Genomic DNA, 72,089 nt, shown 5'->3' with positions numbered 1-72,089 from the left:
AAAATCCTACCCCATTAAAAAGTGGTCAAAGGACGTGAACAGATACTTCTCAAAAGAAGACATACATGTAGCCAACAAACATGAAAAAAAGCTCAACATCACTGATCATTAGAGAAATGCAAACCAAAACTACAGTGAGATACCATCTCACGCCAGTCAGAAGGGCAATTATTAAAAAGTCAAGAAACAACAGATCCTGGCAAGGTTGCAGAGAAAAGGAATGCTTTTACGCTGTTGGTGGGAATGTAAATTAGTTCAACCATTGTGGAAGACAGTGTGGTGATTCCTCAAAGATTTAGAACCAGAAATATCATTTGACCCAGCAATCTCATTACTGGGTATATACCCAAAGGAATATAAATTATTCTATTATAAATATATATGCACACATATGTTCATTGCAGCACTATTCACAATAGAAAAGACATGAAATCAACCCAGATGCCCATGAATGATACACTGGATAAAGAAAATGTACATATGCACCATGGAATACTATGCAATCATGAAAAGGAATGAGATCATGTCCTTTACAGGGATATGGTTGGAGCTAGAAACTATTATCCTCAGCAAACTAACACAGGAACAGAAAACCAAACACTGCATGTTCTCACTTATGAGTGGGAGAGGAACAATGAGAACACATGGACACAGGGAGGGGAACAACACATATTGGGGCCTGTAGAGAGGGTGGGAAAGGGGGAACATCAGGAAAAATAGCTAATGCATGCTAGGCTTAATACCTAGGTGATGGATTGATAGGTACAGCAAACAACCATGGCACACATTTACCTATGTAACAAACCCACACATACTGCACATGTACCCCAGAACTTTAAAAATAAAAATAAAAATCTTGATATCAATCTTCACAAGCATTTCACGAAATTTATGAAGTTATTTACATACGGAAAAAAATCAACATCATTTCTGTTGACTTATGATGTCTAAAATCAAGTATAAAATATTTTTTCTACCATTTGACAGTAGGTATAAGACATGTAAAAAGCAGTAGGAAGCTCTCAGGAAAACTACATTTTAGAAATTAATTCCACGTTCTAATAACAGATATAAGAAAATGAAAATGAAGTTAACTTTGAATGTCAAGAGTTCACAGTAAACCTACTAAACTGCTTATTAAAATCTTCACGCATCTAAAGCAGTAATATAATTCACACCTCTCTCTATTCTCACCAATTAAAACAAAAAACACTATGCTTAAAGACTTCTCTTTTTTTCCAAATTGTTTCAGGAAATGATGATCCTGTGTTTCAAATTATCTTAATTAGAACTACTAAGTCAGTCTTCTCTGAAAATAAATCTCTTTTGTCTACTTATCAAAATCTATTTGCTTTTTCTTTGGGGGTATACTTTCCAGAGAAAGTAAAGAACATTAACCCAATTCCTTTACACTCTAAGAATTCTGCTTAACAAAATATCAGTGAAAATTTAACACCGTAAAAAAATGAAGATTATACAAAGCAAAGGGAACTTGGTATTTTCACAAATTGTAAGTGATTTTTAATATATCTATTTAAGGTTATTTGGCCAAGTTATGTGTATTTACTAGGATTTGTTTCTTTATATATTAGGAAGTATGGAAAACCATGCTCTGACCAACCTCTAGGAATGTCTCCTACCCTCATTCCTACAGGACTGGAGAACAAAATTTAATAGATCTCCTGGGCCCATGTTACAAGGAGTATCACATTTCTCCTTAAAGATCTTTCAACGACAACAGCCAAATTTATTGTAGTTGTTAAAATTAGTCACCTCCTAATTTTTGAACCTGAATTATCTACTCATACTTATCTGATTTTCTTGCTTCCAGGCCAGCCAGATCCTTCAGGCCTACATTGCCTGTACTGACTCCCGCCCCCTGTTCTTTCCCCCTAGAGGTAGGTGTTTCCCAAAGCCCACCCACTATATTCCATTCTCAGTCTAGTCCCATTGTCATATCTCAACTACCACTTTTTATGCAGATAATTCTTAAATCTGTGTCTTTAGCTCATGATCTCTTTACTGAAGATGTCTTCCTGGCTACCTTCTATGGGTTTCCACTGAGATCTTGCCCACACACTTGAAGCCCAACACAATTATCACCCTCTGACTTTTCCTTTTCTGCTCATGGTAGTTCATTTCTCATTGTTTTATGCATCAAGTCTCAAACTTCTGTCTCCCTTGCCTGCAGCTTCTTTTTCACCTCTTTAATCCAACCTGTCATTAATTTCTATTCATCCTTCCTTCAAGAGTTCCCCCATCTATACCTCTCTTCTAATTTCTATACCTACCATATCCATGTGGGCTGTAATCATAATACCTAAACTGCTTCAATAACCTCCTACTTGACCATCTCATTTTAGTTTCTCACACATTACAATCAGTCCTGCTCTCCACTATAACATGAGTCTCCCTAAAATGTTTTACTCTTTAGTTGTATTTCCAAGTCTTACTTCCCAGTACTATTCAACAGGAGGAAGCACCTGCCTTATATCTATCTAATCCCCAATCTTCTAATCTGTCCCATCTGGTTTCCTTGGAAAGCTCTTTCCGTACCCTTTACCTAAATATGAATTACCTTTCAAGGGCCAGCTCAGATTTTACCTCCTCCATGGTCTTTTCTCAAAATACTGTGACTTTTCATTCTTGGAACATATTGAACTAAAGTCTGCCCACTCCTATAGCAGCTCAGTATTATAAAGCAGAAAAGCACTCAACCAGGCACCATACCCCACCCCACCCCCAGGTCTAAGCACCACTCTGCTATTAAGATGCCTTAGGATGCCCATTACAAGTCATTTTACCTCTCCACCTTTGGATTCTCACTGAAAAAAAAGAAAAAAGTGGGAAGGACTAAAAGAGATCTCAGCTTTAAGGATGCAGTGACCCAACTGCCTTATGATACTCAAATGTTATTGTAAATTGAACATTTTCAATAAATCTTGTCTGCAGAAGTGGACAGTAAAGTTCCTCAGAGAGCAGCAATGTTTTCTACTTGTTGATGCATGGTGCCTAATACCATACTTTGCATTTTCTAGGCCCCTAAGAAATATTTTGCACATTGCTGGGTAAGAAACTTGTTGAAGGTAGCATGCTTCCTGAATTAAAAGAACCCAAATTAGAACCAGTTGATGTTCATTTTTGGGTTTGATTGTTTAAGTGTACACCAAGCCACCAAGGAACAATTTTCCTCAAAGTCTTTCGGAAAAGTAATTATAAATAACTAAATCAAGATTCACCTTTGATGGGGACAACAATGAGAAATGTACTACCATCAACAGAAAAGGAAAAGTTAGAAGGGAAAGTCAGTTTTAAGGGGAAGGTGATAATTGTTTTGGGCTTCAAGTAAGCAGATGACATCTAACTGGAAACCTTTGGAAAGTAGCCCGAAAGACATTTTATGTTCACTGAAGAGATCACAAGCTAAGGATCACAAGGACTCTACTGTAGGAAAACTGAATTTTAACCTGATTTTCTGACATTGGGTAGCCATATAAATTAACTTCCGATGTGGTCTTGTCTGAGAAATCATGACTCAAAACTCCTGCCATGCTTATTAAGACACGGCGTAAATGGTAAAATACTGTGGAATGTAAAGTTATTGTTATTGTTATTGTTTCATATATCCAAATGGCACCCTGCACTTAATTACAGGTCTACAAATGCTAACTTCATCTACCTAGCCCTCCTGCTATGAAAGGTTGATTGTACTCGTTCATTATCGGTGAAATCATTTAAAGATACGTCTTTCTAAACACAAGAACTCTGCTCCAAGAGATAAACAAGTGCAGTCTTCCACATGGAGAAGCTTTTCTACCAGAATAGGATGAAAAGATCATACCGTAAGCCAGGAAAATTTGAATTTCCATGATCTTCTGAGATATAGATGCTGATGTTTTGGGGCATTTTAATTTTTGCCAAGACAACCAAATCATTGAATTTTGGAAAGACAACGGTATAACATGGTTTTAAAAATCAATTGGTTCTAAGAGACTATTTATTTCTTTCCCATCAAAGGAATTACATGCATGGGTTATTTCATGACATATAAGAAAACATCCCTCATTTTTATGATGTATATGGCACCACTTGTGACTTTGGTGCTCATGTCTTAAAGACTATAACTTGCTCATAAAAATAAATCAGATGTTTCTGCAGAGCCATGTAATGCTGCTGCCGTCTGCTTACCCCCAGTACCTAATGAGGCATGAGACAGGCTCTGAGCACAATCAAGTTGTTTACTTTCCTCTGGCCAATAAAGAACTACAAAAAGGTATTAGAGTTTATATTCAGCTATATCACAGACAAAACGGACACGGCAGGGTGGGGAGAGGAAAGAAAGTCCTTCAACATTAAAATGCTTCCAAGGTTTTTCTATATAACAAGACAAAAAAAAAAGTAAGTGAGGATGAACAAGAATGAATTCAAGCAATGGTGCTATCAATAGCATCAAGATGAAGAACAGAATATGTGTCAGAAGCAGCTAAAGATGCTATCCTCATGTCTCTAGGATCCTCTTAGTCATCCAAAAACAGCCTTTTCTCTTAACATGAAAGGAAGAACAGTCCTAGGAAAGAAAAGAATCACCTCTTAATAGACGGCACAAAAAAAGATAGGAATCCTGTTATGCATACAACTCTAGCTTTGGAAATGTCTTCTTTAAAATTAAAACACTTAAAGCTTGGTTTTGCAAGAAAAATGTCAACTCTGGCAGCAATAACGTTTTCATTGTGTCGTAATTTAAAATATTCTGGTAATTTGGGGGAGTATTTAAGACTACTCTGGTAAAGCTTTTACATGTTTATATTGAAAAACATCATTTATTAGCAACCTTGGTGATAATGCAAACCTCTCCCCCTTCCAGGTCTTCAGCAGCAGCAAGGGCAGAAGGCCAAATGAGGAAGGGGCTGCCACAATGGTGGATAGTCTACTGCTCACAAAAGCACCTGCTGAGCTTCTCCCAATTCTGGATTCCTGCCATGCAGCAAAGGTGAAGAGTCAGGCAAGCAAGGCCACATGGCTTCATAAACGTTTGATTTACTCATAGTAGTTGTAGCCCTGCTGGTTAGTGAAACAAGCTTATACAGTGTCCAAATTTCTCTTAAACATACAGAATCAGTATATCCCTTTATTTCCCTTTCAATTTATTTTTGATGCAGCCCCCAATGCAACCCCAGTCACTTCCCTAAGACAGTTCAGAAAACCTCACATAGTTCCACTCTTGAAATACTTTTATTCCTCTGGTGAGGTTTTGCTTACTGAACTACCCATGTTTTAACTGACAGACACTGCCAGTTTTCCAAACTGGTTGTACCAACTCCCACAAGCAACATATGACAGCTGCGGTTGCTCAACATTCTTGTTAACAGTCTTGTATTTTCAGTCTTTATAATTTTAGCCACTCTGATGTCTGTGTAGGGGTACCTTGTTGTGGTATGTCATCTCCCTAGTAACTGATGATGTTGAGCACCTTTCTACATGCTATGGCTTTTGGATAGCCACTTTTGTGAAATGCTCAAACATTTTGCCCATGTTTTTATGGAGCTATTTTTTCCTTATAGAGTTGTAGGAGTTATTTACATATTCTAGATACAAGTCTTATGTTTAATATATGCACTCCAGATATCTCCTCTCAGTCTAAGACTTGCCTTAGAGAAAATACATCTTTTCCTCACCCATCGCAAGGTTTGTGGCTCAAAACCCTATAATAATAAACAGATTAACAGTAGAAAAGCATACAAATTTATTTAAGTTTTATGTGACACAGGGGCCTTCAAAAATGAAGTTCCAAAGAAGCAGAAAACTGCATATATTTTATGCTAAGTTTGATGAAAAAGTGAATAGTTGTGGAGAAATATGATTGGACAAAAAGAGGTATAATCTCACAGTAATTAACTAGGGAGAACATAGTAAGGCTGGTTTGCTTAGATTATTTTCCATGTCTCTGAAGTCCTCAAAGCTAAGAATATTCTTTTCCTCTGAGTGTAAGGAAGACTCCCCGTTGAATGAGGATTTTATAATCTATTTTTAGAGGAAGGTCAGTTAAATTTTACAGTCCCCTTCAGGGTAAAAGGGGCAAGAGGAATTCCTCCTAGTTCCTACGGACTGCTTCTGCTGTTTCCTCAAATCCCAAAGTGTCTTATTTTGGGGTAGCATGTCCTGAACCCCATCAACTTCAATTAATAGATGTTCTTATCATAGTGAAGTCAAATTTATCAACTATTTCTTTTAGGAATTATGCTTTTGTGTGTCTTGTTTAAGAATTGTCTGCTTACCTCAAGGTCATGAATACATTCTCCTATATTTTCTTCCAGAAGCGTTACTTTTCTCTCCTTCTAGATTTAGTTCTATCATTCAGCTAGCCATAATTTGTGTATGGTATCAGTTAGAGAAACAAAGTTTGATTTTTCTTTCCCATATAGATATCTAATTGATTCAACATTATTTATTGAAAATGCTTTCTTTTACCCTAAGTTAGTTGATAGTGTGTATGTGTATCTGTTTCTGGACTCTTTTGTTCCATTGATAAAGAAGAGTTCAAAGTTGGTAAAGAACTAGGAGTAGATTCTGTTTGACATATCTACTCAGGATAAATCATATAGCCCTACAATTCCATTCTTTTGTCATGAACATACCCAAGAGAAATGAGTATTTATATCCACCGAAAAGATATGTACAAAAATGTTCATTAAATCTTTACTCACAATAGTAAAAAATATACAACCCAAATATTCATCAAAGGAATGGGTAAATTATAGTATATTCATATAATGAAAAGCAATTTTAAAAGCTGCATAGCAGATGCACATTATTGCATATCAATAAAAAAGAATAAGTGAACAAACTCTATAGGAAAAAAATCTAATAATCTAATTAAAAAACAGTTGAAAGTCTACATGTCCTCACTCATAAGTGAGAGTTGAACAATGAGAACACATGGACACAGGAAGGGGAACATCACACACCAGGGCCTGTTAGGAGGTGCGGGGAAAGGAGGGGGGGAGCATTAGGATAAATACTTAATGCATGCGGGGCTTAAAACCTAGATGATGAGTTGATAGGTGCAGCAAACCACCATGGCACATGTATATACCTATGTAACAAACCTGCACATTCTGCACATGTATCTCAGCACTTAAAGTAAAATTTAAAAAAAAAGAAATGTGTGGTTTTTAAATAGAAAATATGGAAAGCTACACAATATTTTAAAAGTTAATATTCAAAAAGCTGCTAAAAAATAGGTGAAAGATTTGAGTACGCATTTCTCAAAAGAAGACATATAAATGGCAAACAGGTATATGAAAAGATGCTCATCATCATTAATCATCAGAGAAACACAGATTAAAACACAGTGAAATGGCATCTCACCCCAGTTAAAATGGCTTTTATCCAAAAGACAGGCAATAACAAATGCTAGTGAGGATGTCAAGAAAAGGGAACCCTCATACACGGTTGGTGAGAATGTAAATTAGTACAGCCACTATGGAGAACAGTTTGGAGGTTCCTCAAAAAACTAAAAATAGAGCCACCATATGATCTAGCAATTAAATTTTACTGCTGGGTATATACCCAAAAGAAAGGAAATCAGTATATGAACAGATATCTGCGCTCCCAAGTTTATTGCATCACTATTCACAATAGCTAAGATTTGGAAGCAACCTAAGTGTCCATCAACAGGGAAATGGATAAAGAAAATGTCATGCATATACACAATGGAGGACTATTCAGCCATAAAAAAAGAATGAGCGGCCGGGCGCGGTGGCTCAAGCCTGTAATCCCAGCACTTTGGGAGGCCGAGGCGGGCGGATCACGAGGTCAGGAGATCGAGACCATCCTGGCTAACACGGTGAAACCCTGTCTCTACTAAAAATACAAAAAATTAGCCAGGCATGTTGGCGGGCGCCTGTAGTCCCAGCTCCTCGGGAGGCTGAGGCAGGAGAATGGCCTGAACCCGGGAGGCGGAGCTTGCAGTGAGCCGAGATCGCGCCACTGCACTCCAGCCTGGGTGACACAGCAAGACTCCGTCTCAAAAAAAAAAAAAAAGAATGAGCTTCTGTCATTTGCAACAAAATGAACAGAACTGAATGAATGCCATAATGTTAAATGAAACAAGCCAAGAACAGAAAGGCAAACCTCACATGTTCTCACTTATTTGTGGGAGCTAAAAATTAAAACAATTGAACTCACGGAGATAGAGGGTAGAATGATGGTAAACAGAGGCTGGGAAAGGTAGTGGAGAGGCATGGAGAAGTGGGGTTGGTTAATGGGTACAAAAATATAGTTAGAATGAATAAAATCTAGTATTTGATAGCACAACAGGGCGACTACAGTTGACAGTAATTTATTGCACATTTTAAAATAACAAAAAGAGTATAGTTGGAATGTTTTTAACACAAAGAAAGGATAAATGATTAAGGTGATAGATATCTCATGTACCCAGATATGATTATTACACATTCTATACCTGTATTAAAATACTTCATGTACCCCATAAATATATGTACCCACTATCTACCTACAAAAATTAAAAATAAAAAAATTTTTAAAGATTTGCTGGCAAGATGGCAGAATAGGAACAGCTCCGGTGTGCAGCTCCCAGCGAGATCAACACAGAAGGTGGGTGATTTCTGCATTTCCAACTGAGGTACCCATTTCATCTTTTTGTGACTCGTTGGACAGTGGGTTCAGCCCATGGAGGGCAAACTGAAGCAGGGTGGGGCATCGCCTCACTCGAGAAGCACAAGGGATCAGGGGATTGCCCTTCCCCAGGCAAGGGAAGCCGTAAGAGACTGTACCAGGAAGAATGGTGCACTCCAGCCCAGATACTGTGATTTTTCCCATGGTCTTCTGAACCAGCAAACCAGGAGATTCCCTCTGGTGCCTACTCCACCAGAGCCCTGGGTTTCAAGCACAAAACTGGGCAGCCATTTGGGCAGATACCGAGCTAGCTGTAGTTTTTTTTTGTTTGTTTGTTTGTTTCATACCCCAGTGGCACCTGGAACACCAGCGAAACAGAACCATCCACTCCCCAGGAAAAAGGCAGGGAGCCAAGTGTCCTGGCTCGGTGGGTCCCACCCCCATGGAGCCCAGTAAGCTAAGATCCACTGGCATGAACCTCTCGCTGCTAGCAGAGCAGGCTGAGTTCTACCTGGGATGCTGGAGCTTGGTGGGGGGAGCACCCACCATTGCTGAGGCTTGAGTAGGCAGTTTTACCCTCACAGTGTAAACAAAGCCACCAGGAAGTTCGAACTGGGCAGAGCCCACCGCAGCAGAGCAAGGCCACTGCAGCCAGACTGACTCTCTAGATTCCTCCTCTCTGGGCAGAGCATCTCTGAAGAAAAGGCAGCAGCCCCGGTCGGGGACTTATAGATATCACCCCCATCTCCCTGGGACAGAGCACCTGGGAGAAGGGACAGCTGTGGGCACAGCTTCAGCAGACTTAAATGTCCTTACCTGACAGCTCTGAAGAGAGCAGCAGATCTCCCAGCACAGTGTTTGAGCTCTGATAAGAGGCAGACTGCCTCCTCAAGTGCGTCCCTGACCCCCGGGTATCCTGACTGGGAGACACCTCCCAGTAGGTCAACAGACACCTCATACACGAGAGCTCTGGCTGGCATCTGGCAGGAGCCCCTCTGTGACAAAGCTTCCAGAGGAAGGAACAGGCAGCAATCTTTGCTGTTCTGCAGCCTCTGCTGAAGATACCCAGGCAAACAGGGTCTGGAGTGAACCTCCAGCAAACTCCAGCAGACCTGCAGCACAGGGACCTGACTGTTAGAAGAAAAACTAACAAACAGAAAAGAATAGTATCAACATCACCAAAAAAGGACGTCCACTCAGAGACCCCATCCAAAGGTCACCAACGTGAAAGACCAAAGACAGATAAAACCACGAAGATGGGGGGAAACCAGTGCAAAAAGGCTGAAAATTTCAAAAACCAGGACACCTCTTCTCCTCCAAAGGATCTAACTCCTTGCCAGCAAGGGAACAACACAGGACAGAGAATGAATTTGACAAATCAACAGAAGTAGACTTCAGAAGTTGGGTAATAACGAACTCCTCTGAGCTAAAGGAGCATGTTCTAGCCCAATGCAAGGACGCTAAGAACCTTGAAAAAAGGTTACAGGAATTTCTAACTAGAATAACCAGTTTAGAGAAGAATAAAAATGACCTGATGGAGCTGAAAAACACAGCACGAGAACTTCATGAAGCATACACAAGTATCAATAGCCCAATCAATTAAGCAGAAGAAAGGATATCAGAGATTGAAGATCAATTCAATGAAATAAAGTGAGGAGAAAAAAGAGCGAAAAGAAACAAAGCCTCCAAGAAATATGGAAATATGTGAAAAAGACCAACTCTACACTTGATTGGGGTACCTGAAAGTGATGGGGAGAATGGAGCCAAATTGGAAAATGCTCTTCAGGATATTCTCCAGGAGAATTTCCCCCACCTGGCAAGGCAGGCCAACATTCAAGTTCAGGAAATACAGAGAACACCACAAAGATACTTTGCAAGAATAGCAACGCCAAGACACAATCGTCAGATTCACTAAGGTTGAAATGAAGGAAGAAAAGTTACGGGCAGCCAGAGAGAAAGGTCAGGTTTACTCACAAAGGGAAGCCCATCAGACTAACAACAGATCTCTCTGCAAAAACTCTTAAACCCAGAAGATATTAGGGGCCAATATTCATCATTCTTAAAGAATTTTATAAGATATAAACCCGAGTTTTATATCCAGCCAAACTAAGCTTCATAAGCGAAGGAGAAATAAAATCCTATACCAAGAAGAAAATGCTGAGAGATTTTGTCACCACCAGGCCTGCCTTACAAGAGCTCCTGAAGGAAGTACTAAATATGGAAAGCAAAAACTGGTACCAGCCAATGCAAAAACATACCAAATTGTAAAGACTATAATGGCTATGAAGAAACTGCATCAATTAATGAGCAAAATAAACAGATAGCATTATGACAGGATCAAATGCACACATAACAATATTAACCTTAAATGTAAACAGGCTAAATGCCCCAACTAAAAGACACGGACTGGCAAATTGAATAAAGAATCAAGACCCATCAGCCTGCTGTATTCAGGAGACCCATCTCATATGCAAAGACACACGTAGGCTCAAAATAAAGGGATGGAGGAATATTTACCAAGCAAATGGAAAGCAAACAAGCAAGGTTGCAATCCTAGTCTCTGATAAAATAGAATTTAAACCAACAAAGATCAAAAGAGACAAAGAAGGGCATTACATAACGGTAAAGGGATCAATGCAACAAGAAGAGCTAACTATCCTAAATAAATATGGACCCAATATAAGAGCACTCAGATTTGTAAAGCAAGTTCTTAGAGACCTACAAAGAGACTTAGATTCCCACACAATAATAGTGGGAGACTTTAACACCCCACAGGCAATATTAGACAGATCAACGAGACAGAAAATTAACAAGGATATTCAGGACTTGAACTCAGCTCTGGACTAAGCAGACCTAATAGACATCTACAGAACTCTCCACCCCAAATCAACAGAATATACATTCTTCTCAGAACCATATCGCACTAATTCTAAAGCTGACCACATAATTGAAAGTCAAACACTCCTGAACAAATGCAAAAGAATGGAAATAATAACAAACAGTCTTTCAGACCACAGTGCAATCAAATTAGAAGTCAGTATTAAGAAACTCACTCAAAACCACACAACTACACGGAAACTGAACAACCTGCTCCTGAATGACTACTGGGTAAATAAATCCGTGAGTAGACCAATAACAAGTTCTGAAATTGAGGCAGTATTTAACAGCCTACCAACCAAAAAAAGTCCAGCACCAGACAGATTCATAGCCAAATTCTACCAGAGGTACAACAAGAGGAGCTGGTACCATTCCTTCTGAAACTATTCCAAACAACAGAAAAGGAGGGAGTCTTCCCTAACTCATTTTATGAGGCCAGCATTATCCTGATACCAAAACCTAGCAGAGACACAACAAAAAAAGAAAATTTCAGGCTAATATCCCTGATGAACATCAATGGGAAAATCCTCAATAAAATACTGGCAAACCAAATCCAGCAGCACATCAAAAAGCTTATCCACTATGATCAAGTCGGCTTCATCCCTGGGATTCAAGACTTGTTCAACATATGCAAATCAATAAACATAATGCATCACATGAACAGAGCCAATGACAAAAACCACATGATTATCACAATAGATGCAGAAAAGGCCTTCGACAAAATTCAACTAGGCATTGATGGAACTAGGTATTGATGGAACATATCTCAAAATAATAAGAGCTATTTATGACAAACCCACAGCCAATATCATACTGATTGGGCAAAAACTGGAAGCATTCCCTTTCAAAACCAGCACAAGACAAGGATGCTCTCTCTCACCACTCCTATTCAACATAGTATTGGAAGTTCTGGCCAGGGAAATCAGGCAAGAGAAAGAAATAAAGGGTATTCAATTAGGAAAAGAGGAAGTCAAATGGTCTCTGTTTGCAGATGACATGATTGTATATTTAGAAAACCCCATCATCTTAGCCCAAAATCTCCTTAAGCTGATAAGCAACTTCAGCAAAGTCTCAAGATACAAAATCAATGTGCAAAAATCACAAGTGTTCCTATACAGCAATGACAGACAGAGAGCCAAGTCATGAGTGAACTCCCATTCACAATTGCTACAAAGAGAATAAAATGCCTAGGAATACAACTTACAAGGGATGTGAAGGACCCTCTTCAAGGAGAACTACCAGTCACTGCTCAAGGAAGTAAGAGAGGACACAAACAAATGGAAAAACATTTCATGCTCATGGATAGGAAGAATCAATATCGTGAAATGGCCATACTGCTCAAAGGAATTTATAGATTCAATGCCATCCCCAATCAAGCTACCATTGACTTTCTTCACAGAATTGGAAAAAACTACTTTAAATTTCATATGGAACCAAAAGGGAGCCCATACAGCCAAGACAATCCTAAGCAAAAAGAACAAAGCTGGAGGCATCACACTATCTGACTTCAAACTATACTACAAGGCTCAAGTAGCCAAAACAGCATGGTACTGGTACCAAAACAGAAATATAGACCAATGGAACAGAAGAGAGGCCTCAGAAATAACACTACACATCTACAACCATCTGATCTTTGACAAACCTGACAAAAACAAGCAATAGGGAAAGGATTCCCTATTTAATAAATGGTGTTGGGAAAACTGGCTAGCCATATGCAGAAAGCTGAAACTGGACCCCTTCCTTACACCTTATACAAAAATTAACTCAAGATGGATTAAAGACTTAAACATAAGACTCAACACCATAAAAACCCTAGAAGAAAACCTAGGCAATACCATCTAAAACATAGGCATGGGCAAAGACTTCATGCCTAAAACACCAAAAGCAATGGCAACAAAAACCAAAATTGACAAATGGAATCTAATTAAACTAAAGAGCTTCTGCACAGCAAAAGAAACTACTTTCAGAGTGAACAGGCAACCTACAGAGTGGGAGAAAATTTTGGCAATCTATTCATGTGACAAAGGGCTAATATCCAGAATCTACAAAGAACTTAAATTTACAAGGAAAACAAACAAACAACCCCATCAAAAAGTGGGCAAATGATATGAACAGACACTTCTCAAAAGAAGACAATTATGTGGCCAACAAACATGAAAAAAAGCTCATCATCACTGGTCATTAGAGAAATGCAAATTAAAACCACAATGAGATACCATCTCGTGCCAGTTAGAATGGCCATCATTAAAAAGTCAGGAAACACCAGATGCTGGAGAGGATGTGGAGAAATAGGAAAACTTTTACACTGTTGGTGGGAGTGTAAATTAGTTCAACCACTGTGGAAGAAGACAGTGTGGTAATTCCTCAAGAATCTAGAACCAGAAATACCATTTGACTCAGCAATCCCTTTACTGGGTATATACCTGTAGGGACCAGCCCTACAGGGTCTGTGGGTTTTTCTCCTCGTGTGTGGAGACAAGAGATCATAGAAATAAAGACACAAGACAAAGAGAAAAAAAGACAGCTGGGCCCTGGGGGACCACTACCACCAAGACGCGGAGACTGGTAGTGGCCCCGAATGCCAGGCTGCGCTGTTATTTATTGGATACAAGGCAAGGGGGCAGAGTAAGGAGTGTGAGCCATCTCCAATGATAGGTAAGGCGACGCGAGTCACGTGTCCACTGGACAGGGGGCCCTTCCCTGTTTGGTAGCGGAGGGGGAGAGACAGGAGACAGCTTACACCATTACTTCTGCATTTCAAAGACTTTTAGTACTTTCACTAATTCTGCTACTGCTGTCTAAAAGGCGGAGCCAGGTGTACAGGGTGGAACATGAAAGCAGACCAGGAGCGTGACCGCTGAAACACAGCATCACAGGGAGACAGGCCTCCGGATGACTGCGGGCGGGCCTGACTGATACCAGGTCCTCCACAAGAGGTGGTGGAGCAGAGTCCTCTCTAACTCCCCGGGGGAAAGGGAGACTCCCTTTCCTGGTCTGCTAAGTACTGGGTGCCTTTTCTAGGCACTGACGCTACCGCTAGACCAAGGTCCCCTAGGTAAGGGGCGTCTTCCCAGACAGACAGTGGCGTTACCGCTAGACCAAGGAGCCCTCTAGTGGCCCTGTCCAGGCATAACAGAAGGCTCATACTTGGCCGGGCGCGGTGGCTCACGCTTGTAATCCCAGCACTTTGGGAGGCCAAGGCGGGCAGATCACGAGGTCAGGAGATCGAGACCACGGTGAAACCCCGTCTCTACTAAAAAATACAAAAAAAAATTAGCCGGGCGCGGTGGCGGGCGCCTGTAGTCCCAGCTACTAGGAGGCTGAGGCAGGAGAATGGCGTGAACCCGGGAGGCGGAGCTTGCAGTGAGCCGAGATTGCGCCACTGCACTCCAGCCCGGGCGACAGAGCGAGACTCTGTCTCAAAAAAAAAAAAAAAAAAAAAAAGAAGGCTCATACTTGCCTTCTGGTCACTTCTCACTGTATCCCTTTAGCTCCTATCTCTGGCCTAGTTTTTGCTAGGTTATAATTGTGGAGCAACAATTATTATAATACTAGAATAAAGAGTAGTGCTACAAACTAATGATTCATTATATTCACACGTAATCATATCTATAATTTATTTCTAGTACAACTATTCTTATTCTATATATTTTCTTCATTATACTGGAACGGCTCGTGCCCTCGGTCTCTTGCCTCGGCACCTGGGTGGCTTTCCACCCACAATACCCAAAGGATTATACATCATTCTATTATAAAAACACATGCACACGTATGTTTGTTGCGGCACTGTTCACAATAGCAAAGTCTTGGAACCAACCCAAATGCCCATCAATGATAGACTGGATAAAGAAGATGTGGCACATATACACCATGGGACACTATATAGCCATAAAAAAAGGAAGAGTTCATGTCCTTTGCAGGGACATGGATGAAGCTGGAAACCACCATTCTCAGCAAACGAACACAAAAACAGAAAACCAGACACCACATGTTCTCACTCACAAGTGGGAGTTGAACAATGAGAACACATGGACACAGAGGTGGGGGGCATCACACACTGGGGCCTGTCAGGGGGTGGTGGGCTGGGGGAGGGATAGCATTAGGAGAAATACCTAATGTAGATGACAGATTGATGGGTGCAGCAAACTACCATGGCACATGTAACCAACCTGCATGTCCTGCACATGTACCCTAGAACTTAAAGTATAATAAAATAATAAATTTAAAAAACAGAAATATTGCTATGTACAACACTGAACCCTTACAGACATAATGATGAATAAAATAAGCCAGACACAAAAGTACATATACAATTTATTTATATGAAGCTTAAAAACAGACAAAATTAATCTGTGGAAGAAAGTCAGAATAGTAATTACCTCTGCGGAAAGACAGAAGGATATTGACGAAAAAAACAGGAGGGAGCTTTCTAAGGTTCTGGAAATATTCTATATCTTGACTTGGGTGGTGGTTACATGGCACTATAGATGTAGAAAAATTCATCAAGATGTATACACATGATGTGCGCATTTTACTATACACTACTATATAAGTCTCTATCACTACCCTAATTAGTTACCACAAATTCGGCAGCCTAAAACAACACAAACTTATTATCTCACAGTTCTGTAGACAAGAAGTCCAAGTTCACTCAGCTGGTTTCTCTGATTTGGCTTTTACAGGGCAATAATCAAAATGCTGGTAAGCTAGGTTCCAACTGAGAATCTCTGGAAAGAATCCGCTTCCAAGCTCATTCAGGTTTTTTGTTTGTTTGCTTGTTTTGCAGAATCCAGTTCCTTGATTTTGTAGGACTGAGGTCCCCATTTCCTTGCAGGCTGTTTCCAGGAGCCACCCCCTTATCTCATGAGGTCTCTTTCTAGTCCTTGTACATGGCTCCTGCATTTCAAAGCCAGTTACGGTACATTAAATCCTTCTTAGATCTTTGTTCCCCTTCTTTACCATCTCTTCTTTCTTCCTCTTCTACCACGTCTCTGACTCCCGTGCCTTCTTCTTTTGCTTTTAAGGGCTCCTGTGATTACACTGGGTTTACCCAGATAATCCAGTATAATCTCCTTAAGATTCATACCCTTATTCACATCTGCAAAGTCCTTTATGACATGTAACGTAACATGTTCATAGGATGTAGGGGTTAGAGTATAGACGTATTTGGGGGACCATTATCTGAAAAACCACAGTTGTCTTCAATAACTTTTTAATATAGTCACATGAAAAGACAGATCTCTTTACCAAAGAAACTAGGAATGAGCCTGTGCAGTTCATTTTTAGCCTGAATTTCTCTCCCATTTGATCTTATTCCAATTATGTCCTTGACTCACTTCATATTTAGGGTCTCAAGAAAGTAGAATATTCATAGTGTACTCCTCCGTATCTATCTGTATTATAGATATATAGATATATTACTGATAAAGATATGTGCTATGAAACCCACTGAGTTATTACATTTCAATAATAACATGGCATAAAAAATATTTCTAAGATATAATACAACATTTTTATACATACAAGTCACGCCAACCAACACATTTTATATGCTGAGCTATTGAAGTAATTCATTACATTTTCCTCTGGTCAGTTCTGTCAGTTAGCATAACTTCTTTAAAGATTAAAAACAATAGTTCACTATTACTTAGGGCACTATGTCAAACAGATTACATAACTATGTTCTCAAAGAGCAAACATGTTTAAGAAGTTATTTGGAATATTGATTTATTCCTTCCAATTTTCTTCAAAACTCATCTTTGCAACTATTATTTTTACTTGATGAAGATTCATGGAGAAAGATTACTCAAACTACTTGATAATTTATGCAGTTTTACTGTCAAAATCTGATGTACTTTCAACTTCCAAAGCACGTATGTTCTTGTGCTGTTTTCCACATAATACAGCATCAAATAAAGGCATCAATAATTTTGACTTGATTGCACTATAATTATTCAAATATCTTTAATTTTATGCTCTGGTCTAATTTCCATATTTGTTATCATTTGAAATTATTATTATAGATAATATACCTAAAGTACTTCCATTAATTGGAAAATGCAATTCTTGAACAATAGTAGTCACCACGAAAACGACTCAACATAAAGGCCAAAATGGCAATGTAGCTGTATTTACTATCAGCATCAATCACGACCAGCACCATAATCTCAGCACTTAGTGGTCCCCTTTAAACTTGGCATAATCATTCCTCAGTGGATCTGACCACATCTGACCAATGGTCATTTCAGTTCACCAAGTCATCCTTCCTTACACCTTGCAAATAAGGCAAAATCTCAGGTTGAGATCAATGCCTTAAGAATACTCACTTCTTCTGAAGCAGGGATTTGCTTTTTGCAGCTGCTCAGCAGGGCTCTGCACCTCTTATCAATGAAGAAGGAGCTGCAACATTTCCTCCCTGCTGCAGGAAACAGTGTCTCTAGCTGAGACTTATCAGCAGGGATTCTAGCAGTTCCACCAGATAAGAAAAGAATTCAGGGTCAAAGAGAAAAGAAAAAGGTATAAAGGAAGCCAAGAGAGGAGACAAAAGTACAAACAAAGAATTAGAGACCCTGTTGATCATAGACCCCTTTGCAGCACAACACAGGAGGTTTCAGCAGGAAACTCTTGGGGGTTGAAGAATCTTTGAATATTACACATTTAAAAAAAACTTCAAGAACTACTGCCCCTCATAAGAAAAGAAGCTTTAAGCAGGAGGTAGTATAAAAATTCTTTAAGTGCTAAACATTTTATTAACTTTGATTTTCACCAAAATGTCCTATATTTCTCTGAACACCAAAACAGCCAAAACCTGAACCAACAATGCGTTGTTTTAAGATATTATAAAGTCCATCAAATTAAAGATTATCAAATTGCTTTTGTTTAATTCTAACTTACATTTTAGGGTAATTGAACAATTGTATTAAGTCATCAGCAAGCTATTGAGAGCCTGGAGAAAACATACATACCTGGGAGACACTGACTTCGGTTCCAGATGACCACAATAAAATGAGTCACATTTTTGTTTCCCAGCTCATATAAAATTTATGTTTATACTATACTGTAGTCTATTAAGTGTGTAGTAGCATTATGTCTAAAAAGACGATGTATATACTTTATTTAAAAATAGTTTATTTCTAAAACATGCTAACAATTATCTGAGCCTTAAGAGAGTTAATCTTTCTGCTGGTGGAGGATCTTGCTTCAATGTTGATGCTTCCTGACTGATCAGGGTAGGATAGTGGTTGCTGAAGGTTGGGGTGGCTATGACAATCTATTAAAATGATAAAAAATGAAGTGTACTGCAATGATTGACTCTTTCACAAAGGATTTCTCTGTAGCATGTGATGCTGTTTGATAGCATTTGACTCACAGAAGAACTTTCAAAATTGGAGTTGATCCTCTCAGACCCTGCTGCTGTTTTATCAACTAAGTTACGTGCTATTCTAATTCTTTTTTCACTTCAGCAATGTTCACAGCATCATTACCAGGAGTAGTTTCCATCTCAGGAAACTACTTTATTTGCTCTTTCATAAGAAGCAACATCTTATCTATTCAAGGTTGCTCATAAGATTGCAGCAATTCAGTCACATGTTTAGGTTCTATTTACAACTCTAATTCTCTTGCTATTTTCACCACATCTGCAGTTACTTCCTCCACTGAGGTCTTCAACCCATCAAAGTAATCCGTGAAGTTGGAGTTAACTTCTTACAAAGTTCTGTTAATGTTGACATACTGACCTACTCCCATGTTCTTAATCACATATGTTCTTAATAGCATCAAAAATGGTGAATCCTTTCCAGAAGGTATTTATTTACCTTGCCCAGATTCAGAGAAATCACTATGTATGGCAGCTATAGCCTTAAACGATGTATGGCAGCTATAGCCTTACAAAATATATTTCTTAAATAAGACTAGAAAGTCAAAATTACTCCTTGATCCATGGGATGCTAAATAGATGTTGTGTTAGCATGAAATTGGTTTGGCTCCGTGACTCCACTCAAATCTCATCTTGAATTATAATCCCCAGGTATTGAAGGAGGTGCCTGACGGGAGGTGATTGGATCATGGGGGCGGTTTTCTCCATGCTGTTCTTGTGATAGTAAGGGAGTTCTCACCAGATCTGTCACCTGCTGCCATGTAAGATGTCCCTCTTCCCCTTCTGCCATGATTCTAAGATTCCTGAGCCCTCCCCAGCCATGCAAAACTGTTAGTCAATTAAACCTCCTTTCTTTATAAATTTCCCCATTTCAGGTAGTGTCTTTATAGCAGTGTGAGAACGAGCTAATACAGCAGGCGTGAAAACAACATTAATCTCCTTCAGAACTCTTGCACGACCAGATGCATTGTCAAGGAGCAGTAATCTTTTGAAAGAAATCTCTTTTTCTGAGCAGTAGATCTCAACAATGGGTTTTTAATATTCAGCAAACCATACTGTAAGCAGATGTACTGTCACCCAAGCTTTGTTGATTCATTTATACAGCACAGACAGAGTACATTTAGCATCATTATTAAGGGCTCTAGGATTTTCAGAATGGTAAAGGAGGATAGGCTTCAACTTGAAGTCGTCAGTTATATTAGTGTCTAACAAGGGAGTCAGCCCATCCTTTGAAGCTTTGCAGCCACGTATTGACTTTTTCTCTCAGCTATGAGTCCAGGGTGGCATCTTCTTCCAACAGAAGGCTGTTTTGTCTATATTGAAAATCTGTTATTTAGTGTAGCCACTTTCATCAATTATTTTAGCTAGATTGTCTGGATAACTTATTGCAGCTTCTCCATCAGCACTTGATGATTCACCTTACACTTTCATGTATGGAGACAGCTTCTTTCCTTAAACCTCATGAACCGACCTCTGCTAGCTTCCAACTTCTCTTCTGCAGCATCCTCACCTCTCTCAGCCTTCATGGAATTGAAGAAAGTTGGGAGTTTCCTCTGGATTAGGCTTTGGTTTAGGGGAATGTTGTGGCTGGTTTGATCTTCTGTTCATACCACTAAAACTTTCTCCCTGTCATCAATAAGACTGTTTATGGCTTTTTATCACTTTATTTGAGTAACACTTTTAACTTCCTTCAAGAACTCTTTGTATTCACAACTTGGTTAACTGTCTGTCTCAAGACACCTAGCTTCTGGCCTATCTCAGCTTTCCACTTGCCTTCCTCATTAAATTTAATCATTTGTAGCTTTTGATTTAAGGTGAGAGATTTGCAACTCTTCTTTCACTTAAACACTTGGAGTCATGGTAGGGTTATGAATTAGCCTAATTTTATACTATGTATCTCAAGGAATAGGGAGGCCTGAGGGGAAAGAATGGGAAACGGCCGATGGGTGGAGCAGTCAGAACACACACAACATTTATCAATTAAGTTCACCATCTTTTATAGGCACAACTCATGGTGCCCCTAAACGATGACAATAGTATCATCAAAGATCACTCATCACAGATCACCATAATTGGTATGATAATAATGAAAATATTTGAAATATTATGAGGCATACCAAAACGTGACACAGAGACACAAAGCGAGCACGTGCTGTTAGAAAAATATCACCAATAGACTTGCTTGATGTAGGGTTGCCACAAACCTTCAGTTTGTAAAAAAATGCAATATTTTCAAAGTGCAATAAAACAAGATAAGCCTGTATTGTGACAGTGCCCAAAGCCTAAGAAAATAGAGATACAATAGTGCCTGTCTTTGAAAGTGAAGAAAAATGTCAATATTGGGGCAAAAATGCATGCTACCTTTCCTCACCCATTACGGCCAACGTTTATATAGCAATAGACAAAACAAATTTATTTAATCAAAGTTTTACATGATGTGGGAGACTTCAGAAATAAAGTTTTTATTTTTATGTGTAGATTTGATGAAGAATGGACAGCCATGTAGGAATGTGATTCGACAGAGGGTATGGTCTATAAGGTCTGGTCAGCTGAGATTCTTCTTGATCTCTCCGTGTAGCATTCCTTCCTCCAGGATGTGGGGTAGGACACTTAAGCCAGAAAACCTAGAGAGGTCACTCCCTTCTCTTTTCTCCCTAGATCCTTGAAGAGAGTCTAGTTTCTCCTTTCTCCCTAGGAAAGAGAGAGTCTCCTTTCTCACTAGGAAAGAGAATCTAGTTTCTATGACTCCTTCTGGGGAAAAAGGATACTGGTTTCTATAACTCACTTTAATGGGAGAAAGAGCAATGGAAGACAGGAGGGCAGAAGGTCAGAAAGACCTTGCTTCTGAAGCCGTTCCCATCTCCTTCAGTTCAAAGTACTCAGCTTGCCCATGCACTGTGGGGATCATGTTCTGAGCCCCAATACCAACAACAAAGGATTATATAGTCCAATGAGAGATTTAAAATTGTCAGTCTGCCAGTTTACTAAACTTAAATTTTTACTATCTCATTCTTCTAAGAAAAAGGCAGATATTTTTTCTACAAAAAAAAAACATCATATATTACGTAAAAGGGAGAAAAAGTAAACTAGACAAAAACCTATCTAGAAGCCCCAGTGGTACATGAAATAAAAATTCTAGAAGTGTTGCCAAAGCTCTGATCCTCAGCTCTGCCAGTGATTAAAATAAAGGTAACACAGGCCAGCGTGGTGGCTCATGCCTGTAATCCCAGCACTTTGGGAGGCCAAGTCAGGTAGATCATGAGGTCAGGAGATCAGGACCATCCTGGCTAACACGGTGAAACCCTGTCTCTACTAAAAATACAAAAAATTAGCTAAGCGTGGTGGCGGGCACCTGTAGTCCCAGCTACTTGAGAGACTGAGGCAGGAGAATGGCATGAACCCAGGAGGCAGAGCTTGTAGTGAGCCAAAATGGCACCACTGCACTCCAGGCTGGGTGACAGAGCAAGACTCCGTCTCAAAGAAAAAAAAAAAAAAACAGTAAAATAAAATAAAAAATAAAGATAACACTACTTTTACCTCAGGATAAATGATGATAATTTGGTATAATCTTTGAGCTCTGTAGGAGAAAGCAAATTTATATGCTTCTAGGAAGAATAAAATACCATTTTTTAAATGAAGGGTATATGTCCAGTGTTCCTCTCACAAGTGACTTACAGTGGAAGAATTAAAAAATAATTTAACTACTAACCATGATCTTAACTCTACTTATTTTGGTCAAACATAATATGCAATTCTACCTGTGAGTAGAATCTAAGTCACTACTGCAATCTGTACACAGTGGTCATAACATAGTTTTCTACAAGCCACAATAACCAGCAGGTATTAAATAGAGTTGACACAGGGGCTTCACAATCCATGTATCAGAGTGGGAAAAAAAAGTCCTATAGCTATGAGACAACCTACAAAGATGTCAAAAAATCTCAGAGAAACTAACCACCCCATCAGCGATGTAGAATTTACTGTTAGGAACACCTGCTCCCTTGTACCAGTCACTAGGAAAAAAAAAAAAAGCTAGTAAAAGACAGAGTGGCACAAAGGCATAAGAAGAAAAAAAGAACAAAATGCCCCCAACTTTGTAATGAGAGTTTTCTTCACTTGCTTAATAAAAAAGAATACCTTGCCAAATTTCCAGGGTTCATTTTGTATTTAATTTCACACAAAGCAAACCTTAATTTTGCATATATTCCATAATTTCTATCTTAGAGCTAAAAGACAGAGGACCCACTGCCGAACATCAGCCCAGAAAAGTCAGATTTGTCTGAGTGTCAGCATGAACAATGCATCTGAAGGTTAATATTTAATCTGGCCTCATCTCTGATCCCTAAAATCATGTGGATAAGGTGAAGTTATTTTGAAATTGCTGAAACCAAGGTTTCATTCACCATGAAACAGAAGTTATGTTGGGAAAGGGGAAAGAAATGAGGAAGCCATGAAGAATCTATAGAGGCTGAATAAATTTGTTGTACTGGCAACATATTAAAGAGGCCAACTAATTTGAAAGCATAAAGAATCTACTTTAATCTTGGCTTTTCATAGGAATAAACCCTTCAGAGATTTCACTTCCTAGGTATTTATGCTCAGCTAACTCAGAAACAACCAAAAGAACAGGAAGGCCACGTAAAAGATAAAAAGAAAAAAAGTCAGGTATAAAGGGGAGATGCAGGCTAATTTCAGTCTAGAATGTTTGATACACTATAAGAAAATGTCTGAATATGTTTTGCTTTCCTTTTAAATATTTATATATAATATATATTATATATTATATTATATATTATATATTATATGTTATATTATATATGTTATATATATTATATATTTTATATATATTATATATTATATTATATTATATATATTATATATAATATATTATATAATATATTATATATAATATATAATATATAATATAATATATTATATATAATTATATAATATATAATATATTATATATTATATAATATGTATAATTATTATATACATATTATATATTATATAATATATAATATATAATATGTAATGTTATATATTATATATAATTATATACTATAATATATAATATCATATGTATTATATATTTTATATAATTATATATTATAGTATATAATTATATATAATATATATTATACGTATATAATTATAATATATAATATATATAAAATACAATATATAATACATATATTATATATTATAGTATATAATATATATAATATATAACATTATATATTATATATATTATGTAATATAATATGTATATATTTACGTATATGTATATATGTATAATATATAATTACATATATATTATATATTATATACAATATATATTATACATATATTATATTTCTATATAAATATATAATAATATATATAATATAAATATATATAAATGAATTCATATATATATGAATTCATTTCTTCACAGCATCTATTCCCAAGTCTAGGTTGTTAACTTTCCCAGGGTTCCCTAACAAGAGAACTTTCCTTCCTTCTTTTCTTGTAGGTTTCAAATGCCTGATTGTCCATTCTTTCATTTGGTCATGAAAGTAAATATTTAAATCCATCCACAAAAATTCCATGTATTGGAATCAATGTTACCATTAATTGCGAGTTATTCCCCTGTTTTGGCAAAAAAAAAAAAAAATGTGCAATATAAACGGGAGGATTAAAGTACCACATCCACCCAATTTTATAATTCAAAATGATGAGTCATGCATGAAAAAGTATTCGTTTTGGCTTCAGAGAATAACGTAGTTTTGTAAAACCATAATGAAATGAATTCCCAAGACAGGAAAAAGGGACAGGTCAAAATAGGCAATTGATAATTCTTTGAGGGTAGATTCCATTTTCAATGTACTACTTAACATCTACTGTAAAAGATATTGGGCTAAATACATTTTTAAACCTTCTTAAAAAAATTTCTTCAGAGTTTTTAGATGCGAGGATTGAGCTGAAAAAAATATATAGCCAATTGCCATTCTAATATTGGTGCTTTGTTGTTTCTTGTCCTTTTGAAATCCCATAATATTGTACTATCTCAGTGAATTTACAAGTGTCACCTTAGATTTACATTTTTCAGAATATTTTCTGCCTCTCCTTCTGAGTTGTTATGAAATCCTTGCTGTTGGCCCTTTAATTTTAAGGTTAATTAGAGATCACATCTTTCTGATGGTCTGGCAAAATGCGCAAGTGTAACCAGGGAAACTAGCCCACAAAGTACTACATGTACTACACGGCTTCTTGAGGCTATGGGAAAAGAGAATTCAACCAAACACTCAGCTTTCACAGCTATAAGCTCAGTTGAGTTCAATTTGATCTATAAAGAAACTAGATGAAAAAAAAACACAGAAAGGAAAATCATTATAAATTAAAGCTATGATTAGAATAGTTTAATTGCACAGTTAAATTTCAAAATATTAGTCAGAGCCTTGCAGTAATGGCTGTGTAATTCCTGCACTTCCTGGGTTATGAGAAGATGTGTGGGTATCTCTGTAGATGGAGACCATGTCAAACCAATTTTTGTATCTCCAAAGCCCTCCCAAAGCCAAGTACACAGTAAGTGTCCAAAAATATTTGCTTGAACAAGTACAAGAGTCATAAGACTCAACTCTAATAGAATGTACAGGAAATAAGAAGTCACAGGTACAAAGTGGTAACCATTGACTGTGGAGGCAGATTACTCAGCCCACATAATCCCTCAAGGGCCATTTCTGAGGAATGTCTACCAGTGCCCCATTCCCTTCTTTTGAGTAATATCATCTTCCACAACATGCAATCTAAATGGGAACTACTTAGACTGGGTAGTTTATAAACAAGTTTGGTGCTCACAGTTCTGGAGGCTGAGAAGCCCAAGATCAAGGCACCAGCAGATTGTCTGGTGATGGCTGTTTCATAGATGGTGACTTGCTTCTTTGTCCTCACGTGGCAGATGGACAAGAAGGCTCTCTGGGGCCTCTTTCATAAGGCCATTAGTCCCATTCAGGAGGTGCAGAGCCTTTATGACCTAATGACCTCCAGAAAGCCCCATTTCTAATACCATCATGCTAGTGATTAGGCTTCAAGATAGGAATTTTGCAGGAGGCACAAACTTTCATACCATAGCAGGAACTAACCTCATCTTCATGATTAATGGCTAAGTTTGTGAAAGAAACCAGAATCCAGCCCAAGGACTTTTCAAATTGGAAACAAAGGGATGTGCTTTACCTGGCTTTCACCTCTTTGCAGTGGAAAATAATGAAATCAACAAGTATAGAGAAACAAAGACAAATGTTGAAAGAGAAAGTTGGGGCTGGGTGCAGTGGCTCATGCCTGTAATCCCAGCACTTTAGGAGGCCAAGGTGGGTGGATCATCTGAGGTCAGGAGTTCAAGACCAGCCTGCCCAACATGGTGAAACCCTGTCTCTATTAAAATTACAAAAATTAGCCAGGCATGGTGGCGAGTGCCTGTGATCCCAGCTACACAGGAGGCTGAGACAGGAGAATTGCTTGAACCCAGGAGGTGGAGGTTGCAGTGAGCTAAGATGGCGCCATTACACTCCAGACTGGGCGACAAGAGCAAAACTCCATCTCAAAAGAAAAAAAAAAGAAAGAAAGAAAGTTGGTGTGGCATAGCTTCTGGTCTGGGCATCTAGTTACACTCCTGCCCTTCCCAGTTTTATGAGCGCATAAATTCACCTCTTGGCCTAGTTAATTCAAATTGAATTGAACTAAAAGAACGTGACTTATAAAATGAGTGACCCCTTCTGCAGCGAAAATACATCACCTGAGTCTCTCCCCAAGGAGAAGCACTCGGGCTGGAAGTGGGGATATAATGACAGAGGGCACTGTATTTGGAAAGATCACCTGTTGTTGCTTGATTGGAATTTGTTCTCTTTTTGATAATAAATGCTTCTGTGGAGGCCAGAGATTGTGAAAATGCTTATACACCCCACACTTTCAGAAAAGCCTATGAATAATTTCCTCATTCGAAATAACAGCTTCTAACACACAAGGCATCTGAGTCAGCTGGGAAAGTTATCCTGTCACCCTTTGTCACTCTCTTGCGTAGAATAAAAGGCCATAGGGCAGGCTAGAATTTCTGTAGGAATTTGACCCAATTATGTCTTGAACCTTTAGTTATTCTCTCAGACTAAGGTGGTTATTCATCTCATCATCAGAGCCTACTCTATGAATTATTGGTTTTATCTTACCACTCAGTAAGCAATGCACCAAATACCATGGTCCACTGTGCCTCCATGCCAGGTTCTGTCCCTCAGACCCCAGCTGCACAACGGATGAATAACATAGTCAAACACCGATATTCAGTGAAAGAGCAGGCCAGGGGACCAGGCTGCTGACCAAAAGAGTTGTAGTAGCAACAGCCCTGACTAGCTGGCCCTACCGGCATTTATTCAGCATACATTAAATCACAAAGGTTTTCAGTCAACAACACTAGAGGGTAATTAACCTGGTCACCTTCCCCTTGAGAGAGCCATCTTGCCCACAATTGATCAAAGGTTAGTTTTAGGACCACATGAGTAAACAAGCTATTTAGATAAACTCCCTTACATTCCTTTGTTCCTACTCTAAGTTATTTACTCAAGGTAAAAATTAGGCTGCCTTCAGCCAAATCTATTACTGGAGCTTATGAAACCCCCTGGCCTTCCAGGAAGGTTTGTTCCTATTTCTTATAACTATCTTTGACTTGGAACCAACCCAAATGTCCAACAATGATAGACTGGATTAAGAAAGTGTGGCACATATACACCATGGAATAGTATGCAGCCATAAAAAATGATGAGTTCATGTCCTTTGTAGGGACATGGATGAAGCTGGAAACCATCATTCTCAGCAAACTATCGCAAGGACAAAAAACAAAACACCACATGTTCTCACTCATAGGTGGGAATTGAACAATGAGAACACATGGACACAGGAAGGGGACCATCACACACCGGGGCCTGCTGTGGAATGGGGGGAGTGGGGAGGGACAGCATTAGGAGATATACCTAATGTAAATGACGAGTTAATGGGTACAGCACACCAACATGGCACATGTATACATACGTAAAAACCTGCACGTTGTACACATGTACCCTAGAACTTAAAGTATAAATATATATATATAATAAATAAAATAAAATAAAAAATTAAAAAAAAAAACTTTTCTCACAAGCCTGACTGAACTCTCACACCTCCACAGCATGATTCTTCCCTGTCTCCAGCTTGGTATGTTAACCCTCTGTAAAGGTCAGCACCTCCATTTTGCCTTGCCCCTTCTCAGTTGACTATCCTATATTCTGGCTAACTTTGATGACGTCAATTTTATAACATCAATGCAATAAATGATTAACACTTCAAGTTTAGACCAAAAAGAAGTGGCATTTTTTTCCTTATCCGGAGGCTATCTGGAAAGCAACAACATAATAATAACTGGTATTTACTAAAGGCTAAACACTCGATACACATCCTGCAGTAGTTCTCTCTTGTCCTCACAACACCTCTGGAAGACAGAGATTTTAAGACCAACAGATGAGGAAATGAGAAGCCAGGAGGTAAATTAATTCAACTGCTATTTTATCCAAGTATATGTCAGGTTCCTGGCACTGTTCTTGGCACCTGACATACATAATTACCTCCTATGCCTGTGACTCACCAATAAACAAGGTATAATGATTTCATCTTATAAATAAAGAAACCAGACTGGGCTCAGTGGCACACACTGTAATCCCAACACCTTGGGAAGTAGAGGGTGAGAGGATGGCTTGAGGCCAGGAGTTCAAGACAAGCCTGGGCAACATAGCAAGACCCCATCTCTACAAAAAAAATAAAAATAATAAAAATTAGCTGGGCATGGCACCTGTAGTCCCAGCTCCACAGTAGACTGAGGAGAGAGGATCCCTTGAGCCCAGGAGTTCAAGTTTACAGTGAGCTATGATCACGCCACTGCACTCTAATGTGGGCAACAGAGCAAGGGCCTATCTCTAAAAAAGAAAAAGAAAAGAATTAAAAAGGTAGGGGTGTCTTAGAGCAGTCAAATGCTTTATCCGAGGCCATGTAGCTATTAAATAGTGGGGCGAGGATAGAGGTGTGTGTCTCTCTCTCATTGCCCCTGATCTTTTTCCACTACACTATGCTGCGCTTCATGAACTTTTTTTGGTTCAACTGCTGAAAGTTCCCTTCACAAACACGGAATGATTTAGGTTTACACTTCACAAGCTCTCTTTTTATCTTTCTTATGGGTCTATTTTCAGGGCAGGAGTAAGTTTTTATTGTGAAAATTAAGTCTCATGTTTGCTTTAGGCCCTTTTATTCTAAAAGGAAGCTTCGGTAAAGGTATAGATGGGAGAGGCATACTAACATTCATTAATTTCAGAGCTATGACTCCTTAGTTATCTGCTTTGTATTACCATAGTGCCTCCTTACCCACGAGGGTTATGTCCCAAGACCCCCAGCAAATGCCTGCAGGTAGCACCAAATCCTATATATAATTTTTTAATATATATACACATACTTGAAGTTTAATTTATAAATCGGGCACTGTAAGAGATTAACAACACTGATATTGAAATAAAACAATTATAACAATATAGTATAATAAAGATTATGTGAATGTGATCTCTCTTTCTCTTTCTCCCAAAATATCTTATTGTAGTATACCGTAACTGAAACTGTGGGAAGCAAAACCATGGATAAGAGGGGACCACTGCATAATAAGATGCATGCTTTCTACATTTAAAAACGCCTAAAACTGGCATGCGTTTCAGAATCTAATTTCAAGAAAATGTACCTGTTATCACCCAGATGAATAAATTAAAATACTCCCAAGTGTTCTAAGCCATCCATATAATCTGCTGTCTGATTATCATCCTCAGTTGAGGTTTTTTTAAGTTCATAACACCAGAACAGGTTTAATTTTAACTTAAATTTGAATTCTTCACGGTTACAACACTATCTTCAAAGAATGCACATGATGCTGCAATAAAAATAAAAGTTATTTTTTAAGTGAAGAAGATAGTCACACACTAGGACTGCAATTAAAGGGAGTAGACATTTCTAAATCTTCTGAAATACTTATGTCATAAAATATTCAAATGCAGGAGAAGTCTGCATACATCACCAGGATACAAAATCTCAAAACTGGTTCAGATTAGTTACATTCTGCATACGAAAAAGGCTTAGTCCCATATTTTAATAATATTGGAAAAAAAGAGGTATTGGTGCTATTGACCGTTAATTTAAAAATCAGATGTGATAGGAAGAGGGAGACCAAAATAACCATTGCCACATAATCTTTCTGCAGAAATGAGGACTACAGTACACATCCAAAATTTCTATTTATTTTAATGTTTATAGCTATAATTTTTTTTAATTATCTTCTATTCACTTTTTTCTGCTCTTTTTTGTGAAGCATATCGTTGGTTTTTACTTTACAATTTAGTCCATATGTTACAGAAAATCAACACAGGGCCAGGTGCCCTGACTCATGCCTGTAATCCCAGCCCTCTGGGAGGCCGAGGCACACAGATCATTGAGGTCAGGATACAAGACTAGCCTGGCCAACATGGTAAAACCCTGTCCCAACTAAAAATACAAAAATTATCAGGGGTGATGGCATGCACCTGAAATCCCAGCTACTAGAGAGGCTGAGGCAGGAGAATTGCTCGAACCTGGAAGGTAGAGGTTGCAGTGAGCCAAGGTCGTGCCACTGTGCTCCAGCCGGGGTTATGGAGCAAGACTCCCCCTCGAAAAACAAAAATAAAAATAGAAAATCAACACAGGATCACGATGAAAGTAGAGGAGAAATGATCACCAGCTAAAGATGCTGGACATGGAACTGGACGTGAAAACCAATGAATTTTATACCGTCTTCCTTTTGGAGAAAAGGTGTTATCAGATTTGTTTGGGAGTTTGTTGCACTAACTCAGATTAGAACACTTAGTTTTTGCTATTGTCAATATTGGTAAAAAGTCTTAAAAAAAGAGAGAGAGAAAGGAGGACAATAGACATAGGACAGTCAAGGGAAAATTTTGGTGGACATTTTTCATGCTTTGGGGTCACTAGTACTTTTTAAAGTACTAGTACTTTCTAGCTGAAGAATTTGACACATTTTGAGTCTATGCCAGGAACTTATTTTCCCAGTTTCTCCTGCAGTCAGGGTACAAGGATGATTTGGCTATGATATCAGAATCACCCTTGCAAATATTCTATTCAAATGCAATGTGAAAAAGCAGACAACTCACAGGACATGTTCTATCCGCTAAGGTGAGAGCAGACACATCTAGCTGTCAGAAGCAGCACTGACAGAAGTTCACTGGTACACTTTGTAGTACCTGTGCCTGATGGGAGCTGTGGAGTTGCTAAAAGAGCAGCCCAGTACTAAACTTTTTTTTTCTGCTTAAATCAGCTATACAGGATCTCAAGAACGCACAGAAAGTTTATCAGTTTATGAATTGCTTTTCATATAAATGCAGATTTTTACCCCTACCAACCTCTCTTTTTCACACTTCTGCACCCCACCCACATACCCTTCCCAGGCTCTGGTGTCTATCATTCTATTCTCTACCTCTATGAGATCAGGAATTTTTTAGCTCCTACATATGAGTGAAAACATGTGGCTTCTGTCTTTCTGTACCTGACTTACTTCACTTAACATAATGTCCCTTAGACTCATCCGCATTGCTGCAAAGGACCAGATCTGATTTTTTTTTATGGCTGAATAGCATTCCATTGTGTATATATATACCACATTTTCTTTATCCATTTATCTGTTGATGGACATTTAAGTTGATTCTATATCTTGCTTATTGTAGATAGTGCTTCAATAAACATGGGGTACAGGTATCCCTTTGAAATACTGATTTCCTTTCCTTTGTATATATACTCTCAGCAGTGGGGTTGCTGGATCTTATGGTAGTTCTTTTTTTTCTCTATATCCTCATAAGCATTTGCTATTTTTTATAATAGCCATTCTAACAAGAGTGGGATGATATCTCACTGTGGTTTTGATTTGATTGCAACTTTCTAACTCATTTAAAAAGAGAAACACTAAATGAAAATGTTAGCAGTGTTTTTGTTTGTGTAGTGGATTTGTAGTAATTCTTTCCCCTAGTTTCTTCTCAATATTCTTTAAACTATTTTGCATTTCCTTGGTTTTAAACATGTATTTATTTTATAAGCTTAAAGACATATATTTTTAAATGTTAAAATTAAAAAACACAAAAACTTGAGAAGGGAAAAGCAGAATGTAATCAACCTGGAATGACAAACCATTCTGGAGATTAACAGTAAAAAGTTGTCATGTAATTTCCCAGCATTTGGATCAGTGAATGAACAGAAAATGGATAAGTGAATGAATGGATGGATGGAGGGATAGATGGGTGGATGGATGAGTGGATAACATTGATGTGAATGCATGCATATGATGGATAGATATTCCAATAATGGACATTTTTGGATATGTAATTATCAGAGTGAGACACATATTCTAGTAGAGAAATTCCCTTTCCATTGCTCCCCCCTCTCTCATTCCTCTCCAAGTAAGGTCACTGGACTTCCCATTGCTTACAGCCTGTAGAACAACCATTTCCATCTCTCTCAGGACTTTTTTCTACACCCGTATATTGAAACCACACACACACGGCCACGACCCAAGTATTATCTCCCCAACGTGTAGGTTCCAGACACTAGTCTCCAAGACTGAAATTCCCTTTAACAGTGATCAAGATTTCAGTTAACTTGCAAACGCCTGAACCTGATACTGTCCCATTGCCTTCCTATTATCCTCCACTGTTACTGACACAGCAATGACATAAGAATTTTTCCCACTCTTTTTTTGTGCCCACACCAACCATATACATTGTTAGAAGAGAATATACTAAGAATATTATTATACTGACATTTTAAAATATTCTGCAAATTTTATCTTTAAAAGGTTTTATTTCATAAAAGTATCAAACCATACAAGTAATGAATACTATAGTTCATGATCCCTAACAGACAGGGCAAAAATACAATTGAAAAAACATACAATAAACTGCTGCAGTTCTAGAGCACTGTTCTTATTTTTTTGCTAAGACAGACAGGTTCATAAGAGGATTCATAAGCCAAGAAATTGGGGGTGGGGTGGGTTCAATAAAAATTCATTTAAAATCAAATTTACAAGTGAAAAACTTTTGACTTTCTGTGGATTAACATTGGTATAATATCAAGCAAGAGAGTTTACTGGGCTATAATTTTAAGACTCTTCAATGCCTTTGGCAGATATCAAATAATAGCCTATTTAAAGGCAATCCTACTTACGTGAATCAAAGGATGAACTTGAAAATAACATAACTACAACCTCTGGAAAAAGACTTTTAAAATGCTATCCTTTGCTAGGACATAGAAACCAAAAAAGAAATACAAAGTAAATTCTATAAATTATGACCTAAACCAACATTAAACTCTTATAAACAAAAAAGTTAGAAAGAAAAGAAAGGGGGTGGTAAGGGAGGGAGGGAGGAAAGAAGGAAAGGAAGAATGAAAGAAGGGAGGGAGGAAGAGGAAGGAACCCTGAAGAGTAATGACCTAAACAATTCCTTAAATATAATTTTTAAAAGTTACTCAATAAACAAGTATTTATTAAGATACATCAGAATATACAGAACTGCATAAAATATTAATATTAAATATTAAATTTCAGACAAAATATTGCACATTAAATAAAAGATACAGGCTCTGTCTTTCAGTATTTTATAATCCAACAGAAGGGATATACAGTCAAGTACACAGTTCAGTATAAATGTATGTGAGAGGTGTGTGGGTGGGTGGGTGGGGAAATGAAGAGTGAATCTTCCCACCTGCTGCTACTCACAGGTCTACCCATGAAAAGAGAAGGACTAGAGAAGATCAGGTTCTTAGAGTCCTCGTGAGTTGTCCAAGCTGAATTTTGTCACTCAGTCACGTGCCCTTCTGTGACTACAACTATGCCATGAACCACTGCTCACTCTCCTGCTGCCTGGATTTCCTGAACACACATCCTTGACAGCTGCTACCCTATCTACAGGGACCCTACCCGTGGCTGAACTGGGGACAGACCAAAATTCCATTTGAGCACCTCTATTTGTTCTCTACACACAAATTCACTACATACAAATGAATGAATGATCCCAAATTTCCTGAAGTTGGTTAATTAAAGACAATTCAAGGTAATATTGAAACCATGTATAGTTAATGATAAACATGACTTCTCCCGTAGTACCAGGAAAAAGTAAGAAATGTTATGTATTCATGACGTCCCTAGTTCTCCATCTTGATGCCTTGTTGTACAGTCTGTGCTACTGTCAAGAATTTATCCTTCCTTCAACTCTCTCCAGCGTTCAAGAAACTTCTAACTAACACTCACCAGAGGTGATACCATTCTATCATCCATGCTTTTCCCACAAGAAGTTCATTTTTGCCAGTGAGTTCAGTTTAAAAAAAAGAAAAAGCCCTGAGCCTCTAACAGGATACTTTGTGGTGATCTTTGACAACCCAAATCCCCCAGAACAATCCAGGATCAGTATGGGCTCTCCAGGTTTAGTTTCGTATGCCGTTCCCTCCCAATGCATGTTACAAATACACACGCATGCATACACACACACACACTCACTCACACACACATCACATAGAAACACATCTTTCAAAGGAAAATATTAATTTTTAAAGACAGTATGGCCTAATCCTGTAACAAGGAGCAAAAGGAGTTTTCTTCATTTGAAAGCTCCTTCTCACCATGAGGTTACTGATTTGCATTATTATGAAGAATTATATTTATCCCTTTTACTCTGCTCTACCCCTCTTTGGCATATGTCCCCTTGGCCTGCCAAGGGCCTCACTGAAAGTGATAGTCTATAAATATCTGTCTGTTCTTAACCAAGAGACTAAAATACTACCTTGATACTACTACTTGTAAAAGCTCTTATAAGAATCCCTTATATTCTCCAGGATGAGGCTATCTCTTGGGGGAAAAACTTTGTTTCTTCAGTTTTACATATGCATGTATGCCTGTTAATGAACATGGACACACACACACACACACAGATGCACATATTAACACATCACTATGAAATTGATTTTGAAAAAATAAAATGGGTCAAAGATTTTGTCAGAGGTTTGAAGAATATGTTGAATTATTTGGGGCACAGATTTTTCATGGGAGTCCATCAATCTTGGTTTGAAATTTGAAGATGGAGAATGTCACATTTTGTACAAGAAGAGGAAATATTTCACTATGATTGCTACAGTAAAAGTGTGAAAATTGTAAAAATTTAACCTTGTCAGATATATAGAATGACAATATAGAAGTTTATTTCTGTATTTTATAAATATGTTAGCAAATGGTAAAAAAAAAACTTTGAAGAAAGCAGTGTTACCTTTGATCTATAAAAACAGGAGAAAAAATAATAAATTACAAATGTATTGCTCTAGTTCAGAACCATCATTCTATAAACTTTTTAATCCATAAATGTCTATATTTCTATTGCAATTTTAATTACAAAAGTCTAAACTTTTTTAATTGTATTAAAGTTATAATTAAAAGTTGATTTTTTAAAATAATAAAATGGATAAACCTCTAGTTAGACTAATCAAGAAAAAAGAAAAGACACAAATTTTCAATATCGGAAATGAAAAAGGGAATATTATTGGAGACTCTACAAACATTAAAATAATAAAGTAATATTATAAACAACTTACACTAATGAATTCAACAACTTAGCTTCAATAACAACAAAATCACTGAAAGATACAAACTACCAGAGCCACTGGAGAAGAGATGTATAACCTAAATAGCCTTATATCAGTTAAAGTAATTGAATTTGTAGTTAAAACCCTTTCCTCAAATAGGACTCCTTTCTACAAAACAATTAAGGGATAAGTAATACTAATTCCACACTAACTCATTTAAAAATAAAAAAGAGAATACTTCGTAATCCATTTTGAGAAGAAACCAATAGCTTGTTAGCAAAACTAGACCAAGATGTCAGTTCTCCCCAAACTGACTACAGATTCAGTGCAATAACAATCAGAATCTTAGCATATTGAACAAAAAAGAAACTATAGACCAATATCTCTCATGAAAATAGACACAAAATCATTAATAAAATATTAACGAAATGGATACAACAATATATAAAAAGAATAATATGCTATGACCAAGTGATGTTTATCCCAGATATGGTTTAACTTTTTTAATCAATAAATATAATTCATCATAATTAGTGAGTAAAGAAGAAAAACCATAAAATCATCTTGATAGATACAGAAAATGCATTTCACAAAATTCAATATCCACTGATAAAAAAAAACTCTCAGCAAATTAGGAAAAGAAGGGAATTTTGTCAACCTGATAAAGAGTGTCTATTTAAAAAAAAACTGATTGACATTATTCTTAATGGTAGAAAGCTGTATACTTTCCTCTTGAGACTGGAAATAAGAATGTCCACTGTCACCATTTATATTCAGCACTGTACTAGAGGAACTAGCCTAGGCAATAAGAGAACTAAAAGAAATAAAAGACATACAGATTGAAAAGGACGAACTACATCAGCTTTATTTGCTGATGGCATGATTATCTATGTAGGAAGAAATCTACAAAAAAAAACTCATAACTAATAAGATGTGTATTACAAGATCAATATACAAATATCAATTACACTCTAGCAGTAAACAACTGGAAATCCATCAATTGATGAATGAACAAATAATTTATTATATACATATAATAGAATATTTTCAACAATAAAAAGGAAAGGGGCTGGGCATGGTGGCTCATGCCTGTATTCTCAACAATTTGGGAGACCAAGGTGAGTCAATAGATTGAGTCTGGGAGTTCAAGACCAGCCTGCGCAATATGGCGAAATCCTGTCTCTACAAAAAATACAAAAATGACTGGGGTGTGACACCTGTAGTCCCAGCTTCTTGGGAGGCTGACGTAGGAGGATGGCTTGAGCCCAGGAGGCAGAGGCTATAGTGAGCCAAGATTGTGCCACTGCACTCCAGCTTAGGCAACAGAGTAAGACTCTGTCTCGGAAAAAAAAAAAAAGAAAGAAACAAAGAACTGCTAATGCAACACAACGACGTGGATGCAACTCAAAGGATTATACTAAGTGAATAAAGCCAGTCAAAAAAGACTACACACTGTATGACTTCATTTCTATGAAATCCTAGAAAAAAACAAAGCTTTAATAGAAAGCAGATCAGTGGTTGTCAGGAACAAGGAAGTAAATAAAAAGAGATTGACTGCAAAGAGGCACTAGAGATATTTTGGGGATGCTGAAATAGTCTACATCATGATTGTAGTGATTGAAACTCAAGTATATAAATTTATCAAAATTCATCAAACTAAACTTAAAATGCTTACTTTTACTTTTTGTAATTATACCTTAATAAAGCAGATAAAATTATATTTAATGTCACAGTCATATTTTTATTAATATTTTCCTTATATTGGTATTTATCTTTCATTTCTAAAATAGAAAGCTATTTTTTTATTTTCTGACACCATCCTATTCTTCTAAAATATCATTCCAAAACTTTCTTCTAGAAACTGTCCTTTACCTTCAACATGGACTCACATTCTATCTTGTGGTTTCTATAAGAACTACTATGCCACCATTAATTGATGCAGGAGTTGGCAGCTGACCCAACTGGGTCAATGAGTTCCTTTCCAAGAGACTCACCTTGCCTCTTTGTAGTACCTGAAGCTTTTATATGTTAAGTTTGGAAGCTGTCAGTAGCCCTACCAGACAGAACAGTGAAAGGATTCCAGTTTGCTGAGAGAAAAATACTGATGCAGATAAACTGAGTGGTACAGAGAAAAGTGATGAAAAGTTCTAACATTTTAAAACATATTTTCTGGAAAATTTGTTGTATAATAGTCCTTCTCTGATCACTCATTCCTCTGACTGTACCTTAGAAGCTCCTCCCCACAAGAAGTATCTATTTACTTTATACCGATTTGGGTTTTTGCGGCATGCAACCAAGAGAGTCCTAACTCATACATCATTCAAGTTAGTATGTTTGTATTATGATCCTGCTTATGTACTATGCGCATGAAATAAAACCTTCATTAACTGCCAATGAAGGTTTTATTTCACTGGCTATTCCACGTGCATATGAGTATAGATATATAAAAATAAAATGATAGGCTTTTGATATGTATTTTTAAATACCAATTTCTACCAACTAATCTTCGAAATGTGTCACAGTTGACGTGAATAGAATAGGACATTTTATTTATTAAAATATCTTTACAAAATGGAATTGCTGCTCCTGGTCCACTTCTGCTCATGGCTTTGTCTCAATACTCAAATCAAAAGCAAGTTTTAACAAGGACAAATTTAAAGGGCGCTTTCCTGTCAGGAATCAAGACAAAGAAAATTATGAAAAGCACAGGTTCGGGATTGGTATGAAATATAGACATAGATATAGATGTTTATTTAATGTCTGTTAGCTTTACATCATCTTTAACAAATATTGAAATATTTAACTTTTAAAGAGCAAAGAGAATCTGAAGTTAGGTTGCCTGGATGTAACTTCTAGTTATCCCACTTCCTACCTGGGTGTCTTTGAGCAATTCCATAATCTCTTTGTTCCTCAGATTCCTCATCTATAAAGTGGGAATAATAATAGTACCTGGTATGTCAAAGACATATTTGTACTCCCATGTTCATTGCAGCATTATTCATAATAGCCAAGACATGGGAATTACATTAGTCTGCTTTCATATTGCTATAAAGAGCTACCTGAGACTGAGTAATTTATAAAGGAAATGAGTTTACTTGACTCACAGTTCAGCATGGCTGGAGAAACCTCAGGAAACTTACAATCATGGCAGAAGGCAAAGAGGAAGCAAGGCACCTTCTTCACAAGGCAGCAGGAAGGATAAGTGCTGAGCAAAGGGGAGAAGAGCCCTTTATGAAACCAACAGATCTCATGAGAACCCACTATCACAAGAATAGCTTGGGGGAAACCACCCCTATGATTCAGTTACCTCCAGCTGGTTTCTCTCTTGACACATGGCGATTATAGGGATTATAATTCAAGAGGAGAGTTGGGTGGAGACACAAAGCCTGACCATATCAGGAATCAAACCTAAGTGTCCATCAATGAATGAATGGATAAAGAAAATGTCGTATGGAATTATATTCAGCCTTAAAAAAGAAGGAAATCCTGCCTGTAATCCCAGCACTTTGGGAGGCTAAGGCAGGCAGATAATGAGGTCAAGAGATGGAGACCATCCTGGCCAATATGGTGAAACCCCATCTCTACTAAAAATACAAAAATTAGCCAGGCATGATGGCATGCACCTGTAGTGCCAGCTACTCGGGAGGCTGAGAAAGGAAAATTGCTTGAACCCTGGAGGCAGAGGTTGCAGTGAGCCAATATCACACCGCTGCACTCCTCCCTGGAGATAGAGCAAGACTCCATCTCAAAAAAAAAAAAAAAAAAAAGAAGAAGAAGGAAATCCTGTCCTTTGTAATAACATGGATGAACCAGAGGACATTATGTTAAGTGAAATGAGCCAAGCACAGAAAGACAAGTACCACATGATGTCAATTATATGTGGAATCTAAAAAGTCAAACTCATAGAAGCAGAGAGTACAATGATGGTTACCAGAGGCTAGGGAGTGGGAACATGTTGATCAAAGGATAGAAAGTTTCAATTAAACAAAAGAAGTTAGTTCAAGAGATCTATTGTACAACATGGTGACTATATTTAATAACAATGTATTGTACTCTTGAAAATTGCTAAAAGGGTAGATTTTAAGTGTTCTCACCACAAAGAAAAGTGTGTGAAGTAATGTATATGTTAATTACCTCAATTTAGCCATTCCACAATGTATAACTATTTTAAAACAACATATTATACAAAATAAATATACAAAATGTTTGTTAGTCACAACTATATATTTATATTTGAAAAACTATATATGAAGTACTTAGAAAAAAATTTGAGAACATTGCCTGGCATGCCATAGTGTTATATAAGAACGCTTTTTATTTTCATTATTTTACTATTATTATTTTCATTATTTTAATATATTATATAATATGTAGCAAGACCTTATGTAACTGAGCAATCAATTCATTTATTGCTATAATTTTTTTGTTTTGTAATGAAGTTTTTAATGATTTAAATGCTTCTTAGAGTCATACCCTTAAACATAGCTTATGTGATTAGTTCCTTTGTGTTTTCTTTTTGAGTCAATATAGTTTTTTGAACAGGAAAAAGCTGGAAGCATTCCCAGAATTGGAACAAGACAAGGATGCCTACCCTCACCATTCCTATTCAACATAGTACAGGAAGTCCTAGCAAGAGCAATCCGTCAAGAGAAAGAAAGAAAAGGCATAGAACTAGGAGAGGAAGTCAAATCATCTCTATTCACTGAGGATATGATCCTGTACCTAGAAAACCCTAAAGACTCTGCCAAAAGTCTCCTAGAACTGATAAAATGGCTTCAGTAAAGTTTCAGGACATAAGATCAATACGCAAATCACTAGCATTTCTGTACACCAATAATATTCAAGCTGAGGGCCAAATCAAGAATACAATCCCATTTACAATAGCCATAAAAAAATAAAATATCTAGGAATACATCTAACCAACAAGGTGACATATCTTTATGATGAGAACTAAAAAATGGTGCTGAAAGAAATCATAGATGACATAAATGGGAAAACATTCCATGCTGATGGATTGGAAGAATTAATATCGTTATAATGTCCATACTACCCAAAGCAATCTAGAGATTAAACATTACTCCTATCCAGCTACCAACATTATTTTCCACAGAATTAGAAAAACCATTCTAAAATTCATATTGAACCAAAAAGAGGCTTGAATGTGAAGCAAATAAAAAAACAACAAAGTCAGGCCAGGCGTGGTGGCTCTCTCCTGTAATCCCAACACTGTGTGAGGCCAAGGCAGGTGGATCACTTGAGGCCAGGAGTTCTAGACAAGCATGGCCAACATGGGAGCCAACATGGGAAAACCCTGTCTCTACTAAAAAATACAAAAACTTAGCTGGGTGTGGTGGTGCACACCTGTAGTCCCAGCTTACTGGGAGGCTGAGGTACAAGAATTGATTCAACCAGGGAGGCAAATGTTGCATTGAGCCAAGGTGGCACTGCTGTACTCCAGCCTGGGTAACAAAGTGAGACTCTGTATCCAAAAAAAAAAAGAACAAATCCAGAGGAATCACATTACCCAACTTCAAACTATACTACAAAGCTACAGTAATCAAAACAGCATGATACTAGTACAAAAACAGACACATAGAAAAATGGAACAGAAGAGAAAACCCAGGAATAAAGCTGCACACCTACAACCAACTAATCTTTGATGAAGTCAACAAAATAAGCAGCAGGGAAAGGACTCCCTATTCAAAATGGTGCTAGGATAACTGGCTAACCATATACAGAAATTGAAACTAGACCTCTACCTATAATCATATATAAAAATTAACTCAAGATGGATTAAAGACTTAAATGTAAAACTTCAAATTATAAAAATCCTAGAAGAAATTGTAGAAAATACCCTTCTGGACATTGGCATTGGTAAAGAATTTAAGACTAAGTCCACGGAAACCATCTTTCAATAATTACAAGAAAACAAAAATTGAAACATGGGACCTAATTAAAGAGCTGCTACACAGCAAAAGAAACTATCAACAGAATAAAGAGAGCCTACAGAATAGGAGAAAATATTCTCAAGCTATGCATCCAACAAAGGTCTGATATCTAGAATCTCTAAGGAATTTAAATCAGCAAGCAAAAAACAACCCTATTAAAAAGAGGGCAAAGGACATGAACAGACACTTCTCAAAAGAAGACATGTGAGAATCCAACAAACATACGCAAAAGTGTTCAACATCACTAATCAGAGAGACGCAAATCAAAACCACAGTGAGATACCATTTCACACCAGTCAAAATGGCTACTATTAAAAAGTCAAAAAATAGCAAATGTTGGTGAGGTTGCAAAGAAATGAGGATGCTTGTACACTGTTGGTAGGAATGTAAATTAGTCCAGCCACTGTGGAAAGCAGTTTGGAGATTTCTCAAATAGCTAAAAATAGAACTACCATTTGACCATTTGACCCAGCAATCCCATTACTGGGTGATATGGTTTAGCTCTGTGCCCCTACCTAAATCTCACCTTGAATTGTAATCCCTACAATCCCCACATGTCAAGAGCCGGACCAGGTGCAGGTAGTTAGATCATGGGGACGGTTTCCCCTGTACTATTCTCGTGATAGTGAGTCTCACAAGATGTGATGCTTTTATAAGTGTCTGGCATTTCCCCGCTTGCATTCATTCTCTCTCCTGCCACCCTGTGAAGAGGTGCCTTCTGCCATGATTGTAAGTTTCCTGAGGCCTCCCCAGCCATACGGAACTGTGAGTCGATTAACTCATTTCTTTATAAATTACCCAGTCTCGGGTATTTCTTCATAGCAGCATGAGAATCGACTAACACACTAGGTATCTACCCAAAGGAAAATAAATCGTTCTACCAAAAAGATGTATGCAATAATATGTTCATCGCAGCACTATTCTCAATAGCAAAGACATGGAATCAACCTAGTGCCCATCAATGGTGGACTGGATAAAGAAAATGTAGCACGTGCACACTATGGAATAGTGCCATGGGGCAGGCTGGTCTAGACAGCAGGGGGATGTTTTCAGGGTTAAAGTTTCCCCCAACCTAATCCTGAACACATCAGGTGCTGGAGCACCTGTGTTCCCATGAGGGCAGCGTGGGCCATGCATGACTTTAAAAGGCCCTCAAGGCTTGACTAAGTGCACCAGTTTCATTCTGAATATGCGCTCTAAAACACACCCCTGCTGAACCACAGGAGGATCAGATACTATGAGCTTCTGGCCTGTTGATGCTCAAGAGCGAGGGCATGCAGAGAAGACTCCAGAACTCCTAACTCTTGCTAACCTTACATCTGGGATTCTTACCCCTCAGCTAAAGAACTCGATGAATTTCAACTTTGAAGAGGTTCTTCTAACCCTTGGCCATTTCAACCAGGTTTTGCTAAAGTCCTCTGAAATTGGGGAACTGAAAGCCAATTACTTGGATCACAAGTTGCCTGTGAAATCTGCAAGGACCTGCTGTCAGGGCTCATTAAACCCCAAAGTATGGCACCTTGGCATGAGGACTATTCTGACCCAGAGGAGTCTGGAAGGCCTCAGAAGCCAGGTCTTTGTCCTTCCCCCTCCTTGTTCCTGCCCTCTTTTCTCCCCCAGAGTGAGTCACAGAAACCAGAATTCTTTTTCCCCAAGGCAGGTCATAGAAACTAGAATTCCTCTCTCCCAAAGCCAGCCATAAAACCTAGCAAGGTCACTCTCTTCCCTTCTCTCTGGAAGACCCTCATTCCCGAGGGGTCCTGCCCCATACCCAGGGGAAGGGGAATTGTACAGAGTGGCTTTGCTGGGTTTCCCCACTCCATCCATCACCATTAGGCCAGATCCTTTGTGTCCAATCACATTTCTGCATGGCTGTTCACTCATCGAACCTAAATATACAAAACAAGGTTTTCCCTGGGTTAAAAAAAAAAAAAAAAAGAAAACATGGTATGTACATGCTATGGAACACTATGCAATAATAAAAAAGAATGCAATCAATCATGTCCTTTGTGGCAATGGATGCAGCTGGAGGCCATTATCCTAAGCAAATTAATGCAGAAACAGAAAACCAAATACCGCATGTTCTCACTTATAAGAGGGAGCTAAGTATTGGGTACACATGGGCATAAAGATGGAAACAATAGATACTGGAGACTACTAGAGCAAGGAGGGGAGAAGTGGGGTAAGGGATGAAAAAACTACCTACTGGATACTATGCTCACTACCTATATTAATGGGTTCAGTTGTTCTCCAAGTCTCAGCACCATGCAATATGCCCTTATAACAATCCTGTACATGTATACCCTAAATCAAAAAAACAAAAGTTGAGAGTTTTTTTTAAATGAATACAGTTTTTACCGTATTGTTAGCTGAACACTTTAATAATTTTCATGTGTCTGTTTTAAATGTATCTAGTTTTTGGAGTTTTGGGAATTTTTTTTTTTAGAGAGTACAAGTGCAGGTTTCTCACATGCATACGTTGTGTCATGGCGAAGTCTGGGCTTTTAGCATACCCATCTTCTGAATAGTGAACGTTGTACCCAATAGGTAATTTTTTTGAGCCTGACCCTCCTTTTACCCTCCCACCTTTTGTAATCTCCAGTGTCTATTATTTCACTCTGTAGGTCCACATGTACCCATTGTTTAGCTCCCACTTATAAGTGGAAACAAAGTATTTGACTTTCTGTTTCTGAGATATTTCAGTTAGGATAATGGCCTCCAGTTCCATTAACTAAAATATTTGTATATATGTTCATATGTTTGACCTTGCTAACTCCTTGGGGGAAAATTTGAGTGTTTTATAATATATTAGAAGTTTTTTAACATCTGAATTTTTTTTGATAGTATGAGTACCAATAAGCCTTTATTTATTCATTGTATTTTCCCAGGGAAAGGAGAAGGAAAGGGAAGAGTCAGCATGTGTTAAAAAAAAATGACTAGAAAATGGGAAAGGAAGTACTCAGTACAGCAAAATCAACCATCAAATAAACACACCCCAGTGATGTGGTCACCAAAGCCCAAAGGGGCTCAGTCTCCTGCAGTTCAGGAATGAGGGAAAGGGATCAGGAAAAGAACAGACAGCTACAGGCTTTCCTACCCTCCCTCCCCATAAATTCAAGATTTTACACAAAGCTTTGGTTTCTAGCAGTAAACATAGAGTTACACTCGTTCGTCTCCTATTAAACAATCTTGTGGCCACTTTGACATAAGTTTCTGTATAAAAGTTCCTGAGTGACTTGGATATACATTCATAATCTCTTTCTTGGCCTTCTGACTTCAATTTTTACATGGAAGGCCCCCAGTTGCATCTCTCTACTTTAGGATTAAAAATTAAGTAGGTTTGATCCATCCAAAATATAGCAGTGTCTCTTTTTTTTTTTTTTTTTTTTTGAGACGGAGTCCTGCTCTGTTGCCAGGCTGGAGTGCAGTGGCACGAACTCAGCCCACTGCAACCTCCATGTGCCTCCCCTCCACCGCCTGGCCCAAGCGATTCCCCTGCCCCAGCCTCCCTCCGGAGCAGCTGAGACCACAGGCATGCGCCACCCCACCTGGCTAATCTGTATTTTAGCAGAGACGGGGTTTCACCATGCTGGCCAGGATGGTCCCAAACTCCCGAACACATGATCCGCCCACCTCAGCCTGCGAAAGTGCTGGGACCACAGGTGCAAGCCACCACGCCCGGGCTATAGCAGTGTCTTAAGTGTTTGGCATGAATACATCATGAAACGGTCGGCCCGGCAAGGTGGCTCACACCTGCAGTCCCAGCACCCTGGGAGGCTGAGGCGGGCGGATCACTTGAGGTCAGGAGCTCAAGACCAGCCTGGACAACACAGTGAAACCCCATCTCCACTAAAAATACAAAAAGTAGCTGGGTGTGGCGGGCACCTGTAATCCCAGCCACTCAGGAGGCTGAAGCGGGAGAACCACCTGAACCCAAGAGGCGGGGGCTGCAGTGAGCCAAGACCACGCCACTGCACTCCAGCCTGGGCGACAGAGCAAGATGAAGGAGGGGAGGGGAGGGGAGGGGAGGAGAGGGGAGGGGAGGGGAAGGGAGGGGTCTTGACTCAGGAAGTTGGGAACAAGGAATGGAGATTTTCCTAGCTTCTTCAGGATTTTCGCATACATCGTTTAAGAAACTCCAAGCATTAAATGTGTATGTGTGTGGGTATGTAAGTTTTCTTTTGGGGATGAACAGAAAAGAGGGCAGGGTGGAAGACAAGTTTTTAGGACAGAAGATCTGGTCTGATAGGTAATAGGGGAAAGGGAATACAAAACAAAGGATAGTTCAAGATCCCCACTTTAAGAAGAGGGCCCCCCAAACTAATGTTTCAGATTTTTTGCCTGGTACAGAACCTTCTGTCAAAGATGCTTTGGCTATTTTTCTTTCAATACCAAAAAGTTTGTAAACAAAAACCCAAAGAACACGGAGAAAGACTAATACATTATATTTACACAAACTAGGCCACCTAGCAATCACCAATTTAGTGAAATCCTATAAAGCCCAGACAAATACAATAACTAGTTGGGGGGTGCAGCATTTAGGGGAGACAAGAACCCAGGATCAGACACACACCACCCAATGCATTCTATTGCATTTGTCCTGTTTCAACACAGTGAGGTAGGTTTGCGGTGATCTCACAGCATATAAAAGAAACCCCCTTTTTCTCCTTTAGCTACTGTGACAGCAGGGCGGGACACAGGCCCCAGGCACCACAAAGCCCTTGCTTATGTGTCTCCCTGGAACCCAAGAATTTTGAAAGGTTAAGGATACCTTACTTCATATATCCATCCCTTGACAGCACAGGATTAAGTACAGGGGTATTGGTCTTAAAACTTATCCTTACCAACTCCAGTTTTACAAACACACATACCCTGTCATGCATGGTAGGCCTAGCCTAATCTGGTGAAGAATGGATCTGGAGTGTAAAGCACATCCTGTGCCCTAGGATTAGACAACCCTCACCTAATCTTGGCTTCCTCTCTGGGACTTTCACCTGGCCCAGCCTCTCCTAGCCTCTCTGTAACACCATTTCCTGTTTAGACTAATTCCCAATTTTCCAGTAGGAGGCAATCAAGCCATGGGGCAACACAATTAAAACCCAGTTTGCCATAAAACATTTTCAAGGCAGAGGGGTTTCAAGAGGACACTATGGCAGAAAAGCCAGCTATCATTGGCAGAAATAAGGTAGTTCAATAGGATGTTCACTCCAAATAATTGCTCTCCACAGTGGCAAAAACGACAAAAAGTATAGTTGTAGTCCCTACTGTATGACGTTCCCCTTCCTGTGTCCAAATGTTCTCATTGTTCAGTTCCCACCTATGAGTGAGAACATGTGGTGTTTGGTTTTCTGTCCTTGTGATAGTTTGCTGAGAATGATGGTTTCCAGTTTCATCCATGTGCCTACAAAGGACATGAACTCATCCTTTTTCATGGCTGCATAGTATTCCATGGAGTATATATGCCACATTTTCTGAATCCAGTCTATCATTGATGGGCATTTGGGTTGGCTCCAAGTCTTTGCTATTGTGAATAGTGCCACAATAAACATACGTGTGCATGTGTCTTTATAGCAGCATGATTTATAATCCTTTGGGTATATACCCAGTGATGGGATGGCTGGGACAAATGGTATTTCTAGTTCTAGATCCCTGAGGAATCGCCACACCATCTTCCACAATGATTGAACTAGTTTACAGTCCCACCAACAGTGTAAAAGTGTTCCTATTTCTCCACATCCTCTCCAGCACCTGTTGTTTCCTGACTTTTTAATGATCACCATTCTAACTGGTGTGAGATGGTATCTCACTGTGGTTTTGATTTGCATTACTCTGATGGCCAGTGATGATGAACATTTTTTCATGTGTCTTTTGGCTGCATAAATGTCTTCTTTTGAGAAGTATCTGTTCATATCCTTTGCCCACTTTTTGATGGGGTTGATTTTTTCTTGTAAATGTGTTTAAGTTCTTTGTAGATTGTGGATATTAGCCAGATGAGTAGATTGCAAAAATTTTCTCCCATTCTGTAGGTTGCCTGTTCACTCTGATGGTAATTTCTTTTGCTACGCAGAAGCTCTTTAGTTTAATTACATCCCATTTGTCAATTTTGGCTTTTGTTGCCATTGCTCTTGGTGTTTTAGACATGAAGTCCTTGCCCATGCCTATGTCCTGAATAGTATTGCCTATTGCCTAGGTTTTCTTCTAGGGTTTTTATGGTTATAGGTCTAATATTTAAGTCTTTCATCCATCTTGAATTAATTTTTGTATAAGGTGTAAGGAAGGGATCCAGTTTCAGCTTTCTACATATGGCTAGCCAGTTTTCCCAGCACAATTTATTAAATAGGGAATCCTTTCCCCATTGCTTGTTTTTGTCAGGTTTGTCAAAGATCAGATGGTTGTAGATGTGTGGTATTATTTCTGAGGCCTCTATTCTGTTCCATTGGTCTATATATCTGTTTTGGTACCAGTACCATGCTGTTTGGGTTACTGTAGCCTTGTAGTATAGTTAGGTGGGGGGAGGGGGGAGGGAGAGCATTAGGAGATATACCTAATGTAAATGACAAGTTAATGGGTGCAGCACACAAACATGGCATATGTATACATATGTAACAAACCTATACTTTGTACACATGTACCCTAGAACTTAAAGTATAATAATAACAATAATAATAATAATAATAATAATAATAATAAGTATTCCTGCTGTGCAGACCTGGAGCTGCTTCTGACTTATCCCTGAGATTGCTCATGCACCTGAGAACACAGTGCAGGAAATGATGGCCTTAGACTAAAATATACAAAAATACAAAACCAGAATATTTATATTAAGGGAAAAAAAGTTGAAATGCACAAGATACATCATTCGCACACAGCTAGTGCAGTTGGCATCCTGGAGAAAGTGGGACCCAAGGTGCAGTATCCAAGGGTGCAAATAAATAAAATCACATTGGCCTAGAATGGGGCGGGGTAAGCATAGGAGCAGCAGGTCTGCAGTTGTTCCCCCAAACATCCTTTTTGCCATCATCACTACCCATTGCTTGGGACAGTTGCAAGCACCCTATCCCAAAAGTGGGTATGAGGATACAAGATGTGAAAAAAAACACTGCCTTACTCCTGATAGATTTCCTTCCACAGAATGTAGTGGCTTGGCTCCATGAATCTGGTCTTATACTTAATCATTTCACTCTGGCATGGGAATTATTACATATCCTTCTTTAAAGGAAAACAACTTCCCTATCCAGGCCACTTTCAAAAGCTGGAAATTCTGGGGATGGAGCCTCAGATAAATCATGTAGATTGTAGGGTGATTCCCACCCTCCTGGTTGCCCCCAGAACCCTCACTTGTATTTGGACAGAGCACGGTTGGAGTTCCTTTGACTCACCCTTTCCCCCAACAGAGGGAAGAAAGGGTGATGGTGTGAACCCCAGCCTGAGAAACATGGCAGTGCCAACTAGCCCCAATATACCCTATGCCCACTTTTTCCACTCTGCCTTCTCCTCAAAACTTCCTGATAGCAAAAGAATAGCCCCTACCTATTATGGCTCAATTCTGCGCCTCCGGGAGCAGGGCAGGGCTGCGGATTTCTTCTTCCTCCTCCTGAAAGTAGGTTGGCTTTCCCTGTGCGCTAGGGCCCTGCTGGGCCTTCAGTGGACATGAAGCTAACATACGACTGATGCTCTGGCAGAAGTGGCACTTCTTGGGCTGGGGTGGCAGCTTGCATTCCTTGGTATGATGGTCTAGACTTCCACAGTTGTAGCACCTGTCTTTTGATCTGCGCTTCTGCATGTTCTTCCCCTTTGGCCACCTCTCACTCCCAATACGGAACGCCCCACCAGGTCTGGTGACACGGATGGATTCCAGACCCTTGGCTGACTTCTTAAAGGTGAACTCCCCTGCCTCACCCTCCTTCAAGCTCCGGAAGCCTTCTATGTGCAGCTTACTCTGGTGTACAAAGACGTCCACTGGGGGGTCGAGGGCGACCACTGCGCGGGCGGTCACGGACAGTAAACCGAACCCCATGCGCAAGTTGAACCACTTACAGATGCCCTCACCGTGCAGCAGCTGAACCTCGTCGGCCGCCCGGGCCGATTCCTCCGGTGCCTCCTCGGGCGCCTCTTCTGCCGCCTTGGCGCAGCCACCTGCAAACTGCTGGGTGGACACGGAGCCTACGGTCGTCGGCTGACCCTGTGGCCCCAAGCCCCTAGTCAGGCAGCTGCTGGCCCCAGAGAACGTCGAAGGCCAACATCTGAATTTACTAGAATCCTGATAGTTAAGTATATACTGTCAGGAACAAATTTTTTTATTACAGAGTTCATAGAACAATGCTGAATTTACCAAACTTAGTATTTTGCTGCAACTGGAAGCTCCAAGGGTTAAGAGGAGGCATGGTTGATCTAGCTAATTTCAGATTTAAAAGATAAGAATGTCCTATTTAGGAGACCCTTCCTTATACGTCTATCACTCATTGATTTTCCCAAATAATTTTTGATTTATTAAATAGACATTTCCTTACTTTTATACACAATTCCCATAAAATATACACAAAAGTCAAAAAATAAATTTTCTTGTCACAAACAGGTATAGTATTAATCATATCTCATGTTACACAAAATCTGTGAATTTTGCTTGTTCCCTTTACAACTGAACGTACAGACAACTGATTAAGTCCTGTGGGCACCAAGTTGTGGTTCGTTTCTATTCTTCATTCCTAATCTTTTTACACCTTTGAGTCAATTGTGTTATGTTTATAAGACATGGGCTTTCATCACTTCTATCAGTACCTTTAATTTTCCTCACTTTTACTCTCCTACTCCTACTTTTCCATTCTTGTCCAGAAGTTCCAAAGGGGTTGTTTATACCCATGGCTTCTTTGGGGCCACCAGCTTTAAAGATCACACAAGCTTGGATCTGTCAGGGCCCACCATCCCAACAGATACAGAATGACTAAAAGTGAATATAATGTGGGGAGGGTCCATGGAGAGAGTCAAACAATTATGAGAAAAAGACTTCATCCTAGTGTGATCATTTGAACCCCAGAATTTAGACAATTCTATGACCTACTCCTGGAATATTTGCATATATAGTACATAAAAAATCCCTTTTTTGCTTAAATCTTAACCTTTTTATTTTAAAGTAAAACAGATACAGAGAGCCACACAAAATACCACTCTTGAAATCACCAGCCAAGTCAAGAAATAAAAATTTGCCAATTATCTCAGAAGCCCCTTGTATTAGTCTGTTTTCACTCTGCCGATGAAGACACACCCGAGACTGGATAATTTATAAAGAAAAATAGGTTTAATGGACTCACTGTTCCACGTGGCTGGGGAGGCCTCACAATCATGGCGGAAGGAGAAAAGTTTATCTTACATGGTAGCAGATGAGAGAGAATGAGAGCCAAGTGAAAGCAGAGAACTCTTATAAAACCATCAGATCTCAAGAGACTTATTCACTACCACGAGAACAGTATGGGGGAAACTACCCCCATGATTCAGTTATCTCTCACTGGGTCCCTCCCACAACATGTGGGAATTATGGGAGCTACAATTCAAGATGAGATTTGGGTGAGGACACAGCCAAACCACATCACTCCTCTATGTGCCCTGCCTCTATCTCAAAAAACTAATCACTGTCTTGACTTTTATAGCAATAATTTCCTCATTTCTTTATAGTTTTGCCACCCAAATGTGCATCCCAAGCCACTATAGTTTATTGTTGTCCATTACATTTTATTAGCATTTAAATCCCTTTCATCTATGTGTTCTCCCCACCCTCTTTCTTTACATTTGATCTGTATTCAACCTGTCTGCTTTCCCAGTGAAGTTTGCCAGTTACATATTCATGACACAGTTCAGCATGTTCCTCTGTACTCTGTTTTCTGTCTTCTGTTTCCAATTTCCAGCAAATTGGCAGCTAGAGTGAAAGGCTTGATCAGACTCAGGTTCAATGCCTTTAGCAAGACCACAGGTGATATAGGTCTTTAGTGAAATATAATGTCTAGTGGCCTTTTTCTATTGTGATACAAGCAGCTATTGTGGTTCAGTCACATGTTGTAAGCAGACTATTTCTCCAAAGAAACCCTGGTTTCAAGACGACATATTTGGCATTAGGAATACACATTACTACTCAACTGGTCATTGTTTCTAGAACTCATCTCAGTCTTTCCATATTCATGAGTTCATGCTGACACTTCGAATTCAAATTCAAAGCTACAGAGTTTTTATTGTTGTTGTTTTAACCCAATCTTTTCTCAAACTTCTCTTTTCTTGTCTCAAGTTGTCTCTATTTTGCTTGACTTGCTCTGACTCTATTCCAAGCTGTTTTATCTTAGAGTGGGGCACTGTCCTGGAAGAGAATCCTTGCAAGTCTGTTTCAGTGGTGAATCTAGAAGCTAAACGATTCCAGATCCTTCAGCACACACCGTCATTCCCTTGCACTCACCCAGTACCAGATTCCTCTAAGTATTCATTGCTGTTCTCAAATCGGTCTGCTCACTTTATGGTGAACTTCTGTGACTATTTGGTTCTCCTGTTCTCCACTGATTCCTCTGCTCTCTCTCACTGTACTGGTCTTGGGTCAAGTGGTTTGTCTTCATATACTGACTGTCTTTGGTTTGTGGGGATAGCCTGTCTCCCGGTTTTGTGGTAAATATTATCAATAGATTTTTAGTGTTGCTATCTAGCTACTTTTATGTAGGCATTTGGAGACACAACAACGCCTTCGCTGCTGCCATATTCCCGGGATCACCCAAACTATTTTAAGTAGATTTTTGCCATTGTAAGTCAAGAGTGTATTGACTAACACAGACCCCAATCATGTTTTTTGTTTCGTTTTGTTTTTTTTGTGAGACGGAGTCTCGCTCTGTCGCCCAGGCTGGAGTGCAGTGGCGCGATCTCGGCTCACTGCAAGCTCCGCCTCCCGGGTTCACGCCATTCTCCTGCCTCAGCCTCCGGAGTAGCTGGGACTACAGGCGCCCGCCACCACGCCCGGCTAATTTTTTTTTTGTATTCCTAGTAGAGACGGGGTTTCACCGTGTTAGCCAGGATGGTCTGGATCTCCTGACCTCGTGATCTGCCCGCCTCGGCCTCCCAAAGTGCTGGGATTATAGGCGTGAGCCACCGTGCCCGGCCTCACAGCCCCCAATCATTTATCTCATTGAAATCTACCTTACATACACTAACATCAAACCATTAAATTAAAAGAAAATAGCATAATGATAATTTTAAATGCTTGTAGTAAATATAGCTAAATGAATGGCTAAAAGTGAACAATATACTTTGAAATAAACCTTTTTGTTAGCTATTTTTTTTATGGTCTTTGGTCCTTCAGTGGGTGCTCCTAACATTTTAAAGAAAAATGTCCAGGAGCAGATTTGCAAGTTTTCTTTAGCATAAGGCCCATGCCCTAGTTCTGTTAATCAATAGATTTGAGAACACAAACTCAAATCATGTTAAATTATTTCCCTAATACAACTGTTTGCAGCAGTTATTTCATCTATTGATTAAACAAAAGAAATAAACTGAAAACTTACTCTACTGTGAGCCCTAGAGTCAGTGGTGCAGGTGAAACAACTTTATAAGGAAGTATTCAGGAACAGAACCTCCTCAGACACGGTTCAAAATCGCTGGCTTTATATTGTTATGGTAAGTTTTTAGTACAAAATATGAACTAATTTTGAAAATTATCACTGTTATTAATGAGGAAATGGGTAACCCACTGGTTCTATTTTATTAAATAGTAATTTAAAGTAACTTGAAATAAATCCAATTATCCTAAAGTCAAGTGCTACTGCCTAGGCTTATCTTTCTTCATTGGGTCAAAAATGGCCACCACTGCTGTTTACAAACAAAAACAGCTTCTATTGTGAAAGCTTATAAGCCTCTATCAGCTTAAAATCAATAACGTTTAAATAATATTGTTGGGTGAAATTGAGAGAAAAGCCCTGCAGTTAACTCATCATCTCTGCTTTAATTTGTGAAGGAAGTTTCATGCTTGTAGGAATTCATTTGCAACAATCATGAGATTATTACTCTCCATTAATATATTCTTCAGAGCTTCTCATAGGCTTTAGTTAAAAGGAGCTACACAGATGTAGGAAATGACAAGATACTTCTTGGTCTCCATCATAACAGAATACTCCAAAGACCTCTCAAATGACACATGTCCCATTACATTATCCCTCTCACCCTTCCACGTTTATTTGTGGTGTTGAGACACTATATAGCTTCTTGTTAACTTTGCCCTTTTTGCTCAGGGCAAAGCCTCACCTTTTTTAAGATCTCTGCAGCAACTGCTGCAATAAACTGCTGCCTGCTGGGCCATCAAATCGAGATGCCTTGTGAAAAAGAAACTTTTTTTTCTTTTTCAGCTCTTCATTCACATTCCATTATGTGCCATACACAAGACAATTTTTATTTTTGGGCTTGTCAATTATATTAAAAGTAAAGGGCTAATGGTGGAGAGAAAGAACTGAAACAATACGAACTTTGTAATAGTGGCTTTTTCTAATTGCTGGTTATAAGAAAATGAAATATAAAAATCCTAACTCTTTTAAGAAAAGTGCAGAAGGAAATGGGGCTTAATAGCAAGAAAATGATATTTTAAACACTTGACTTATTTTCTCCCATTTTAATGTACTGAATTATGTCAAAGACCTGGTAGAAAACTTTAAAAAATCATTTTCTGATATTAAATGAAAATTAATTTCTGCCTATGCATTTGGAACTGTGCCTCACACACAGTAAGGAGTCAGTAAATATTAGCTATTATTATTTATATTATTATGACTGACAAACTTAGTTGTACTTTTTTGTTTTTGTGCCTCCAATCTCAGAAGAAGCAGCAGTCCAATCGATTTTGTATTCCGTGTCATCTCACCAACTCAGGCCCTTGCATTCTCCCCCTTTTCTCTGCTGGCTATCTCCTCTCTGCTGTAATCCTAATTAGTTCTAATTTCAAGCCCTACTCTTTATCTCCATTCTATCTACCACCCAACTTCTCATCTTCTTTTCAAGACCAAGCTGGCTCTAATTTCTCACCACCTATACACTCCATAGACCATCAAAATTAACAGTTGGTCAGAGAAAGAGGAGCTAGCAGTTCCTGAGATGCAATTGTGAAGTTGGATCACTTTCCAGCCAGATGGCAACTAGGACACCCTCTCTAGTGTGAAGTGAGTATTGAAGGCCTCTGGCACACTGCAGCATGGCAATTACCAAGAATTTCACCTGTGGTGACCTGGAATGGATGACAGGTTGAAGGGATGCAATGGCTTCTGTGATATCTTTGGCATTGTGAAGTATGATAGAAATAGTAATTATAAGGACTGGGGGATCTGTTTTGTTGTTGCTAAGTGTTATTGATGCACCGAAGAGAGAAAATAACAAGCTCCATTCAGCCAATTAGCCATGTAAGGAAAAATGTGAAAGTTAGAAGGCTCCCCAGGGCAGTGTTTACAGACGCTTTCCTCTCTTACGACCACAAAACAGACCATGCTAGAGACCAGGCCTTCATCCTAATTGTAAGAGTAGAGAAGTAAGAGTTGAGATAATCCTGAATTCACATCCCCAACAAGTCTCCTACATTATCAGGGAAGGAGTGGGACCCCAAGGCTAGGGGTAGAAATATCCAGGTGGATACACTCAAGAACTTTGAACTCTCAGACTCTCCAGAACACTTTGGGCTTGCAGAGGCAGCCCCCTCCCCCTTGTTAGATGACGGTAGACCTTACTGCATTGCCTCAAGACTAGGCAGAGGCCTCAACTTAGGCAGATGCTACATGAGACAAAATCAGCTCTCTTCAAGAACCGTCCATTTTTTTCCTTCTGACCAAGATGAATAGTTAGAGTCAGAGATCAGCATGGCTCTGGCTAATGGAATAAAAGGGATTATTCACTGAAAGTGCTGAAGGATGTGGCTAATATGTAGCAGGAGAATCCCGAAAAGCCATTTGTAAGTGCAGCTTCTGGAGGACCCAACATCAGACAAATACAGACATTTTGCGGATCCCCCCAAATCAAGTGTGGGCATAATAACTAAGCATATGAGAAGAATCATTGAACTTGGAAATGGAGTGATTCAAATCTAACCTTGACTTCCACTGTCGGTTTTGTTTCGTTTTTTCTTTTGAGACAGACTCTGTCACCCAGGCTGGAGTACAGTGACACGATCTCAGCTCACTGCAACCTCTGCCTCCTGGGTTCAAGCTATTCGCGTACCTCAGCCACCAGAGTAGCTGGGATTACAGGCATGTGCTATCACACCTGGCTAATTTTTTGTATTTTTACTAGAGACAAGGTTTTGCCATGTTGGCGAGGTTAGTCTCGAACTCCTGGCCTCATGTGATCTGCCCACCTTGGCCTCCCAAAGTTCTGGGATTACAGGCATGAGCCACCGCGCCCGGCCCCTACTGCCTTTTTTCTTTTGTTAACAAGAGACAATTTGGCAAGTAGTCTATACTTAATAAATGTTTGTTGAAAGAAATAAAGAATAAACATACATCATCTTAAATCATAAAATATTTCCCAAATCAGTCATTAAGGCAATACCTGCTTTTTATAAATTCATATTTTCATGTTTAATTATATGCAGACTAAATATCCTAATTAATTAAAACTAAGAAGGACAGATGCGTCAGGCTCTTCTGACTGCAAGCTTGGTAGGCAGAAAATCACTCGGGCTACCTGAAGAAAGATGGATTTGTTCTCAGGAAACACATGGAAGCCGAGGAAACTGGAGTCACACGGAAACCCTGCTCAGCGTTCACCTGAGCCTCTCACAGAGGGGGAAATGCAGCGGTAAACTGAAATGCTCTGATATATTTCCAGGCCTGAATTATCTTGCTGCCCCCTCAGCAGCAAGAGGCGGGAGAACATATGCCATGATGACTCAGTCCTCTTTGCCCCTGCTTCTGCTACTCTCCCAACTGACCAACTTCCTCTACATGTATAGCATCTGCTTATTCATAACTTTGTCTCCTACCTCAGGTCCCTCTCGCCGTGTCTCTTTTTACTTCTGCTCCCACAGCCAAATGTCAGCTTCCTCTATATATCTCTCACATCCAAATCCTCAGTAAAGTAGAATGTTGTTGGTCAGAAAAACTCGCTCTTTGAGCAGCCTTTTGTACTCGCTACCTTAATGCTGATTGGATAGTTCTGTGACCGATGACGCTTGTCTGATTAGCCACGGGAAAGAAGACAGCTGCTTGATTGGTGGTTGATAACTGATGAGTGCACGGACGCCCCTGGATGCAAAAGGGCCTAAGAAAAGCAGCACCTGGCTGGAAAGCTGACCTCCAGCAATAACCCCAGGCCAGGAAATGAGAAAATGAGTTTTCAGTGTATAGGTGATCATCTCTGCCCGTTTGTTTTAGCTTGTTTGTGTTGCTGTCTGTTCATTAATTTGTTCATTTGTTTTTAAGTGTAGAAGATGAGAGCAGGGGAGCTCCCAGACCAGAGTTTAAGTAAATTGAAGGAAGTTTCTATCTGGAACTAATAAGGATTATGGAGATTCCATGAAGATGAATTGTCAGGGCAAAGCAAAATAATTAGGAAAAGACTGGACTAAAACTGGCAGGAGTTTTTGCATCAAACCCTGGTTTTGTCTTCAACTAGTTATATGTTTTGGGGGCATGCTGGGGGTAGGTACCTATCAGAATAATTGCTAAAGTAGTTTAGCAAACAACACAGGTGCTCACTCACCTCCCGTCCCCCCTCACTCCCATTGCCACTGTAACATGTTTGCCATACCAGAATTCTTCCAGAAGATAGGGAGGCTGTTATTGGAAAAATGCTTCAGAAGTGATTTAGATAAACCCACTACCACTCCACCATCCTGGTTTACAGTCATTGGACTAGTTGATATCTCAGATAATGCTTTGATTCTTTTATAACTTACGAGTTTCAGAAGTAATAAAAAATTAAAAACCCTGGAAGATAATCATGAGACTATACAGGCCGGGGACGGTGACTCATGCCTGTAATCCTAGCACTCTGGGAGGCCGAGGCAGGTGGATCACCTGAAGTCAGGGGTTCGAGACCAGCCTGGCCAACATGGCAAAACCCATCTCTACTAAAAATACAAAAATTAGCCGGGCACGGTGGTGGGTGCCTATAATCCCAGCTACTTGGGAGTCTGAGGCAAGAGAATCACTTGAACCCAGGGGACAGAGGTTGCAGTGAGCTGAGATTGCACCACTACACCCCAGCCTGGGTGAAAGAGCAAAATTCTTTTTTTAAAAATCTGTAATATAAATTATAAACATAATTTTATAATAGTAAGAAGTTTAGAGACCATCTGAATGTCTCTCATAACAATATAGCTGGATCTCTATGATACATTAAATGGGGGAAAAAATAAACACTATAATACTTATGCAAATATGTATTAAATATGCAAAACTATAATTTAGAGTTCCAACATTTTCTATATATATATGTATCCCTAAATATATTAACAAAGCCTGAAAGGATCTCTGGGGAGTGGAAAGGAGGAAACAAAGATGGGGAAGTGGCCCGAAGGAACTCTATTCTCTGTAGATCAGAGCTTTATGTTTTTAAAAAGGAGAAAGTACTCATGCAGTGTATGTATAATTTAGTTAATTTGTAAAGCAACAGACTAAAAAAAGTTATTTGGAGGCTCCTGCCTGACTGGCACACCTGAGCTTCTTAGAGAATATGTCACACCCACAGCCCCTGCTGAAAATTTTCATTCACTATTCCACCCATATTTAGTGAGCACCTGCCATGTACTAGGCTTTGTTCAATCTAGGCAGTGGGGGTGCCACTGTGAGCAACTGCTCAGTGTTCTTCCCCATATACTTGCTTCTTCTGCTAACTCATCATTCTGCCTCTCCTACTCCGTAACTTTGAGTTGCGTGTGGCTTTGGTTTGCTATAGAACCAGCTCCCCACTCTAACACTTTGAAGACAGTGTCATATAGTGGCTAGGAGCACAGGCTCAGGCTCTGGAGTCAGACTGACTGGGTTCCAGTACCAGCTCTACTACATCTTTTGTCAACTTGTATAAGCATTTTACTTTTCAGTCATGCCTCCATTTCTTTATTTGTAAAATGGAATCACACTGATCCGTATCATACAGTTGTGACGATTAATGCATTAAAACATGAAAAAAGCCTAGGACAAGAGCTGACACACAGTAAGCTCTTGACAAATATTAAATGTTATCATCAGTATTTTAAGAACCAGTCACAAATAACCAATGTCTCAGGTCAATTTTTTTAGAGAAAATCCAATCAGCTCAATTCATTTGAGGGCTTTACTTCTCCTTCTCATGTCGTTCACACATAGCCACAAGATTATCCCTGACCATAACCTCAAGACCTTATGTGATCCAGCTTTGGCTGGTGTGATGGTTAATACTGAGCGCCAACTTGATTGGACTGAAGTATGCAAAGTATTGATCCTGGGTGTGTCTGTGAGGGTGTTGCCAAAGGAGATTCACATTTGAGTCAGTGGGCTGGGAAAGGCAGACCCACCCTCAATCTGGGTGGACACCATCTAATCAGCTGCCAGCACAGCCAGAATATAAAGCAGAAAAACATGAAAAGGCTAGACTGGCTTAGCCTCCCAGCCTACATCATTCTCCCATAGTGGATGCTTCCTGCCCTCAAACACTGGACTCCAAGTTCTTCAGCTTTGGGATTCAGACTGGCTTCCTTGCTCCTCAGCCTGCATATGGCCTATTGTGGGGCCTTGTGATCATGTGAATTAATACTACTTAATAAACTCATAAATATATATATATTCATCCTATTAGTTCTGTACCTCTAGAGAATCCTGACTAATACAGCTGGCCCCACTTAACCTCCTCAAGTTCACCTGGGACCATTTGTTAAAAGTAACTTACAAAATAAAAAGAGAAAGAATATAGCATTCTGACATTCATTATAAAACCTGACTATTGTTCCTGTATTTTGTATTCACGAATTTCTCTCTTTTTTAAATAATCCCTTTTTTCTTGAACCATTTGAGTGGGTTCCTGTTCCTTGCAACCAAAGAGCCTAGAATAGAACAATTCCTTCAAGTAAATGGGTCATACACAAAATATCCTCATACTCATTGCTTATGCGCAAGTGTTGTACAAGTGACTTATTATATAGGAATGATGTTCAAGGGAAGTAAAAGCAGAAAGCCAAGTCTTTTTTGTGGTTCAAGAAGAGAAAAGATGCTCTGGGTGGTAACAGCAGAGTGTCATTCAGATGCAAAATCCAAGCACCCTTTGTGTGAGAATCTGTTTTATTACCTTAAGTTCTATTCTGTATTCATTAAATTGAACCCTGAAGGGACTTCGACTTTGCGATATTTCATTAGTTACAATGCTAACCTGAAAGTCAAAACTACATTTTGTTTTAAAGTATTCTATAATTCTAATTTCTCAGAAATTTAAACTGCATTTCTTTGCAGTCTGATAAAGAGGAATTTTTATCTGTTTTCTAGGATGATAGGAATGATGTGGGCATCCCCTACCTGTTCAAACCCACACATAACCTGCTCCATGGCAACTTTGCCCATACTGAAGAAATAAAAACACTTCTCCCTGGAGTCAGCAATTGGCAGCTGCTTTGCCTCAAGGACAAGGTCTATGTCTTTTTTAACTCAATCAGCTCAGCACCACGCCAGTGCCCTGCACAGACAGATGCTCCATAAATGCTTTTGAATCGACTGAGATGGCCAGAAAATGCAGCGTCTTCTCTCCTTTCTTCACCTGCTGCCTAAAGTGAGCTGAGAATCGGTAGGAACATGTTGGGAGAGAGAATGATAAAGGCAGAACTTAGATGTTGAGCCTAGCATTTAGAATAATAATGAAATTTTCTGAGAAGATTCTTCCTAAAATCCACATGTATTCAGATAATCCCACCAGGAAATATTACAGGTGATAAATTCAGCACAATCGCATTTTCCCCAGGTTCCCAGGAACATTTTATCCATCTCAGTGTGGTAGCCAGAAATCAAAAGAAGAGAGTGGAGAATTAATACCTGCACATTTTTAAGGATTTAATGAAATATTTATAGACTATTTCAGACTTCTAATAAAAGTTATTACCCTTTGGTTGGTAAGTGTGACCTCCAGGGGACAATAACATTCTATTACATCTTAAAATTCTGTAAAGTTATTGGTAATCTCCTATGGGAAACCATCCTTTATTGACAAGAGATAGGATGGATAGTCTAATAACTGAAATGATTCCATAAATAAATTTCAACTTGAAAGCTCTGTTGGATACAGTTACCAAATCAGAACTTTAACATTTGTTATTACGGGACTTTCAAAATTATAGCTAAGTATTGCTGAATTACATGGGCACATCAGAACCAGCTTTACTCTTGTCTTGCAGAACATGTGATTATGAATTGTGTAAGAAAACAGATGAAAAAGAAATGATATATTTCCTGTCATGACTAATAGATGCCTCTCATGTCTTCCTTTTAGGTCTATAAAGCTAATAAAATATAAGTCTGAATCATTAATAAAACTCTAAAAAATGAACACTTCTTTTCTAAAAGGAGATAAATTTATGTTAAATAGGTTGTTTCCAAATAGATAAAAAGTTTTGAAACATACACTTAAATTTGTACATATGAATGAGATTGAGACGTATTATGTGTGTATATGTATATAGAATAATGCTTTTTCATTTGAAATAGAGTATAAATAAAGTAAATTGCACCATCTGCTGGCTATATTTGGAAACAGACTCTAATTCTAAGCTCCAAGGAAAGGAGGTAAGAATTGAGAGTTAACTCCAAATAACAGGAAAAAGGCTACATCCAGCAAACAATGAAAAACATCAGTGCACTTCCATTCAAAGCCTTGAGGGTTCACTAGAAAGCCACTCAATATTGTAGAATCAGTTGCCATCTCAGTCCTACCAAGTGTTTCTGCCCTGGTGCTGGCGTATCAAAACAGTGAAATTCATGTCAGTATCTACTCCAGACCCAACAACAAATACTAAGCTTTAATGTGGGGAAATCCAAAGCCCATTCACACAAACAGAATTGCCAGGCGCACAGCATTTGGAGCTCATATTTTGGAAAAAGAAGTTCACAACTCAGCAAATTTATAAATCTTTTAGCCAGCCAAATTCTGAGTAATGTAGTACATTTGAATACACTTTAATAAAAAGAAGAGAGTCTCCAAATTTGGAACTAGAGGCCTGTTGAGTCCTACCTATGAGCTGAGATTTATAGTTATATTTCCTAAGTTTTAATCCAGCACTCTTAAAAAAAAATAGATCCATACCACAGCTTTCAGTGACTTCACTAAGTTTATCATTCCAAAGGTAAAATATTGTCCTATATTCTCCTTGCTCACTAGTCCTTTTACTGAGCCTGGTATTATTTTCTCTTTCACTGTTAAATTAGGTGAGTGAGGAGCTTTCCTATCTCTAGATGTTTGAAAACTACCCTGTATTAATATTCACTCCCTACTAATTTTTCTAACTTGTTCAATCACTGTTGCATTTGAAACACTTTATCCTTTTTCCATCTACTACACTAAATCACATCTTCAAAAATTCAATTACGAGTTCATGTGAATGATTTGAACTTAGGTTTTGTTGTTTATGATGCCACTGGAACGCATCAACTGTGCTGCATTCAATGCAGGGAGCACATTACTCTTTACGCAGTAAAAGCTTCTTGTGAGGCTCTGGCTTAGTGTAGACCTGGAGCTTATCTGTAAAATCTTTTTCTTTCCTAGTGTATTTTTCATGTTGTGAACCTGAATCATTTTTCCATTCTATTATGAAGTACTGAAGTAACTTGTATCTTGTTGTAAAGAGGAAAATCAACTTATCTTTTGAAGGAGCCCAAGTTTTATATCGAATGTAAACTATTAAATGCAGTTTTCCAACTGGATGTGACAATGTAGGACAAATGTTCTTGTCAGTGATTATTTTCAAGGCGATTTAATCTTTCTCAAAAAGCAAGTTATATTTAGCTATTACTTTGGGGGAAAGGTAATTTTTTCAGTTAACATTTCCTCAGCCCTGACATTTTCTTGCTTTTATGTATTTATTATTTGAAATCTCTCCATTATTTCAACAGTTCTTTGAATAAACAATTCAACCCAACAATTTAATAAATGTTACTAAAGTCTCCTTGGCAGGAGCTTATAATCTAATAGGGAAAAAATACAAAAACAGCTATTACAGCACAACGTGGCAAGAACAATAGTGGAGATATACTGTGTGCAAAGCCCCTTGTCACATCCTTTAGAGACTGAGAAAGACATCAGGGAAGAAGTGACTTGAGCTGAGCTGGCCCCTGAAGGGTGGACAAGAATTTACCACCTGGCAAGGGACAGATGGGGAAGAGATTTCAGGCAAAGAAAAAGCATGTGAAAAACTCAAGATGTGAAAGAATGTGTAAAGTTTCCTTTTTTCAATTCCCAGTTCCTGTGACATTTTAGATGAAAAGTTCCACATGGAGAACTGATTTTCTAATAATGTCAAATATAAACTAAGGAAAGTTTAAATCTTTATAAATGGAATACCTTTTAGGAAACATGTCTTCAAATATAAAATCTTTATTACCAAAAATACATATTAAACTGTATTTTATAAATGTTTTCAGATTTCTATACATGGTCAGTGGCAGGGAAGGAGGGGTTCCTGAAGGAATAATTAGGTGCCGTGGAGTCAAGTTTAGTGTGATTACAAAATAACCTGAGAAAGATCAGTATAGGTAAATTCTTGTAGAGTTCTCTGGCAAGAAAAAAAAAACTAGCTTTGCTTTGTATTCATAATAATCCATAGTCAGGTTGGATAGCAGGTTATTGACCTTGTCAATGACTTTATTTTCTAAAATAAAATAGGTAAATAGTTGTTCCTTTTGCTTTTATTAGGATAGACACAATTGGGAATTTCTGCATTTATTTTCATAGGAAGTTTCACCTGATTCTCAGCTTGTGGCACCCTGTGCTATTGAAATTGAGACTTAATGATGAGGAAATGAATAGAAACATGGGCTAAATACTCCTGGAAATAAATGCACGCACTTTAGTGCCACTGAGTGATTCGAAGTTTTGACAACTTAGGGCTTGAGGGTCACACGTTTACACTGCAGGAGATCTGCATTTTATTTCCACTAATTTTCCCTATGAGTGTGGGGGCAGAGGACAGAAGTATATGTGTTTCAAATATATGGGTATTTTTTAATTAGGAAAATTTCAAATGTATACAGAAAAATTAAGATTATTATCAACATAACCAAGTTTGTTTCATCTATAACTTCCCTCCTCTTGCCCAGATCATTTTTGAACCAGTCCCAAACGTCAGATTATTCTCTCTATAAACATATTAGTATGTATCTCTAAAATATAACTCTTTGAAAACAAGACCACAATACTCTCAAGAGATATTTTTACAGTATTACAGATTAAACTTTATATAACTTCTATATCTAATTTATGTTATGTAATTACTAAATAACTTCTAGAAACATATTTTGTCTTTTTCATGAATGAAAAGAAACTTACTAGCTAAACAGATCTTCAATAACAAAGTATTTGTAGACTACATATAGAGTATATATTTATAGGAAGAGAAAGCATAGTGTAACATATATATGTGTGTATACATATTCATTATACATATATATACACATATGTGTGTACATATATGTATATTCATTAACTCTTTACTTAAAATATATCCTAAATGACAAATAGTAACTCCTTAAAACTTTTTCTCAGAGGGACTTAGAATAAATTGGCAGAGTTTATGGGTGACTCATAGAGCAGAAACCAGAACCGCACTCCCAGAGTGCCAGGAGGATTAGCAGAACCTTAGACAAAAGTCAACCTTCTGAGAAGGTTCTGAGAAGATGGAACACAAGAGGCCAAGAGTTTCAGCCCTAGCAAAAATTCCCACTCTGAGCTTAGTACAACATTTATAGAGCTACTCTCTTTAATGAATCAAATGGGATTGGACTGAAGAGAAAGGATTGCCCCCCAAAAGCTATGAATGCATTAACTCAAGTACTGTGGACAAACTTTATACCTGCTGCAAGTATTTCCATATTTATTTGACTAAAGCTGGAATGGCCGTCTACGACTGAAGGAAGCTCCCTACTGCCTGAAGTCTGTCTACTGTAGAAGTAGAAGTAGAAGTAGAAAGTCTGTCTACTGTACCCTGCAAGCTTACACAGTCTATTAAAAAGGGTTGAGAAACACTGGCCTGACGTATAAATTCTCCCCTCCCAAAAGAGTCATGAATATGTGTGGATGATAAATTTATATATCACACCCAATCATAATAAATTGAATTTTACTTTGACTATTTAATTCAATATTAAGTTGACTAATTTTGAGAAGTGGAGTATTCTCACCTTGTAAATTAATATTTAGAACAGATGAAACTGATTGAGTGTTAAAGTAATAGTCCTCTCAGCCCTGCTTTGAAGACACCAGGAAGCTGTATAGAAAGTTTATCAATCTGTGAATTGCTTTTTATGTAAATTCAGCTTTGTAACTATAGATTATTCAGTAAATCTATAGATGAAACCATAATAAGGATTAAATTGTCCTATAGATTCAAAATCTGTGCATATGGGAAAAGAAAGTAGGTGACACCATTTAAAATATCCACTTATGCAAAGTAGTTTTTGAAATAACTGTTATAGACAAGTAGGAGTCATATATTGCAGAAGTTAGTTAAATGAATCTTGATGGGATGGGAGTCAGTGACTAAACAGGATAAGGATAGCAAGAGGAGAGGGGAGAGAGCTCTGTGTGCTATTAATCTCCCTAACCAGATGTCTTCATCTCATTGGAAAACAGGTACCGTGGTGTTTTATGTCAAAAAAAAAAAAAAAAAGCGTGTGGTTCTTTCTCCATCTTTCTTTATTATGAGCTAAAAAGGGAAAAGTTAAAATACCAAAAATGAAATTTTGGAAATCTAACCAAAAAGTCATTGTAGCGTGGTAGAATACATTTTAGATAAAGAATCAAGAGACCTGAGCTCAGCCCTGACACAGGTCCTTCCCTTAAAACAGTCAATTTTCCCTGGTGAAAGAATTTCACTCAGCTGTCGGTGACTACGTGGGAATCTAGCTCTCTGGCCTGGCCTGCTTGCTCCGCTGAGCCTCCTGCTGGGCCTTTCCATCTGCTTTCTCTATCAGCAGGGCTATACCAAATTAGCGAATTTTATATGTATCTGAATCTCCTCCTTGCAAAGAGCCAGGTGAGCCATTAAGGGTGCCATCTGTTTGGGTCTTCATGTACTCATTCATCAATATTTACTCAATTGAGCATCTACTATGTGCCAGGAACTCTGTTAGGTGCTGGGAATACAGAAGTAAACAAGACAGACACAGTCTCTGCTTTAATGTGGTTTACAGTTTAACAAGGGAGGCAATTATAATTGTGATATCTGCTACAAAGAAAACTACAAAAATATAACAGGAGTGCCAATTGTAATTATAAGAGCTACGAAGGAAAACAATATAAAGAAAAGACCAGTGCTTTTGAAACTAAAGTTGCAAATCATTAGTGAATCATGAAATCAATTATGTTAGCCAAGACCACCATGCTTTTATTTAATGGAATGAAATGAGATAGAAATAAATTGAAAAAGGAAACATGAGAGTGTATCACATGTAATAAGGGAAAGTATTGTTTCAAGAATTTATACATAGATGAATGCAGGAATGGGATTTAAAAACTTATTTATTCCTCTGTGTTGTGGTGGAAAAAGTTTTAAGGCCATGGATTTAGACACAGCATAGGGACTGTAATAGACACAAGTATTAATGTCTACTCGAACCACAACTACTTCAATAGAGACTACCTCATTCAAGTCTGCATGACCATACTCCATAATCCTTGAACATGTCGGAGTAGGCAGGGAGGGGCTCCTGAGCTAAGCTCAGCTGCGTATTACTAACAATTAAAAAGACTTATCTGTGAGGATTTTAGAATTGAGGCACTGGAAGTCTGAGTCCATCTGACACAAGGATTTAAGCTAAAAGATCATACGTCGTCAATGTTGAGATGGCTGTATAGGCTTCTGTGCAAGGCGAATATACTCAGGAAACTAACTGTGAGAAAGGAGAATGGAGAAAACACTGAAAAAGAAGGAGCAAGGAAACTCGGTTCTTGACTTCAGTTATAAAAGCCCAAATCTTCTTTATTTGCACTTCTCAGATTCATAAGATCTTAGCATTTTTCAGTAAATACCATCCCCCCCTCAGTCGAGCTATTTGAATAGGTTAATTTTCATACAACTAGGAATCTCCTCTAGGAAAAAACAATTGGCAAAAAATTTATGTTACCTTCCTTTTAATGTCGGTAACAATGTGTCCGGAAAAAACAAAGCAAGCGGAATAACATTTGTTTAAAGACATCAAGGAAAGAATATTAGTTCTTTAGCCAAGAACGCTTTGCAAATAAGTCCTCAATCATTTACAGTCTAATGTCTAGATTGAGAATTTTTCAGCCTAGAGACTGTACCTTTCCAAAAGAAACGATTGTCTACATTGGCTTCACAGTATTCTCAGCGGTACACTAATCCATTTCTAGATAGAGCAGAGCATCTGGCTCTCTTCCAGGTCACTCTCATGTTAATGACACATCAACAATATCTGAACCAACTAAACTGAGAGACTCAGTGTTCACTTACAACAGAGTCTGTCTGTTGCCTTTATTTTGAATGGCATAATAAGTCAAACATGGAGATGCCACTGATAGATGACACCCTTGTGTTAATTCACATTGAGCTTTGTTTGCTACTTGAACTTGATTACAACAGACATCCATTGAGGAATATAAAAACATCCATGCTCCCTTTAGTCATTCAGGCACATAATGAGTTTCAATGAAACACAGAGGAATCCAAGAATCTGCATTGCCCAGACAGTGCCCTTGAAATGAAGCCTTACCTTTCATTAGAACAAAATGTTATCCACATTAAGAGGAAAGCTGGAAATGTGTACGCAGCAGTTGAGGTTTTAATTAGACTTGTCCTATTTTTCCTGTGCCTATAAAATGTAAATCAAAGACATCAAAATTACTGAGTAAAATACAGAGAATGTTGTTTCTTAAGGGTAAAGGATGAGATGGAGTGGGGTATGAATTAGTCCCAAATTTAAAAAGACAAATTTTTCAAGCTGACTTCAGAAAATAATTTTTCAACCTAAAAGAAGTGAAGGAATGTAAGGACAGAAAATAAAGAATAGAAAACCTGAAATCCCAGCACTTTGGGAAGCCAATCACTTGAGCCCAGGAGTTCGAGACCAGCCTGGGCAACATGGTGAAAACCTGTCTCTGTGTGTGTGTATATATATATATACACAAAAATTAACTAGCATGGTGGCATGCACCTGCAGTCCCAGTTACTGGGGAAGTTGAGGTGGGAGGATTGCTTGAACCCAGGAGGGATTGGCTGCAGTAAGCCGAGATCATACCACTGCACTCCAGCGTGGGCGGCAAAGCAAGACACTTTCTCAAAAAATAAATAAATAAATAATAGAAAAGGGTAGGAAAGAAAAAGCAATATCAATCTAGAAAAACAAATATGTTCAGATGGACTAGCAACTAGTTGCATTAGAGAGACAGCCACAGGCTGTGTAGACCCTGATGCTAATATGCTAATATGACCAAGACCGGATGTCTTCTTCAGGTTAGTCCACATTCTCAGACAAAATCTCAACCCATACTAGCCATCCTCCAACCACACGTAAGGATGTAAAAATAAACTAAAACCTCAATGCTGTTATCAAAAAATAATTAAACTTACCCCATCATCAGGGCCCCAAAGCAATATCTTAGTGTATAATAAAAGCCAATTATGGTTAGAGCAAAATAAAGCTTTATAATCCTGTCACTTATTAAGCATCAAGAAGAACCTGAGAAATATCCATAATTGCCTATTATTTTGACGCCCTTTGTTTTTTTCTAATTGATGTATTCTGAAGAAGCAATGGGGAAACCAAGTGCCTAATTACCCTGGTGCAAGACTAATAGTTCAACTAGGCAATGTGGTTCGGCAGAGCCTCAGTTTAAACGGAGGAAAGATCTTATTAGCCCGGAGTTTCTTTCAACCCATTTCCTTTTTCTCTTATTCTCAGGATTTATTCTAAGCCTGGTCTGAATGTTATACTATACTCAGAAAAGAATTAAAGGTCTTTGGATTCCTAGTTGATTATAATGAACTCAGTATCCAGTATCAATCATGTTTGACCAATGCTACTACTCAGACCTACTAAAGGCCATTTAACTGAGTCAGGGAAGGGTCTGTGAAACTCAGGCCCGGGCTTTCTTTTCTAGTAGTAGTCCTCTTAAGTTGGGTCCAGAAGTGAAACGAAGGCTGAGAAATATCCAATGTCAATCAGATATCATTTTAATATTTAAAAGGAGATTAAAAAGAAAATGGAGATTCTAAGCTTTCATCAAGTTCAAATGCCTTAAAATTTACTTGGAAAAACATTTTATACCTTAGAATTTCATTAAGTTCAAAAGTCTTTAGAGTTGAAATGATATATACAAGTAATCATCCTGATTAGAGTTGGTAGATTTCTCTAACACACCAAAGAATTAAGCAATGTATAAAACTCAAACAACTCAAATCCAGGGTGGTGGGCTATGTGATCACCTGTTGGAATTATTGATACAGCAACTACAAATGTAGTTCACTGTGCCCCTCAGAGTCTCCAACAAGAATCTGGACAGTGAGCAGACACAAATATCTAGTCATAGATAACCTCAATGCTATGAACTAAATGTTCGTGTCTCCCAAGATTATATGTTGAAATCCTAACCTCCAATGTGATGATATTATAAGGTGAGGCTTCAGGGAGGTGATTAGGTCATGAGACCAGAGCCTTTAAAATACAATTAGTGCCCTTATAAAAGAGATCCCAGAGAGCACCCTCATCCTTTTCTTCATGTGAAAACGTGGACCAGAACGTGGCCCCTGACCAAACACCTAAATCTGACAGCAACTTGATTTTGACCTTTGCAGACTTCCAGAACTGTGAGAAATAAAATTCTGTTGTTTAAGCCACCTAGTCTATGATAGTTTGTTATTGCAGCCCCAAATTGACTGAGACACTCAGTTAACTGGGGTGATAACCACCTGACTTAAGGAGTTCGCATTTTTCAACTCCAAGAAGATGTAAAAGTATAGAAACGTATTTAAGAAAATCAAAACCATAATATTAATATTTTTATGTTAGAAAGTAGTCTAAACATATTTGCCATTTTCTGTGCTTGTTTAAAAATTTTTGGCCTATTAGAGTGACAGCCTCGTGATTCTAGTTTAAAATGTATAACTGAATGATTGACTTAGATTAATAATTTTCAGTCAATGCTTTATATAAAGCATTGAACATATATGTTTACCATATTTTTAAGAAGTTTAATTAGAGAGTTTTTAGAAAACAGTGCTTTGGAAGACTTTATTAAGTCAAAGAATTATTTTCAAAGGAAATAAAGTATACTAAATATATAAAAACACTTGAAAATATTTAAATATGTTTAAATAGAACTAAATATTAATCAAAGGGTCTTTAAATATATGTAACCTTTTCTAGACTTATAAACAAAATAATAAGATACGGAAGCTAAACTTAAGAGGCTAAGAACTAGGTATTACTAATTTTTTAAACTAAAAGTAACTCTGAATAGTCTTCTCTGAACACAAAAAGTCACACTGAATAACACCAAAAATCACATATCAACATTTTATTCAGGAGCTGTAAGTGTAGACATTGGGAGATGCTTATAACCCCGACAGCTATTTATATCAGAGTTTAAGAGTGAGCCTCTCATACCAAAGAATGGGCAGGGTGATTACGCATGCTTGTTTAATATCTCACGTGTAAAACCAATGCTTTCTCTTTATGGGAGTTCAGTCTAATATTCACAAACTGAGGGAAATGAAGCAAACTGAAATTGCACAGAACATAGTGACTTCTGGGAACGCTAAGTAGCTTAGTAAGGCTGACCATAAAGTACAAGAGAGCACAACTTTAAATCTCATAACATATTTGAACACGGAGATCAGAAATCATGGAACACAGTTTGTTTTTTGTTTTGGGAGATGTTTTCTTAGAGCTAGAAGCAACTCTAGAGAGATTACCTGTTTCATTTTACCAATAGCAGAACTGCCTATGTCCAGTCTAACAGCCAATTAAATGCAACGCCCAAATAAGAAGCTATAGCTCTGTTATATGTTGTTAAAGATTTTTCAGTGGCTGGAATAACTTTCCCATGTGACTGGAATAACTTTCCCATAGAACACTTGACAATTCTTGATTAGAAGGCAAATACAATTACAGTATCATAATTAACAAATAAAAACAAAGGAACAGCAAAAGGTTCTTGAAAAGATGTTGAGAATAACTAGTTGAGTCCTCAAAGCAGAATGAAAAAGAGCCATCAGATCTGCCGAACATTAGTGAAAGCAACTGGAAATTTAAAGAATATTTTCTTTTTTTTTTTTTTTTTTTTTTTTTGAGACGGAGTCTCGCTCTGTCGCCCAGGCTGGAGTGCAGCGGTGCAATCTCGGCTGCAGGCTCCGCCTTCCGGGTTCACACCACTCTCCTGCCTCAGCCTCCCAAGTAGCCGGGACTACAGGCGCCCGCCATCGCGCCCGGCTAAGAATATTTTCAAACTGGAATAATCTACATAAAGAAACTAAGTACATGCCACTTGGTAGAAATGTAAATTAATAGAGCCATTATGGAAAACAGTATAGAGGTTCCTCAAAAAATTAAAAATAGAACTACCATATGATCCAGCATGCTCACTATTGGGTATATATCCTAAGGAGATAAAAATCAGTATGTCAAAGAGATGTTTGCACTCCCATGTTCATTGCAGCATTATTCACAATAGCCAAGATATGTAATCAAACTAACTGTCCATCAGTGAATGAATGGATAAAAGAAACACAATGGAATACTCTTCAGCCTTTAAAAGGAAGGAAACCCTGCGATTTGAGACAATATGGATGGACCTAGAGGACATTATATTGAGTGAAATAAACCAGTCAAAAGACAAATAATGCATTATCTTATTTAAATGTGGAATCTGAGAAAGCCTAAGTCATAGCAGAGAATAGTCTAACAGCTAATTAAATGCAAAGCCTAAATAAGAAGCTATAGCGCTGTTATATGTTGTTAAAAAAATTTTTAACAAAAAACCAGGGAATGGGAATGGGGAGTGCAGATCGAAGAGATTTTGGTCAAAGGTTTAAAAATTTCAGTTAGACAGGAGGAGTAAGTTTAGGAGATACATTGTACAACATAGTGACAATAGTAATAATAACGTATGGTATACTTGAAAATGTCAAGGGAATAGATTTTAAATGTTCCCACCACAAAACAAGGATAGGTATGTTAATTAGCTTCCTTTATCCATTTCACAATGTACACATATATTAAAACATTACGAGCTGGGCGTCGTGGCTCATGCCTATAATCCCAGCACTTTGGGAGGCCGATGCAGGTGGATTATTTGCACTCGGAGTTCAAGACCAATCTGTGCAACATGGAGAAACCCTGTCTCTACATAAAAAATTAAAAATTAGCCAGGCA

The 72,089-nt window shown here is 38.4% G+C and overlaps 1 protein-coding gene across 1 annotated transcript; it reads right to left on the bottom strand.

The window, feature by feature from the left end:
• Positions 1 to 49,075: 49,075 nt before the first annotated feature.
• LOC129488789 (protein lin-28 homolog A-like) lies at positions 49,076 to 50,395 on the bottom strand. The gene is made up of 3 exons (XM_055291319.1): positions 50,314 to 50,395; positions 50,139 to 50,200; positions 49,076 to 49,813 (listed from the first exon to the last, which is right to left on the bottom strand). Exons 1-3 carry the CDS (start codon positions 50,393 to 50,395, stop codon positions 49,076 to 49,078), a joined length of 882 nt encoding a protein of 293 aa, XP_055147294.1.
• Positions 50,396 to 72,089: the final 21,694 nt, after the last annotated feature.

The sequence above is a fragment of the Symphalangus syndactylus genome, chromosome 8 (assembly GCF_028878055.3).
Source record: "Symphalangus syndactylus isolate Jambi chromosome 8, NHGRI_mSymSyn1-v2.1_pri, whole genome shotgun sequence".
NCBI classification, from domain to species: Eukaryota; Metazoa; Chordata; class Mammalia; order Primates; family Hylobatidae; genus Symphalangus; species Symphalangus syndactylus.
The sequence above is the reverse complement of the archived record's forward strand: the minus strand, read 5'-3'. Positions and strand labels throughout refer to the sequence as shown.

Excerpts from the sequence above, each read along its gene's own strand:
- LOC129488789 (XM_055291319.1), bottom strand. The coding sequence starts at position 50,395 with ATGGGTATAAACAACCCCTTTGGAACTTCTGGACAAGAATGGAAAAGT. Across the intron at positions 50,201-50,313 it reads AAAAGTGAGGAAAATTAAAG|GACTTAATCAGTTGTCTGTA; the intron begins GTACTGATAGAA and ends TGGTGCCCACAG. Across the intron at positions 49,814-50,138 it reads GCAAAATTCACAGATTTTGT|TATATACTTAACTATCAGGA; the intron begins GTAACATGAGAT and ends TGTTCCTGACAG.